The sequence below is a fragment of the Trachypithecus francoisi genome, unplaced genomic scaffold (genome assembly GCF_009764315.1).
Source record: "Trachypithecus francoisi isolate TF-2019V2 unplaced genomic scaffold, Tfra_2.0 Lachesis_group2, whole genome shotgun sequence".
Lineage (NCBI taxonomy): Eukaryota > Metazoa > Chordata > Mammalia > Primates > Cercopithecidae > Trachypithecus > Trachypithecus francoisi.
In genome coordinates this window covers 174,952,796-175,024,884 of record NW_022681465.1, presented here as the reverse complement: position 1 = coordinate 175,024,884, position 72,089 = coordinate 174,952,796, and the positions used below count along the sequence as shown (strand labels likewise).

General features: G+C 37.7%; 1 long non-coding RNA gene across 1 annotated transcript; it reads left to right on the top strand.

Annotated features, from left to right (window-relative positions):
- The first annotated feature begins 17,109 nt into the window (after positions 1–17,109).
- Positions 17,110–44,881, top strand: LOC117064629. Its single transcript, XR_004429566.1, has 3 exons — positions 17,110–17,319; positions 31,780–31,836; positions 42,982–44,881. It is a non-coding gene; the product is annotated as an uncharacterized LOC117064629 (long non-coding RNA).
- Positions 44,882–72,089: the final 27,208 nt, after the last annotated feature.

The following is a 72,089-nucleotide window of genomic DNA, read 5'->3' as shown; positions in this document are numbered from 1 at the left end:
GTCAATTTTGGCTTTTGTTGCCGTTGCTTTTGGTATTTTAGACATGAAGTCCCTGCCCATGCCTATGTCCTGAATGGTACTACCTAGGTTTTCTTTGAGGGTTTTTATGGTTTTACGTCTAACATTTAAGTCTCTAATCCATCTTGAATTGATTTTTGTAAAAGGGGTAAGGAAGGGTCCAGTTTCAGCTTTCTACATATGGCTAGCCAGTTTTCCAAGTGCCATTTATTAAATAGGGAATCTTTTCCCTATTTCCTGTTTTTGTCAGGTTTGTCAAAGATCAGATGGCTGTAGATGTGTGATATTATTTCCGAGGGCTCTATTCAGTTCCATTGGTCTATATCTCTGTTTTGGTACCAGTACCATGCTATTTTGGTTACTGTGGCCTTTTGTATAGTTTGAAGTCAGGTAGTGTGATGCCTCCAGCTTTGTTCTTTTGGCTTAGGATTGTCTTGGCAATGCGGGGTTGTTTTTGGTTCCATATGAACTTTAAAGTAGATTTTTCCAAATCTGTGAAGAAAGTCATTGGTAGATTGATGGGGATGGCATTGAATCTATAAATTACCTTGGGCAGTATGGCCATTTTCATGATATTGATTCTTCCTACCCATGAGCATAGTATGTTCTTCCATTTGTTTGTGTCCTCTTTTATTTCACTGAGCTGTGGTTTGTAGTTCTCCTAGAAGAGGTCCTTCACACCCTTTGTAAGTTGAATTCCTAGGTATTTTATTCTCTTTGAAGCTATTGTGAATGGGAGTTCACTCATGATTTGACTCTCTGTTTGTCTGTTATTGGTGTATAGGAACGTTTGTGATTTTTGCACATTGATTTTGTATACTGAGACTTTCCTGAAGTTGCTTATCAGCTTAAGGAGATTTTGGACTGAGATGATGGGGTTTTCTAAATATACAATCATATCATTTGCCATCAGGGACAATTTGACTTCCTCTTTTCCTAATTGAATACCCTTTGTTTCTTTCTCCTGCCTGATTGCCCTGGCCAGAACTTCCAACACTATGTTGAATAGGAGTGGTGAGAGAGGGCATCCCTGTCTTGTGCCAGTTTTCAAATGGAATGCTTCCAGTTTTTGACCATTCAGGATGATATTGGCTGTGGGTTTGTCATAAATAGCTCTCATTATTTTGAGATACGTTCCATCAATACCTAGTTTATTGAGAGTTTTTAGCATGAAGGGCTATTGAATTTTGTCAAAGGTCTTTTCTGCATCTATTGAGATAATCATGTGGCTTTTGTCTTTGGATCTGTTTATATGCTGGATTACATTTATTGATTTGCATATGTTGAACCAGCCTTACATCCCAGGGATGAAACCCACTTGATCATGGTGGATAAGCTCTTTGATGTGCTGCAGGATTCAGTTTGCCAGTATTTTATTGAGGATTTTTGCATCGATGTTCATCAGGGATATTGGTCTAAAATTCTCTTTTTTTGTTTTATCTCTGCCAGACTTTGGTATCAGGATGATGTTGGCCTCATAAAATGAATTAGGGAGGATTGCTTCTTTTTCTATTTTTTTTTTTTTTTTTTTGAGACGGAGTCTGGCTCTGCCGCCCAGGCTGGAGTGCAGTGGCCGGATCTCAGCTCACTGCAAGCTCCGCCTCCCGGGTTCACGCCATTCTCCTGCTCAGCCTCCCGAGTAGCTGGGACTACAGGCGCCCGCCACCTCGCCCGGCTAATTTTTTTGTATTTTTTAGTAGAGACGGGGTTTCACCGTGTTAGCCAGGATGGTCTCGATCTCCTGACCTCGTCATCCGCCCGTCGGCCTCCCAAAGTGCTGGGATTACAGGCTTGAGCCACCGCGCCCGGCCTTCTTTTTCTATTGACAGGAGTAATTTCAGAAGGAATGGAACCAGCTCCTCTTTGCACCTTTGGTGGAATTTGGCTGTGAATCCATCTGGTCCTGGACTTTTTTTGGTTGGTAGGCTATTAATTATTGGTTCAATTTCAAAGTCTGTTATTTGTTTATTCAGGGATTCAACTTCTTCCTGGTTTAGTCTTGGGAGGGTGTATGTGTCCAGGAATTTATCCATTACTTCCAGATTTTCTAGTTTATTTGCATAGAGGTGTTTATAGTATTCTCTGGTGGTAGTTTGTATTTCTGTGGGATCAGTGGTGACATCGCCTTCATCATTTTTTTTTATTGTGTCTATTTGATTCTTCTCTCTTTTCTTCTGTATTAGTCTTGCTAGGGGTTTATCAATTTTGTTGATCTTTTCAAAAAACCAGGTCTTGGATTCATTGATATTTTGAAGGTTTTTTTTGGTGTGTGTCTCTATCTCCTTCAGTTCTGCTCTGATCTTAGTTATTTCTTGCCTTCTGCTAGCTTTTGAGGGTGTTTGCTCTTGCTTCTCTAGTTCTTTTAATTGTGATGTTAGGGTGTCAATTTTAGATCTCTTGGGCTTTCTCTTGTGGGCATTTAGTGCTATAAATTTCCCTCTACACACTGCTTTAAATGTGTCCCAGAGATTCTGGTATGTTGTGTCTTTGTTCTCAATGGTTTCAAAGAACATCTTTATTTCTGCCTTCGTTTCATTATGTAGCCAGTTGTCATTCAGGAACAGGTTGTTCAGTTTCCATGTAGTTGTGTGGTTTTGAGTGAGTTTCTTAGTACTGAGCTCTAGTTTGGTTGCGCTGTGGTCTGAGAGACAGTTTGTTATAATTTCTGTTCTTGTACATTTGCTGAGGAGTGCTTTACTTCCAACTATGTGTTCAATTTTGGAATAAGTGTGATGTGGTGCTGAGAAGAATGTATACTCTGTTGCTTTGGAGTGGAGAGTTCTGTAGATGTCTGCTAGGTCTGCTTGGTGCAGAGTTGAGTTCAATTCCTGGATATCCTTGTTAACTTTCTGTCTCGTTGATCTGTCTAATGTTGACAGTGGGGTGTTAAAGTCTCCCATTATTATTGTGTGAGAGTATAAGGAGTCTAAATCTCTTTTTAGGTCTCTCAGGACTTGCTTTATGAATTTGGGTGCTCCTGTATTGGGTGCATATATATTTCGGAAAGTTAGCTCTTCTGGTTGAATTAATCCCTTTACCATTATGTAATGTCCTTCTTTGTCTCTTTGGAGCTTTGTTGGTTTAATGTCTGCTTTATCATATCACAGACTAGGATTGCAACCCCTGCGTTTTTTTTTTTTTTTTTTTTGCTTTCCATTTGCTTGGTAGATCCTCCTACATTCCTTTATTTTGATCCTATATGTGTCTCTGCACGTGAGATCATTCTGAATACAGTACAATGATGGGTCTTGACTCTTTATCCAATTTGCCAGTCTCTGTCTTTTAATTGGAGCCTTCAGACCATTTACATTTAAGGTTAATATTGTTATGTGTGAACTTGATCCTGTCATTATGATGTTAGCTGGTTATTTTGCTCATTAGTTGATGCAGTTTCTTCCTAGTATTGACGGTCTTTACAATTTGGCATGTTTTTGCAGTGGCTGGTACCTATTGTTCCTTTCCATGTTTAGTGCTTCCTTCAGGGTCTCTTGTAGAACAGGCCTGGTGGTGATAAAATCTCTCAGCGTTTGTTTTTCTGTAAAGTATTTTATTTCTCCATCACTTATGAAGCTTAGTTTTCCTGGATATGAAATTCTGGGTTGAAAATTCTTTTCTTTAAGAATGTTGAATATTGGCCCATACTCTCTTCTTGCTTGTAGAGTTTCTGCCGAGAGATCCACTGTTTGATGGGCTTCCCTTTGTGGGTAACCCGACCTTTCTCTCTGACTGCCCTTAAGATTTTTTCCTGCATTTCAACTTTGGTGAATCTGACAATTATGTGTCTTGGAGTTTCTCTTCTTGAGGAGTATCTTTGTGGTGTCGTCTATATTTCCGGAATTTGAATGTTGGCCTGCCTTGCTAGGTTGGGGAAGTTCTCCTGGATGATATCCTGAAGAGTGTTTTCCAACTTGATTCTATTCCCCTGTCACTTTCAGGTACACCAAATTGGACACAGATTTGGTCTTTTCACGTATTCCCATATTTCTCAGAGGCTTTGTTCATTTCTTTTTACTCTTTTTTCTCTAAACTTCTCTTCTCACTTCATTTCATTCATTTGATCTTCAATCACTGCTACCCTTTCTGCCATTTGATCAAATCAACTACTGAAGCTTGTGCATGTGTCACGTAGTTCTCAGGTGATGGTTTTCAGCTCCCTCAGGTCATTTAAGGACTTCTCTACACAGTTTATTCTAGTTGGCTTTTCATCTACTCTTTTTTCAAGGTTTTTAGCCTCTTTGTGATGGGTTCAGACATCCTCCTTTAGCTCGGAGAAGTTTGTTATTACCGATGGTCTGAAGCCTTGTCTCGACTCGTCCGTCAAAGTCATTCTCCGTTTAGCTTTGTTCCGTTGCTGGCGAGGAGCTCCATTCCTTTGGAGGAGAAGAGGTGCTCTGATTTTTAGAATTTTCAGCTTTTCTGCTCTGGTTTCTCCCCATCTTTGTGGTTTTATCTACATTTGGTCTTTGACGATGGTGACGTACAGATGCAGTTTTGGTATGGATGTCCTTTGTTTGCTAGTTTTCCTTCTAACAGTCAGGACCCTCAGCTGCAGGTCTGTTGGAGTTTGCTGGAGGTCCACTCCAGACTCTGTTTGCCTGGGTATCGCCAGCAGAGGCTGCAGAACAGCAAATGTTGCTGTCTAATCCTTCCTCTGGAAGTTTCGTCTCAGAGGGGCACCCGAACTTATGAGTTGTCAGTCGCCCCCGTACTAGGAGGTGCATCCCTGTTAGGCTACTCGGGGGTCAGGGACCCACTTGAGGATGCAGTCTGTTCTTTCTCGGATCTCAGACTCTGTGCTGGGAGAACCACTACTCTCTTCAAAGCTGTCAGATAGGGACGTTTAAGTGTGCAGAAGTTTCTGCTGCCTTTTGTTCAGCTATGCCCTGCTCCTGGAGGTATAGTCTATAGAGGCAGGCAGGCCTCCTTGAACTGCCATGGGCTCCACCCAATTTGAGCTTTCCAGCAGCCTTGTTTACCTACTCAAGCCTCAGCAATGGTGGACGCCCCTCCCCCAGCCTTGCTGCTGCCTTGCAGTTTGATCTCAGACTGCTCCATGGGCATGGGACCCTCCGAGCCAGGCACGGGATATAATCTCCTGGTATGCCCTTTGCGAAGGCCTTTGGAAAAACTCAGTAATAGTGTGTCCTGATTTTCCAGGTGCTGTCTGTCACAGCTTCCCTTGGTAGGAAAGGGTATTCCCTAACCCCCTGGGCTTCCCGGGTGACGTGATGCCCCGCCTTGCTTCTGTGGGCTGCACCCACTTGTCTGGCAAGTCCCAGTGAGATGAACCCGGTACCTCAGTTGGAAATGCAGAGCTCACCCACCTTCCGCGACACTCACGCTGGGAGCTGGAGACTGGAGCTGTTCCTATTTGGCCATCTTGGCACCACCCCCTAGTCTGTCTTGTTAAATGTTTCATGTCCACTTGAAACTAATGTCCATTCTGCTGTTAAGTTGGTTAAATATCAGTTAGTTGATTTTACTCCCTGGTAAAATGTCTTGTTTTGAATTACACTTTGTATCATATTTACATAGCCACTACAGTCTCCTTTTCATTTTTATTTTAATGGTGTATCTTTTCCCATCCTTCTGCTTTTTCTATATGTATCTTTACATATATATTTTGTAAACAGCATGCAATTCAGTATGGCTTTGTTATCCAAATTGATCATCTTTGTCTTTTATTAGAGTGTTTAAAACAATTACATTTAAAATAATCATTAATATGTTTGGGTTCAAATATTTCTTTTTACTTTTGTTTTCAATTTGTAATATCTGTTCTTCGTTCTAATTTTCCTCTTTCCATGCCTTCTTGGATTATTTTTATTATTTCATGTTATCTCCACTAATTGTTTATTAGTTACACTTATTTTTTCTTTTTTTTTCTTTCTTTTTTTTTTTTAGTGATTATTACAGGGTTTTATATACCTATGTCTCTCTCTCTGTCTCTCTCTCTGTATGTGTGTGTTTAGCTTATAATAGTCAAATAATATTATACTACGTTACAAGTAGTGTAAGAACATAGACTATACATTCGTTTTCTCCTCATCTTGCTTTGTGCTATTTATGTCATTCATTTTACTTTTACATATATTATAACCACCAAAATACACTGTTACTATTTTGGTTTACACATTTGAATTTTAAAGAGATTTAAAATAAGGAAAAATATAGTTTATACATTTTCTTATATTATTGCTATACCTCATTTTTTTGTGTATTTATAAATGTATCTGTTATATTATTTCTGCTTAAATAACTGCTTTTAACATTTATTTTAAACTTTTGGTTTGGCTGTTTTTGTTTGATATAATACTGTATATTACCTCCTTTTCTTTGGACTGCGTACTTTTAAATGATACATATGATGTAATTGTTACCTCTGTTCCCTCATATAAAGTGTTTTTCTAGCTTGTCCAACCTTCATTACTTTTTACTCATCTTTGGTTTTCAGCAGTTTGACTATGACATGCCTATGTATGTTATTCTTTATATGTATCCAGACTTGAGTTCTCTGAATTTATTAGAGCTGTGGTTTATTTAGTCTTTCATTAATTTTGTAAAGTTCTCCCCCATTATCTTTTCAAATGATTCTACAACCCTATTCTCTTTGTCTCTCTTGTCTAAGGCTGGGAATGCAAATACACGTATATTTGATCATTTATTAATGGTCTTGGATATTTTATTTTTTCACTATATTTCATTCTCTCTACACACACACACACACACACACACACACACACTCACACATACATATTATATTTTGGAAAACTTTAATCAAAATATATTATAATTCACTGCTAACTTTCTGTAATGCCTTTAGTCTGCAAATAAGCATGTGAAAAAAATTTCAACTTTGATATCATGTGTTCTTAATCTGTCGTTTCACTGTATTTCCTTTATAATTTCTATCTTGCTGCTAAAATTCTCCATCTGTTCCATACTGTTCTTATTTTCCATAGATTAATGAACATATTCATTATCATTATCTAAAAGTCCTAGTCAAATAGTTTCAAAATATGTTCATTTCTAGGTCTGGTTCTGTTGACTGCCTTCTCCCTTGATGATGAGTTCATTTTTTTATGCTTATTCATGTCTCTTGAAATATTTAAAATTAGATTTACATATTGTATGCAAAAGAACACTAGAGACTAAAGTAAACAGTGTTAACTCCTGGGAATTGGTATGCCTCTGCTTCTGTCAGGTTGTCTGGGGAACTGAGACTTCTATTAGTCTCTTCAACCCTGAGTCTCAGACAATGGGGAGAGAGCCCATTCTCAGGATTGTTGTCTTTTCCTTCACAGCAACAAAACTGCCTTTCATAGTTAAGAAGTCTTGTCCAGGTGGTCTTGAACATAAACAGTTCTTTTTACTTCTCCTCCAGTAGCAACAGTATAGTGCTTTGTATTTGCATAGGAGCCTTGAAACAACAGAGAATTTATCCTTTCTCCAGCAGTAGCCAGCCTTTGCTTGGGATAAAAAGAAGAAAGATTTTCTCTAAAAGACAGACAGATTTTCCCCTATTTTTTCTCCAGAGGCAGCTTACCTTTGTCTGGAATATAAGCTGAAAGATTTCTTGCCCCTTACCTAGAGGAAGATAGTTTTTGCTTTATATGAGAGAAGAGTTAATCATGGGTTTCACACCTGTTCTATAGTAGCAACTTACCTCAATGTTTCATCATTAAGGGAGACTTTCTCAGGTGTCCTTTTTTGATTCCACCCTATAGACACCTGGTGGAGGTTCATGAGAAAGATCTGGCAAGTGGGTGAAGACTACTTTGGTATTTAGAACTCTCAAGAATTTTAACCTGTCCCACTAGCCCACACCTTCTGTTTATGTGTTTGTTAACATTGAAGTTTTTTTTTTTTCTTACTCACTTTAAAGAGTGTCATCTCTGTTTGATTTTGTGCTTTGCCAGGGCAAAATACTTAGCATGGCCTGTCCTGTCTTTCCTTAGAGGAATTTGTTACCCTTTGAAAATCAAAGTACCTCATTGCCTTGGGATTTCAATTCATTGAAGAATTGAAAAGAAAGCAAACAAGCAAGCAAACAAACAAAACCCCAATAACTCTGGTTCCGAATATTTTCTTTGTTTTACTTATTGTTGGGTGGGATCTGTGTTCTCTTATGGCTTTCTATATTCTTAACAGAAGTAAAACTCTGATTGGTTTTTAAGAATAAAGCTTAGCGAAAGAAATAGGAACTATAATGACATATATAATACCATTTAAGAAAATTGAAGTATCTTCACATTATATAATTTGCATTTTCTAAAATAATTTCAAATAAAATTAAATACATTAAAGCAAAATACTATGAATATACATCATGGAGGAAATATTTTATTAATATCATGTCTACTTCTTTAATGGAAATAATTTTAGTTCTGTGTATCCATTTGAAATCAAGTCAATGGACAAAGTGATTTGTCTAGGCTATGAACGATTTGTGGTACCTTGGGTCAGCTATTATGCCAATTATGAGCCTCAGTGTTTTTCATCAGACTCATGAGGTAATTAGATTTTAATGTCACTTCCAAATCTTATAATAAAGAATAGCCTACAGTAGATAGCTGGTCTTGAAAATGTTTGGATAAGATACTGGAGAGTGCAACCCTTTAAGGCAGGACACCTTGATAAGGGAAAATGAGAGAGACCTTTGTAGGTTGAAGATTTATCAAGGTAGTTAAAAAAAAAAAGAAAACTATTAGAATAGTAAAAGTAGGAGAAACTTTCACTGATTGTAAGTAGCATCATGTAGTAAGCTTTGGGTAATACTGAAAAAAATCTTAATTCAATTCCACTCTATTGTGCCTACACATACATCTCTGGATGAGTCTTGTTAGCTGTGCAGGTTTAGAAAATTGATAGTTCTACCTCAAAACCACTAAGAGTATTCTAAATAAGATTTAGATTCATCTCGAATTTAGCTTGGTTTTTCACCAAAAACAGAGACTGTAAAGGATTTGTACATAGGTGGTTTATTTAGAAAGCGATGGAAGCTCAATTTAGAGAGCTAAATGAGTTTCCAGCAAGAGTGGGCAGCAAAGGAAAAAGAGTACACCCGAACATACATTATCGGATTGCTCAGTGGATGCATCAGTTGGAGATAGATCTCTTGAAGTCCTTCTGAGGAGTAAATAAAATGTTTCTCAAATTTTCCACAAAAGATATCTAAGCAAAAAGCACCTGACACGCTTATCTTGAAATGCAAGTAATATCTTATACTCTTGAACTGTGTGTGTATGCATGACATACAGTCTCTCAACACTGCTCCATATCAAGACTTAGAAAAGCCCAGGAAGAAAGAAAAATTCGTGCAAAAAATGTTTGAACCAAGGCACTGTCAATATAACTAAGTCCAATCTTATCAGAAACTATTTACAGAACCAGGTGAGTCTGAGAGGATGATGTGGGATGGTGTGCAAAAGGGTCTGATATAACTGAAGCTTTGGCATGCCAAGTAAGTGATTAAATTCCCTCCATCTGGGATTTGTAAGACAGTCCTTCAGTGTGATTCATAGAAGAATTTGCTTCTTATCTTCTCCTGGCTAAACTTAAGACTGAGCTTAAATCTCAGACCACTGGCAGAGTATCTGCCTAATCTTTCAGTATACTCAAGGATTGGCATGGGGATGTTGGGATGGAACATTTTTTCTATGTACATTTAAGTTTCATGGAAAAAAGCTAGTATATACTTTATGTGTGATGCTTACATAGGGCAACGATGATTCTGAGTTAAGTACTTTTAGAAATAAGAAACAATATTTTTATTAATTTACACTTAAGAAATAATTTCTCCCGCTGTTTCCTGTGCTTTCTTCACTCTACTGGCAGGGTTTTTTTGTGCCTTTGAAAAGCTTTCCAAGTGCTAGAGTTGCTTTATTCAAAGTTTGCTTTCTCAAAGTTCCAATAAACCTAAAGCCATATTATCCTCATAGTAGAAAACTCAATGTGCTACTTTTCAACTAATCAGAATACATATTTTTAAATTTCTGGCTGCTTTGTTTTCACCTTACTTAGCTTCACAACATAAAAATAAAGAATTAGAAGTGTTTATTTTCTCTGCAATAAAGATATATCTTGAACAATAGTATTAGTTATCAAAAGTGACTTTCACCTCTAGATGAAAGAGACATTGCTTAAAGAAAGGAAAAGTGTGGAAATTTCCACAGAACTACTTTTTTAAATTACTGTTTTATTCATTTTGATATATTTAGAAAAATGGGAAAAGAAGTCCTTTTGAAGTGGTAATAAGACGTAATCTTTAACAAAAGAGAGTTTAGAGACATATTACTAAGAAAAAAATAATAGCTTTGTCATCAATAAGGGAGATGTCATTGGGTGACTATGAGAAGATTGGAGGTAAAGTGATAATGCAAAAAGGTGACAGAAGCCAGCTGAGAGGTTAGATTTAGATCATAAAATTCTGAGAAAAATAGATGAAGCTTGGTGAAATCTCAAATACATTTTTAGAAGTAAAACAATTGCAATCCCACCTTCTTACCAAGTATCAAAGGTACTTGAAACTTCTAATTCAAAAGATCAAAGAGAGTGGATGCAATGCATTCATATTGTTCTTTTAGTATAGTTTTATGCTTCTCATGGACAAACATTTTTACTTTCTTTCATAATTATTTATGCTACACAGTTTCCTGTCAGTGTGAAATCAAATACCATTTCATTACTTTTTGGTAGACCTTTATAAAAAGATTACGCGATAACCCAATCAACAAAAGATGACATTTAAAATAGCCATCTACCTTTTGGCATTGTCTACTGTAAAATTAAAAAAAATAAATAAAAGATTGAAGCACTGTTTGCCTCCCAACTGTCCTTGCCCAGTCCCACAGGACATGAAAAATCCAAATCAGAGGGCTAACACTGCTACTGTGGAATTCCATGTCCTTTAACTTCGTACACAAGTAAGTGCTTAACATATCAATGACTTTTCTAACCCAAACTACTGTCAAATTGCTGTTCCATTAATCTGGAATGCATTTTCTTATGGAAACAATATCATAAACTAAATGGAGTCCCAGATATACCTGTTAAAGCAGTTTTAGTATTCATTTAACAACTGGAATATTAATTGGGACAGTGCTGTTGTTGAGTCTTAAATTGGCTTTGGAGAAAGGATGACGAGAAATATACAGTCAAGCAGAAAAAAGAAGAAAAGATAGTCTCCTTATTATGGATTCAGGCTAAATCATGGGAAGATGTTAAAATAAGGCATTTGAAATAAAGAGGAACATTCTCTCTTGGGTTTTCAGTTCAGAACTCATGCTCTAAGTCTCCCTTAGTTGGCATCTCAGATAGGTGTAAAGAGGGAAGGCATCTGATTCAGTTTAATTGGTTATGACTGATGCATCACCTTTTTAATTCTGTCAAAAGGTTAAAAAGGAATATTAATAAAAAAACTGTAACTACCATGCATGGCAGGCCATATCAGCCTTTGTCCCAAATCCTTTTTACTTCTTATCTGGGCTTTTTTTCTTTTTTTCTTTCTTATCCGGACAACAAGGAGTGATGAACTCCTCCTTCTTGAAGGCAAAGTTCACATCACTTCACTTAGCAAAACATCTCCATATTCTGAGCTCCCAAATCATTTGTCTGTTATTTGATGAAGCCAAGGTTCTTTATATTTAATAAAGAAGGAGTAGAAGGAAGACAGGTAAGGAGAGAAGGGAAAGAAGGAGAAAGACAATAAAGGGAGAGAAGGAGAGGAGAAGAAAAAGAAGAGCAAAAATGTTTTATGCTTTCTTTCTTTCTCTTTTTAACTCACAAGGTATGACCCATATCCAATAATATTTGGTGTTTTCAAATCTTATTTAGAATATTTGATACTTCCTTGTAATAAATTTTATTCTTTTAAAAACTAATAGGATTTAATATTTAAGGGTTAATTTTTGAAATTTAATATTAAACTAATGCATATTTTGATTAAATAAAATAAAGAAATTATTCCCTACAAGAAAGTCCCTTTGGGGAGTTTATTGTCTTTATATTTTGCATTCTATTTACATGCTTTCTCACAGAGTACCTGTGGTGTGATTTTTACTTTATAGAAGGAGTGGCTAAGAAATGGTCTGAACACAGGTCAGTTCAGAAATCCCACTACTCCATTTATCCAAACAGCAAATTCATAACAAGTGCTATGAATTAGAGTTACATTTAGTGATACAGAAACACACTTCCAATTATAAAAGTCCTTCCTTCCTTCCTTCCTTCTTTCCTTCTCTCTTTCTTCTTTCTTTCTCTTTCTTTCCTTCTTTCTTTCTTTCTTTCTTTTTCTTTCTTTCTTTCTTTCTTTCTTTCTTTCTCTTTCTTTCTTTCTTTTCTTTCTTCTTTCTTTCTTTCTTTCTTTCTTTCTCTCTCTCTCTCTTTCTTTTTCTTTCTTTCTTTCTCTTCTTTCTTTCTTCCTTCCTTCCTTCCTTCCTTCCTTCCTTCCTCCTTCCTTCCTTCTTCCTTCCTTCCTTCTTTCCTTACCACATTTTCACAGTAATGTCAGCCCTATGTCAAACATGAGACAGGCTGGCCCAAGGTCAGGTTCAGGAAAAGTAGACAGAGTACACTATGAATTATCTGTGTTTATTGAAGTTGTGTGTATGTGAAATGCATTAAAGTAAATATATGCTATTATTTGATTTAAATATTAAATTTACCATGTACATTATAGGGTTTACTTTTCCAGAAATTAAATTCTGGCTTACGTACTTCGGAAACAGCATTTCTTCAAGGAATTCCATCACACTTGTCCCAAATTCAAAAAAATTTCCTTTTCACAGATGTTTGCAATTTTTTACCCATTATCTCTTATAGTAGTATATGATTTTCTAGAGGACAAACGTATTTTTTTTATCGTCTTTGCACTTTGCTGTCGTTAGCAAAGACCTTAGTGTAAGACAGGTGTTCAATAAATATTGAATGACTGAGTGGAAATTGTCCAAATGTTCTGCTTTCTGTACAATCTTTTCATCCTTTACTTTTTACATCACAGATCCTCTAATAGTTTCTATTATTAAATTATTAACTCAATTAAACATTAGCTCCCTTGGGGCCACAGGAAGGGCTTCTCCTCTATAACTACAAGGTCAGCAAGAGCAATCGCTTGTAAATTAGCTGTAATGGGATGTGATTGCTGATGTTTCTCTGTACTTATAAACCTCATTTCTTATTTTGCAGGCATGTTCCTAATGGATAATATGTTGTGATTTGGGTGATTTTGTGATTTTCACACCTATAGTAATTGTTTTGAGGGAACTAAAAAAAAATCTCATAACAGATAATCTTTACAAAAAGCAAATAATCATGTCTCTATCTATAGTTAACTTTTTACAATATATCTGTATGTTTGGATCCTACATTTTATACCAAGTATTCATAACTCTAGATATACTTATTGCTCAATTAACACCTTCATCAAATATTTTTCTGCTTTCAAAAGTCTAAATTACAGATACACAATAGTTATTACATGGAGCTTAGTAAACTGAAAGTAAACTTCTTAAAATAATTTTTAGGTTTACCTTATTCCTATCTTCTCATAAAATATATCACTCTGTCTAGATGAATGGGAAAAATGGATAACCACAGAAAAGAAGTTTTTGGTTGAGGATTCCAGCGATAAGAATATTAGTCTTCCAGCTTCTGTTGAACCCTCTGGGCTGACAAAAGCCACTCTTTCCCCTCGCCAGACATGACCAACCTCATCCCAGCAATCTTTACAAAAGCCCCATTTGAGGAACATAGCTCAGAAGATAGCATCTTTTCTCCTCAAGATGCTCCCCAACCATTTTTACTGTCTCTAGATGGATAAGCAGAGTTCACTTTCAGTTTAAGCCATTCAGAAAAGTGTAGTCTGTGGTCTGGAGGAAATAGATCATACCCTGAAGAAATTTTAGGAGTACACTAATATACACTAGCCGACCTAGACCTGGGGGAATATGTGTGGAAGGAGTACTGGACTGCAGACTTATGCAGGATTTATCAAAGTGTAGTCTGGGGTCAGTGGCATTGCATCACCTACAAACTTGCTAAAAATGCATTTTTTTTGGCCCATCTCAGACCTACTGAATCAAAAAAACTCTGGGGATGGCACCCAGCAATGTGTGTTGTAACAAGTCCCCCAGGTGCTTCTGATGCCTGCAACAATCGGAAAACCACTTATCGTATGCATCACTTTACATCATTTGTAGCTTCATTATGCTTTCTTCCAGCCACTACTGTGGTCATCTGCTCTGCATGGGCTCCAACAAATGCAGCCTAAGAGTACCATGCCTCATGCATGTGCCCTGAACCTCTTGCCTCCTGCCCTAAGGCTATCCTTAGATGCCAAAGGCACAAAATGCTATGGGATTTAGTTTACTACCATACATATGCAATCTGGAAGGATAAAAATTTTCCAGTATCCCTAGAGACAATCTTTGACACATGAGAGACACGGGAAAACCTTTTTTTTTTTTTTTTTTTTTTTTTTAATCACTTTTTCCCTCTGGATGGAGTGTTTTGCCTTCTTAGAGAATGCTTCTTTGAGATCAAGCAATCGCCACTAATTCAATAGCACATTTTTGTAGTATACTCTACTTTTAAAATACTGTTTCTCTCCCTTTGTCTCTCAGGTCAGCTCTCTGGGATTACATTTCCTAAAACAGTAGTAGCACATAAGCCTTTGCCTCAAGCTCCAATTTCTGGGGAAACCAGGCTAAGTCAAAAGATGCCCAGTATGTGAGATTCATTGCAGTATCATTGTGGCAGTTCTGATGTGTACTTTCTACATAGAAAATAATTTGCAAAATTCGTATTTTTATAAAATGTTATAATAAAAATTTGTTACATTTAATATGTTAAATGATAAAGCAAATGCCTGAGAGCAAACTAAGAAATTTAATATATGCATTAATTTTCTAATCATTATTTTTAGGCAATTCTACTGGCTACTCAATGAGATTTCATTGTATCATTTATTTATTTATTTAATTTTTATAGATTTTAGGGGCATACATGCATTTTTGTTACACGGATATATTGAGAGCAGTGAAGTCTGAGTTTAGTGTAACCATCACCCAAATAATGTACATTGTACCCATTAGGTATTTTCTCATCCCTTACCCCTCTCTCGCTGTCCCACCTTTTGTAGTTTCCAAAGTCTATTATTCCACTCTGTATATCCATATGTACACATTGTTTAGCTCTTATTTATAAGGGAGAACATGTGGTATTTAACTTTTTGTTTCTAAGTTATTTCACTTAAGATAATGGGCTTCAGCCACCCATGTTGCAACAAAGGATATAATTTCATTATTTTGTATGGCTGAATAGTATTCTATGGTATGTATATACCACAGTTTTTCTGTCCAATAATCTGTCGATGGACATTTAAGTCATTTCACATCTTTGCTAATGTGGACAGTGCTCTGAAAAACATAGAAGTGCAGGTATCGGCCGGGCGCGGTGGCTCAAGCCTGTAATCCCAGCACTTTGGGAGGCCGAGTCGGGTGGATCACGAGGTCAGGAGATCGAGACCATCCTGGCTAACACGGTGAAACCCCGTCTCTACTAAAAAATACAAAAAACTAGCCGGGCGAGGTGGGGGCGCCTGTAGTCCCAGCTGCTCGGGAGGCTGAGGCAGGAGAATGGCGTGAACCCGGGAGGCGGAGCTTGCAGTGAGCCGAGATCCGGCCACAGCACTCCAGCCTGGGCGACAGAGCGAGACTCCGTCTCAAAAAAAAAAAAAAAAAAGAAGTGCAGGTATCTTTTTGATATATTAAGCTCTTTTCCTTTGGGCAGATATCCAATAGTGGGATTGTTGGATTGAAGGATAGTTCAAATTTTACTTATTTGGGAAGTGTCTACACTGTTTTTCGTAGAGGTTGTAATAATTTACATTCATACCAACATTGTGTAAGCATTCTCTTTTCTCTGTATCCTCTCCAACATCTGCTACTTTTTGACTTTTTTAGTAAAAGCCATTTTGATTAGTGTGAGATGGTATTTCAGTGTGATTTTAATTTGCATTTCTCTGATGGTTAGTGATGTTGAGCATTTTTTCATATGTCTGTTGGATGCTTGTATGTCTTCTTTTGGAAAGTGTCTGTTAATTTCCTTTACTCACTTCTTAATGGAGTTTTTTGTTTGTTTGTTGAAGTTACTCATACATTTCTGATATTAGCCTTTTGTGGGATGCATAGTTTGCAAATATTTTCTCCCATTCTGTAGGTTGTCTGTTTACAATGTTGAGTATTTATTTTGCTGTGCAGACGCTTTTTAGTTCAATTAAGTCCCATTTGCCTATTCTTGTTTTTGTTGCATTTGCTTTTGATGTCTTAGTCATAAATTACTTGTCCAGGCCAATGTCCAGAAGAGTTTTTCTTGGGTTTTCTTCTAGAATTTTTATAGATTGAGGTCTTACATTTAAGTCCTGATATGGCTTGGCTGTGTCTCCACCCATATCTCATCTTGAATTGTAGATCCCATAATTCCCACGTGTCATGGGAGGAACCCAGTAGGAGGTAACTGAATCATGCAGGCAGGTCTTTTCCTTGGTGTGGTGATTTTCTCAAATGGTGGTTGTAGTAGTGATATACTGGGCATGTGAGTAAATGTTCAGTCTCCTATAGAGACACAGAGGTGGAAGCCTCAAGAAGCTTATCTCATTTCCATGCCCTGTGCTCTGGTGTCCGATTTTGTATTGGGTTATGCAGTTCAACCGCCCAGCCAGTAGGTGGCACTAGTAAGAACCGGCTATGGCGGAAACAGGTAAGTAGAGGCTTAATCTTTATTATCTAGGAGGAGCTCTCTGTTGTCTCAAGCGATGGAGTGGTCAGTGGAATGTCCGGTGCCATGAATTACCGCTCAGCCCTGGAGCAGGGGTCAAAGCTGGGCGGAGCTGGACAGCCAGTCGGACCCTCAGGTACTCCAGAGACAAGCAAAAGCACCAGTGCTGAAGAGGGTAGCAGGGAACACTGGTGAAATGTGCCGAGGTCTCTCCAGAGGTGGCAGGGGTTTGTGCCAGCCTGTCATCCTGGACAGGCAGGAAGGTCATCCATTTCCCTATCATGCTCCTGTAACGGGTCTCATGCGTCTCAGTGCAAACAGACACTGCCGTCTATCTTCAAGCTGCAATGAAGCTGAGAGCCACAGAAAACACCTGTACCATGGTTTCAGGGAGGCGCCTCTTCCCTCCGCACAAAACCGACAGCTCTGCTGCTCATCTCTTCTCCACTGCCAGGACGCTGCCACTCAGTGTGGAGACAGGAAGGGGGATTCTGCCTGTGGTGCAAGGAAGGTCGGGCTCGGCAGGTAGGCACACCACCAATGTCAGTGTAGCCGCGAATAGTCCTGGACTGGCTGTCCACAAGCTTCCACGGCTTTGTCCGCAGCAGCGAGCAGTCGGAAAGGAGAAGTCCTCCTCTCTACTACTGTGCCTGAGCACCGGGACTGCCTGACCCCTGGGGCTAAAAACCACGTCCGCCCAGAGCACTGAGCATGGTGCCCGTTTCTCTGCTGGAAAGGGTGCTGTCACCCTCAGTCCCCAAGCAGGAAACTCTTGGGCACAGGAGAGCATACGCTCTGGCTTCCTTTGTCCCAAGAGGCACTGCCTAAGGGCACTGCACTCTCCCTTCCCCTAGGAGCAACATACCCTGAGGGTCAGACCCCTGGGAATTCTGCAGCTACCTTGGGTACATCTGGCCCCATGTGTGGCTGCTGCAATCTGAGCAGGTGCTAGGGAATGTCTGCGGGGGATCTGGTGATGTGGAGACACGAAGGCTGAGATTACCTGGGTAGGACAGAGGACCACAATGATGCACACTCGGTATGGCGCATACCACAGCAGCTCAGGTCTGGGGAGAGGGTAAGCAAACTTATACAAGCTGGTAGCCTGGTGCAATGCCCTCAGTAAATTAATAAATCACCACCCACACCGGCCCTTGGGCTAGGGCGAGCAAAGGAGCTCTCCTACAGTTCGGAAACCCAGTCTGCCACAACTGTGAGTGGAACCCAAAACACCGCACCTACCTTTTCCACCAGACTCCAAGTTTCTTGGGATTCAATCTGCCACACTCTTGCTTCCTTCTTTTTTCTGTGCTGTAGCTTCTTTCTGTGAGTTCTCCAATAGGTTCTGGCACTCTCTCCTTAATCTTCTTTCTTTCTTTTTTTTTTTTTTGAGACAGAGTCTCGCTCTGTCACCCAGGCTGGAGTGCAGTGGCCGGATCTCAGCTCACTGCAAGCTCCACCTCCCAGGTTTACGCCATTCTCCTGCCTCAGCCTCCCGAGTAGCTGGGACTACAGGTGCCCGCCACCTCGCCCGGCTAATTTTTTTGTATTTTTTTAGTAGAGATGGGGTTTCACCATGTTAGCCGGGATGGTCTCGATCTCCTGACCTTGTGATCCGCCCGTCTCGGCCTCCCAAAGTGCTGGGATTACAGGCTTGAGCCACCGCGCCCGGCCTTTAATCTTCTATTCAACTTACGATTATTCACCTGTAACTTTGGTTCTTTCTGAGGAGAATTGTCATCTGACATCTCAACTCAGCCATCCTGAAAAAGCAGAATTTTGATAAAACTAATAACACTGTTTTCTCCATTTACTCTGCATCTCAAGAGAATGAAGCAGAGTTATGACTTTTTTCAACAGAATCATAAACTTCCGTACACCATTGAGGAATAAGGAGCATATTCTTTCAGCATAAGATTTACCTTTCTTTAGTGGCCTGATTTTGATGCTGCTTTTTTGGATTAAAAAAAATCATTCACTTTGCAAATGGGATAATGAAAAGTATACGCCCTAATTTCTTTTTGGGATTCAGTGGATCTTAAGAGAAATCAAGTTTCAATGTGATCGATGTCCCAGAAGACAGAGGTGCACTGACAGAGACATGCTGATGCTCTTGGTGATTCATCTGTAAGATGGGAATGGTCATTTATTCCTCTCTAGTCTGCAAAGTCCTTCCTTAAGTGCCCAACTTACTCTTAGGCATGCATCCCCAGCCTAGGAGAAACAGACTTCTGAGACAAGGCTATCTTTTGTTTTGTAATTTAGGGGATGTTTTGAAAAAGCCGCTGAAGTGAAATATTCCCTTAACCTGCTCACAACATTGTCTTACATTTTTCATTAAAATCATTTTCTTCAACATAAGTTTTGGTTTCCAGGAGGCTAGTGTTAAAGTTTTAAGTGACTTTCTTTGAATGTCCAAAAAGCCTTTAAGTGGAAAAACAGATATTTTAGTTCTTTCTGTTGAAACCACCAACCAAACACTATTCAGATCAATGCATCTTCTCTAAGGATTCTATATTTAGCCCATTATTATGCATTGGGGCATGCATTAAATTCTTTTTCTTCCATTTTTAGACTCTTCATATTTTAGGATTCTGGACTGAAATCCAAATCTATCTTCTTTTCATACATCCACATGCTTTTGTTATAAACACGTCCCTGTTGTCAGTTTCAGCTCCACTCTACAGCTTATCTCTGGCTGACCCTCTCCATCTCTGACTTACTGGATCCTCATGAGATCTCCACATCTTGATTTCTGAATAAGGCCTATCCCAAAAGATCCATCAGTAGTTATGTCATTGCTAACTCACAGCCACATCCCTAAAGTTCATGCAAACAAAATAAGCAATTGGATAAAATTATACTGGGGGATGGAGTAGAAAGCAAGTCCATTGGGATTTTACATTTTAGAAATGTGAAAGTAAAAAAAAGAGAAAAAGTTGTCAATTGATCATAAGAATGGGACAGACTAAACAACACAAATGTCATTTATTTAATCTTCTTTGATAATAATCCATTTATGTTATACACATTTTCATGAGTTTTGTTATTTGACTTTTAATGACAATTTTTAGTAGTTTTAAAATATTCATCTAGCCTAAATAGATTATGTTTGATTTGATCACTTCTATATTTGTGGTTGTATTGATTTTCTTCAATTCTTTAAAGATAACATTTATTGCAATAAAAATCTAGTTCTGCATATAAGTAGTCCTCTTCTGTGGAATTATGGCTTTAGGATATATATTCCCAAAGGTGGAATTACTCAAATTGGATACACATTTTATCTTTTACTCTATATTGTTTATTATAAAGCAAACAGCAGTGTTTAACTGTTAGTTTCACCACAATCTCACGAAATTTGAGTGTTTTTATTTAAGCAATAGTTTTATCCATAGAAGAAGAATACAGTGTGTTCTGAAAAAAAAAATTATCTTTTATTTCTTCAATAATGGACAGAATGCACATTTTCCATGTTTTTATAATCTTTGCTTATATAAACTGTTCATATCCTTTACCTTATTTAATATGAAAAGTAAGACTCCAAAAATACTACGATAATCACAATATAAACACTTTGGAAATCATGTCTGATGCAAATGTGTTCCTAACATTATTTTTATCTTAGGCACGTTCGTTTGTATGGAATTTTTATTATTTTGTATATGTTCATGTTATCCTATCAATAATTTCTTTGTATTTTTTAATCTCTGCTCTTCCTCACTTCTAGAGATTGGCATTTCCATGGATGAGTTCTGTATTTATCATCTCTTCTATATCTGTTGTCATTTGTAGGTGATTTCACTTGTATCTCACCCCTTTGGCTTTAAGTATCATTTATATGCAGATGATTTTTATATTTTTACGCCCAGACTGTACTTCTCCCCTGAGTTTCACACACATGTTCAACCATTTACTCTTCGTCTCTACTTATACATTTATCTCAAACTTAAGATGTCTAAAGTAGAATTTTCGATTCTATTCTCTAAACCTGTTTCTCCCCACTCTATCTCATCTTAGAAAACAGATCTATACCTATTTTTGTAAGTCAAAATCTAGCATTGGTTTGATTCCATTCTTTCCCTCAACTTCACCTCTAATCATCAATAAAGATTTTCATATTACTTCCATTTTTCCCCAACTCCATACTAGCTGAAACACCATTATTGTCTGCCTAGGATACCAAAAGAATGACAATCTGGTCACCCTGCTTCAACTCTTGCCCCCTAAAATATGCAGCCAGATGCAGAGTCAACCCTTTTACTTCCATAGATCAAATCACATGATCCTTCTGTGTAAAACTTTCCAATGTCTTCTCACCCCATGTAGAATGCAATGTAAATCTCTTGCCCTGGTCATCCAAGGCCCAGATAGCTACACATAATGAAGCTGCACTTACCTCTCAATTCATGCCATTCTAGTTCTTCTTCATTTCTCTGTACTCACAGGGCACTTTTTTTCTGTCCATAAAGCATGAAAAATTTGTTCTTACCCCAAGCCTTTACTCTTGCTGGACTCTGCATAAAATGCTTGTCTTTTTGATATGTGTACGACTGCCTCCTTTTTGTCACTCAAATCATAGTTCAAATATCACCTCTGTCAATTTTAATTTTGAAAGAGACTTTATCAGACCACTCAGCAAAAAAAGTAAAAGCTCCCAAGTCATTATCTATATAGTATCACCCTATTTTGTTTTAGTAATAACACTTAACTGTTTTTCTGTTTTTTTTTTAATCTTTAACTTGTCAGTTTTTTATTTTCTATTTCATGGAAATAATAGAAGCTCCAGAATCATCATCTTGCATCTCCAGCATCTTAAATCATGGAAGTAATTCAATCAACATTTATTTGATGAATTAATGAGTGAGGTTTTTTTCCCCCACTGCTATAAATCTGATAGTGTTATTTTGGGATGAATTTGGACACTGGTAAACTTTATTTTTATTTGCTTGTTTTTCTCCACAATTTCTTTCTTAATTAAATTTTAATTTTTTGAATCAGAAATTTATTTGCACAGCTCAAAAAATTGAAGCTATAAAAAGCAGTATATTCATATCTTTCTCCCCTCCCTCTTTCTTGTCTCTTTAGTTTCATCACTCAAGCAGGGGAACAACTGTTTTTAGCTTCTTATAGCACTTCCAAAGTTTGTCTATATAAAAATGACAAAAATAAATATTTTTATTTTCTACCTTCTTTTTAAGCACTGCGGTTTCATAATATAAAAGCTGTATTGACTTAGATTTTTTCTTTCATCAGTCATACATCCTGGATATCTTAGGAGAATCCTCATTATTTCTATAGGTATATCATATTTTCATTGAGTAGATATATTATAATTAACATAGCCAATTATTGTCCCCATCAATGCATACATGATTATTCCATTATTTTACATTTAATAATAATGCTACTATGAATAACCTTGTACATACTTCATTATGCGCATACATACGTCTCTAGGATACTACCCAAACTGGAATTTCTGTGCCAAGAGGTATGTGCCTTTGTACCTTTCATAGATATAGCCAACTTGCTTTTCATAAATCTTGTACAAATTACATGCCCATCAGCAATATATGATAATAACTGTTTCCTCAGAACTTTGCCAATAGGAAGTTTTAGCACTTGAGTTTTTGCCAATCTAATAGATAAAAATGTTATAATTTATCTTATGACTGATGAGAGAACATCTTTAAATATGTGTAAAAGCCATTTTTACTTTATTTTTTACAAACTATGTTCTTTGCCAAATTTTTCAATTGGATTTTTGTATTCATTCAATAAATATTTATTATGTGGCAGGTAGTGTTCCACATACTGGAGATACAGCAAGTATGTAGATGAGTTATATATTACAAATATTTTTAAGTTTATATGTTTGACTTTGCTTATGTTTTCTTACCTTTTGGCCATGCAATGGTTTGTTAGGTAATTGAATTTCTACTTTCTTTCTAAACCTTGTCTAGGAATCTTCTGCTGCCACTCTGATACAAGTCATAATTTTTGCACTACTGAATGAATGACTCCTCATCTTTAGGAAGTATATTTTTCTGGTGCCTTTGAAGTGCTGCCACTGCTGGGTCTTGCTTCACTCTCCTTCTTCTTCTTCTTCTTCTTCCTCCTCCTCCTCCTCCTCCTCCTCCTCCTCCTCCTCTTCTTCTTCTCCTCCTCCTCCTCCTCCTCCTCCTCCTCCTCCTCCTCCTCCTCCTCCTCCTCCTTCTTCTTCTTCCTCCTCCTCCTCCTCCTCCTCCTCCTCCTCCTCCTTCTTGTTTCTTCTTCTTCTTCTTGTTTCTTCTTCTTCTTCTTCTTCTGCAGCTTCTATAATTTTTCCTAGTTTCATTTTAAGTGGGGTATGTGGAAAATATCTTTACTGCTTTTATATAATTTCCAGCAAGAACAGGTTGGCAGAAGTCGATACAGACAACCATGTTCATACCAGAAGTCTCTACTTACATTTATTTTTATGAGACATAGGTAGTTATAACCCTATAATAGCCATTCTCACAAAGAGTAGCCAAAAAAGTTTTAGCGGTTTCTACAGTGGCCAGTTGGGAGAAGTGATGTAGGAAAAATTTATTATTCAAAGGTCATTGATATTGGAAGTGAATTATCCAATCAGAATACTATTAAGAAGGTAAGAGACACAAAATTGAAAAGTTCAAAATGGTGGAGAAACTCGGACTTCCAAGACAATGTAATTCTATATTAAATCTCTCTCTAATATCTTCACCAACAAGTGTAAAGATGTTCATATGCTGAAAATATTATATTCCCAATAAAACGAGAATCCCATGCAACCTACACCATGGATGCTAAATCATTACATGTAATATTTACCTATTTCTTGGGAAAATGTAAGTCAGGTTTCTGTTTCTCAATTGATATCTTTCCACGAAAACTATTAGGGTTGTGCTCAGTCTTGACACTGCCTATTTTGCATCGCATATATTCCTGTGCATATTGAGAAGATTAGTGATACAAATGAAGGGGAAACTTTTAGATCACAATTTGCCCAGTGAATTGAAGACTACATCTGACTAACTTTCCATTGCAATGAAATGAACGTAGAGGCCACTTTTGATTTTTCAAGTGCACACTAACCAATTTAAAAATAGCTGTGATTCAAGCATAAAAAGGAACTGGGCTGCTCTGTGGTCAGGTAGGAGCCTTGTAGCACAAGTTGTCTCTCCCTCTGACTGGAAGCTTGATGGTGTTCAGCAGGATAAAGGGGACAATAAGGGAACTGAGCAGGGACATGTAACATGGTCAACATATTGAGAACTTTCATTATAGCCAACTAAAATTTATATTGCTCTATTTTTGATAACTTTTGTTTTATAATCCATTTACTCCAACAAAAAGCAAAGCCAATTCATTTGTTTTCTGCTTTTATAAAATAAGAACCTCATGGAGTTAGTTGTGAAACAAGATTCCACTTAAGGAAATATCCTCAGTAATAGGAATAGTAGAAAACACCGTCTTTATTTCAGACTAGAAAAGAAAAGCTTCTAGTATAAGGAAATCCTGTTATTATTTGCCAATAATTAGATTGTAGATTTGCACTTTGAGGTGATGGACACAGAAATAGATTATGGGAATGAACTGCACCAGATATGAGTAATGTAGAATTTTGTTCAGAATAATTCAATTGTATCAAATAACATTCTTAGGGAACTATGTCTGCCCTGCTATTTAGAGTCTATATAGACCTGAATGCCAAGGGATCCTTCCCGTCACAAGTCCAGAAATGCTAAATTCAGTAAATTCAAGCCAGCTGTTTCTTGATGATTCGTTGGAAAACACTTAGTAGAAAATAAGCAAAGGTGAATGCTACAGGACATAGTCTTTAAGGAGTTTATTTGTCTGGAAATCACTTTCATCCCATAATTCTAACAATGAGTAATATATTTCAAATTACATATTCTTTAAAAAATATTATTGATATTTTACAAAGGTAAATACCCTGTGCTCTTCACTATAATAATAACAATTTACTAATGGCTCAAACTATATAAAAAGCAGTTAATGTTTTTGGAAATAAATAAATTTAGGTCAAAGGAGTGCTGAAGCCCAGATAAAGAAATGAAGGATCATTATATTCATATAGGCAAAATTTGATTTTCTGCTGTGCCTTGTTTCTCTAAAATTTGGGCATTAACTTTTTTTTTTTTTTTATTATACTTTAAGTTCTAGGGTACATGTGCATGACGTTTATATCATGTATAACTCCCCAATGCAATCCCTCCCTCCTCCCCCCTCCCCATGATAGGCCCCAGTGTGTGATGTTCCCCTTCCCGAGTCCAAGTGATCTCATTGTTCAGTTCCCACCTATGAGTGAGAACATGCGGTGTTTGGTTTCTCTTCTTGTGATAGTTTGCTAAGAATGATGGTTTCCAGCTGCATCCATGTCCCTACAAAGGATGCAAACTCATCCTTTTTTATGGCTGCATAGTATTCCATGGTGTATATGTGCCACATTTTCTTAATCCAGTCTGTCACAGATGGACATTTGGGTTGATTCCAAGTCTTTGCTATTGTGAATAGTGCTGCAATAAACATACGTGTGCATGTGTCTTTGTAGTAGAGTAATTTATAATCCTTTGGGTATATACCCAGTAGTGGGATGGCTGGGTCATATGGTACATTTAGTTCTAGATCCTTGAGGAATCTCCATACTGTTTTCATAATGGTTGAACTAGTTTACAATCCCACCAACAGTGTAAAAGTGTTCCTATTTCTCCACATCCTCTCCAACACCTGTTGTTTCCTGACTTCTTAATGATTGCCATTCTAACTGGTGTGAGATGGTATCTCATTGTAGTTTTGATTTGCATTTCTCTGATGGCGAGTGATGATGAGCATTTTTTCATGTGTCTGTTGGCTGTATGGATGTCTTCTTTTGAGAAATGTCTGTTCATATCCTTTCCCCACTTTTTGATGGGGTTGTTTGTTTTTTTCTTGTATATTTGTTTGAGTTCTTTGTAGATCCTGGATATTAGCCCTTTGTCAGATGAGTAGGTTGCAAAAATTTTTTCCCATTCTGTAGGTTGCCTGTTCACTCTGATGGTAGTTTCTTTAGCTGTGCAAAAGCTCTTTAGTTTAATTAGATCCCATGTGTCAATTTTTGCTTTTGCTGCCGTTGCTTTTGGTGTTTTAGACATGAAGTCCTTGCCCATGCCTATGTCCTGAATGGTACTACCTAGATTTTCTTCTAGGGTTTTTATGGTATTAGGTCTAACATTTAAGTCTCTAATCCATCTTGAATTAATTTTCGTATAAGGGGTAAGGAAAGGATCCAGTTTCAGCTTTCTACTTATGGCTAGCCAATTTTCCCAGCACCATTTATTAAATAGGGAATCCTTTCCCCATTTCTTGTTTCTCTCAGGTTTGTCGAAGATCAGATGGCTGTAGATGTGTGGTATTATTTCTGAGGACTCTGTTCTGTTCCATTGGTCTATATCTCTGTTGTGGTACCAGTACCATGCTGTTTTGGTTACTGTAGCCTTGTAGTATAGTTTGAAGTCAGGTAGCGTGACGCCTCCAGCTTTGTCCTTTTGACTTAGGATTGTCTTGGCAATGCGGGCTCTTTTTTGGTTCCATATGAACTTTAAAGCGGTTTTTTCCAATTCTGTGAAGAAACTCATTGGTAGCTTGATGGGGATGGCATTGAATCTATAAATCACCTTGGGCAGTATGGCCATTTTCACGATATTGATTCTTCCTATCCATGAGCATGGTATGTTCTTCCATTTGTTTGTGTCCTCTTTGATTTCACTGAGCAGTGGTTTGTAGTTCTCCTTGAAGAGGTCCTTTACATCCCTTGTAAGCTGGATTCCTAGGTATTTTATTCTCTTTGAAGCAATTGTGAATGGAAGTTCATTCCTGATTTGGCTCTCTGCTTGTCTGTTACTGGTGTATAAGAATGCTTGTGATTTTTGCACATTAATTTTGTATCCTGAGACTTTGCTGAAGTTGCTTATCAGCTTAAGGAGATTTTGGGCTGAGACGATGGGGTTTTCTAAATATACAATCATGTCATCTGCAAACAGGGACAATTTGACTTCTTCTTTTCCTAACTGGATACCCTTGATTTCTTTCTCTTGCCTGATTGCCCTAGCCAGAACTTCCAACACTATGTTGAATAGGAGTGGTGAGAGAGGCATCCCTGTCTTGTGCCAGTTTTCAAAGGGAATTTTTCCAGTTTTTGCCCATTCAGTATGATATTAGCTGTGGGTTTGTCATAAATAGCTCTTATTATTTTGAGGTACGTTCCATCAATACCAAATTTATTGAGCGTTTTTAGCATAAAGGGCTGTTGAATTTTGTCAAAAGCCTTTTCTGCATCTATTGAGATAATTATGTGGTTCTTGTCTTTGGTTCTGTTTATATGCTGGATTACGTTTATTGATTTGCGAATGTTGAACCAGCCTTGCATCCCAGGGATGAAGCCCACTTGATCATGGTGGATAAGCTTTTTGATGTGCTGCTGAATCCGGTTTGCCAGTATTTTATTGAGGATTTTTGCATCGATGTTCATCAGGGATATTGGTCTAAAATTCTCTTTTTTTGTTGTGTCTCTGCCAGGCTTTGGTATCAGGATGATGTTGGCCTCATAAAAAGAGTTAGGGAGGATTCCCTCTTTTTCTATTGATTGAAATAGTTTCAGAAGGAATGGTACCAGCTCCTCCTTGTACCTCTGGTAGAATTCAGCTGTGAATCCATCTGGTCCTGGACTTTTTTTGGTGGGTAGGCTATTAATTGTTGCCTCAATTTCAGAGCCTGCTATTGGTCTATTCAGGGATTCAACTTCTTCCTGGTTTAGTCTTGGGAGAGTGTAAGTGTCCAGGAAATTATCCATTTCTTCTAGATTTTCTAGTTGATTTGCGTAGAGGCATTATAGTATTCTCTGATGGTTGTTTGTATTTCTGTGGGGTCGGTGGTGATATCCCCTTTATCATTTTTTATTGCGTCTATTTGATTCTTCTCTCTTTTCTTCTTTATTAGTCTAGCTAGCGGTCTGTCAATTTTGTTGATCTTTTCAAAAAACCAACTCCTGGATTCATTGATTTTTTGGAGGGTTTTTTGTGTCTCTATCTCCTTCAGTTCTGCTCTGATCTTAGTTATTTCTTGCCTTCTGCTAGCTTTTGAATGTGTTTGCTCTTGCCTCTCTAGTTCTTTTAATTGTGATGTTAGAGTGTCAATTTTAGATCTCTCCTGCTTTCTCTTGTGGGCATTTAGTGCTATAAATTTCCCTCTACACACTGCTTTAAATGTGTCCCAGAGATTCTGGTATGTTGTATCTTTGTTCTCATTGGTTTCAAAGAACATCTTTATTTCTGCTTTCATTTCGTTATGTACCCAGTAGTCATTCAGGAGCAGGTTGTTCAGTTTCCATGTAGTTGAGCGGTTTTGATTGAGTTTCTTAGTCCTGAGTTCTAGTTTGATTGCACTGTGGTCTGAGAGACAGTTTGTTATAATTTCTGTTCTTGTACATTTGCTGAGGAGTGCTTTACTTCCAATTATGTGGTCAATTTTGGAATAAGTGCGATGTGGTGCTGAGAAGAATGTATATTCTGTTGATTTGGGGTGGAGAGTTCTATAGATGTCTATTAGGTCCGCTTGGTGCAGAGATGAGTTCAATTCCTGGATATCCTTGTTAACTTTCTGTCTCGTTGATCTGTCTAATGTTGACAGTGGAGTGTTGAAGTCTCCCATTATTATTGTATGGGAGTCTAAGTCTCTTTGTAGGTCTCTAAGGACTTGCTTTATGAATCTGGGTGCTCCTGTATTGGGTGCATATATATTTAGGAGAGTTAGCTCTTCCTGTTGAATTGATCCCTTTACCATTATGTAATGGCCTTCTTTGTCTCTTTTGATCTTTGATGGTTTAAAGTCTGTTTTATCAGAGACTAGGATTGCAACCCCTGCTTTTTTTTGTTCTCCATTTGCTTGGTAGATCTTCCTCCATCCCTTTATTTTGAGCCTATGTATGTCTCTGCATGTGAGATGGGTCTCCTGAATACAGCAGACTGATGGGTCTTGACTCTTGATCCAGTTTGCCAGTCTGTGTCTTTTAATTGGAGCATTTAGTCCATTGACATTTAAGGTTAATATTGTTATGTGTGAACTTGATCCTGTCATTATGATATTAACTGGTTATTTTGCTCGTTAGTTGATGCAGTTTCTTCCTAGCCTCGATGGTCTTTACATTTTGGCATGTTTTTGCAATGGCTGGTACCGGTTGTTCCTTTCCATGTTTAGGGCTTCCTTCAGGGTCTCTTGTAAGGCAGGCCTGGTGGTGACAAAATCTCTAAGCATTTGCTTATCTGTAAAGGATTTTATTTCTCCTTCACTGATGAAGCTTAGTTTGGCTGGATATGAAATTCTGGGTTGAAAATTCTTTTCTTTAAGAACGTTGAATATTGGCCCCCACTCTTTTCTGGCTTGTAGAGTTTCTGCCGAGAGGTCTGCTGTTATTCTGATGGGCTTCCCTTTGTGGGTAACCCGACCTTTCTCTCTGGCTGCCCTTAAGATTTTTTCCTTCATTTCAACTTTGGTGAATCTGGCAATTATGTGTCTTGGAGTTGCTCTTCTGGAGGAGTATCTTTGTGGCGTTCTCTGTATTCCTGAATTTGAATGTTGGCCTGCCCTACTAGGTTGGGGAAGTTCTCCTGGATGATATCCTGAAGAGTGTTTTCCAACTTGGTTCCATTTTCCCCCTCACTTTCAGGCACCCCAATCAGACGTAGATTTGGTCTTTTTACATAATCCCATACTTCTTGCAGGCTTTGTTCATTTCTTTTTCTTCTTTTTTCTTTTGGTTTCTCTTCTCGCTTCATTTCATTCATTTGATCCTCAATCGCTGATACTCTTTCTTCCAGTTGATCGAGTCGGTTACCGAAGCTTGTGCATTTGTCACGTATTTCTCGTGTCATGGTTTTCATCTCTGTCATTTCGTTTATGATCTTCTCTGCATTAATTAGTCTAGCTGTCAATTCTTCCACTTTTTTTCAAGATTTTTAGTTTCTTTGCGCTGGGTACGTAATTCCTCTTTAGCTCTGAGAGGTTTGATGGACTGAAGCCTTCTTCTCTCATCTCGTCAAAGTCATTCTCTGACCAGCTTTGATCCGTTGCTGGCGATGGGCTGCGCTCCTTTGCAGGGGGAGATGCGCTCTTATTTTTTGAATTTCCAGCTTTTCTGCCCTGCTTCTTCCCCATCTTTGTGGTTTTATCTGTCTCTGGACTTTGATGATGGTGACGTACTGATGGGGTTTTGGTATAGGTGTCCTTCCTGTTTGATAGTTTTCCGTCTGACAGTCAGAAGGACTGTCTGTTGGTCTGTTGGAGATTGCTTGAGGTCCACTCCAGACCCTGTTTGCCTGGGTATCAGCAGCAGGGTTTTGCCGAAGATAGAATATTGCTGAACAGCGAGTGTACCTGTCTGATTCTTTCTTTGGAAGTTTCCTCTCAGGGGTGACGCCACCCTGTGAGGTGTGGGGTATCAGACTGCCCCTAGTGGGGGATGTCTCCCAGCTAGGCTACTCAGGGGTCAGGGACCCACCTGAGCAGGCAGTCTGTCCGTTCTCAGATCTCAACCTCCGCGTTAGGAGATCCACGGCTCTCCCCAAAGCTGTCAGACAGAGTCGTTCGGGTCTGCAGCGGCCCCGCTCTTTCCCCTAATGGACTGCAGCTGTGCGCTGTCCGCAGCGGTAGAGTCTACAGAGACAGGCAGGCTTCCTTGAGCTGCTGTGAGCTCCACCCAGTTCGAGCTTCCCAGCGGCTTTGTTTACCTACTTAAGCCTCAGCAATGGCGGGCGCCCCTCCCCCAGCCTCGCTGCTGCCTTGCGGATAGATCGCCGCAGACGGCTGTGTTAGCAGTGAGGGAGGCTCCGTGGGCGTGGGACCCTCCCGGCCAGGTGTGGGATATATTCTCCTGGTGTGCCTGTTTCCTTAAAGCGCAGTATTGGGGTGGGAGTTACCCGATTTTCCAGGTGTTGTGTGTCTCAGTTCCCCTGGCTAGGAAAAGGGATTTCCTTCCCCCTTGCGCTTCCAGGTGAGGCGATGCCTCGCCCTGCTTCAGCTCACGCTGGTCAGGCTGCAGCAGCTGACCCGCACCGATTGTCCGGCACTCCCTAGAGAGATGACCCCAGTACCTCAGTTGAAAATGCAGAAATCACCAGTCTTCTGTGTCGCTCGCGCTGGGAGTTGGAGACTGGAGCTGTTCCTATTCGGCCATCTTGCTCCGCCCCAACCGGGCATTAACATTTTAAATGGTATTGTGCTCACAAGAAGTAGGTTGTGTTCAATGATCAAATCATCAAAAATGATCAATGATCAAATAATGATCCAAAAAAGAAAGAAGTTTCATTTTATATGATACTATTGAAAGTAAACTGGTCTCTTCTCTCTCACAGATGAAGGAATATGTACTACACCTACACTTATTTTACACATAATCTAGAAAATCAATGAATTAAGATAATTACTTAGAAAATTCAGAACAACAAATACCTTTATTGAGTCAAAATGATAATTTGAAGAAAGTACACTTTGCAGCTAGAACAATAGGTGATGAGTATCCTATGCTTTGAAATCAGAAGAGAGTTAGAAAATGAGTGTATATATGTGTATATATGTGCATGCATTTTATGTGAATGTCTGGATTTATTGTGCCAATACTCACACAAAATAAAATGTGTTTTTATATGTTTATATGTAAAAATATTATCATTACAATCATATATTTTCTCTTCTATAATACCTGAGAATTTTCCCTTTTCTATTGTTTTCATATTTTTCTCGAAATAAATGCTAAAATACTAGATTATATTTTAGTACATAATACTTAAAGTAGATAATTGATGACTTTTTATTTACACGTACATATGAACCCAAGATACTCTAGGAATTTATAATTCTTTGAAAAATAAATGAAACTGCAATAAAAAGGTAAAAATGCTGAAAGTACTTTATTCTTCAATTCAGTTCAGGAATCCTGACCTTTGGATACAAAGGACATGCCTGAAATAGTCTGCTTCCTCTGTAAGTTTGCTGATTTGTAAGAGTTTTGCTTTTTATTCCTCCATACTAGCAGAAGGTTCAAAAATATTTTTACTTTTGTGATACTATTTATATCAATTAGGTATGGCTCCGAAAAGAATCATCACATTTACTTCATAAGGCAGATAACTGAAAGTTTATCCTAGAGGCAAAATACTTTTTTTATTTCTACCCTCAAGCATATCCCTATAATTACCTATTCCTAGTGTTTTATTAGTACATGTTCTCCACACAAATAAAGCAGGTTAGTGATCTCTACTCCTGAAGGTCATTGTTTCCTAAATCCATAAAATTGAATGTACTCCTAAAATTTGCAGTCTTTATTTTATCACATTAGCAATAGAAGATCATTCACATAATCTCTAACAGTTTTCCACATTACTTTTTAAAAGTTAAAGAAAAATAGTGATTATTTGGAAAGTAAGGTCTTAAATATCTTTGATGTGTTGAAAGCCTGGTATCACGTATTTCTTCTGAAGCGTTTTGTCATTCAAAGCTAGCTGTAGGCTTAGGGATATTTATCCAGTGGCAACATGACTATAAACATGTCTCACTGCCCTCCTCGCCAACTCCCTATCCCTTTTATTGGTAAGACTCACGGTTTTGTTATGAAATAGTCATATTTGGAATTTCAGGCTGCTCCATTCTGTCAAGTGGATGACAGTCGCCTGGAAGGCAGCTGTGCATGTAAATTAATCAACCTTACTTATCTGCCCAAATACATCTTCTGTTTCTTAGGGATTGAAAAAAATATCTAGCCATTTCCAAAGCACTGTGCAATGAATGTAGACTTGGAAGATTTTTGTAGATTTGACTGTTTTCTTCTCCAATATAGCTGGATAGTTGCCATTATTATCTTCTTGAACACTTTGCAAAGCCATTTATGAATAAACAGAAGTGCTGCAACTGGCCTTTCTCACAACCTTTCTGTGGGTTCATTCAGTTGCTCAGGACACAAAGACACACAGTGTACTTCACTGGTGTCCTTGCCTTGTACTCTGATTCTTAAACTGATCCTTAGAAAGGTTGTGGCAAAATAATCTTATAAATCAGAACTCTTGGACTGAGGCCAAAGACATTATTTTGCACATGCATTTTCACTGAACAGCTTGGAGTCCAGATACCTTAACTAACATCTTTACAATCTGGCTCTAATAGATATTCTACTGCTCCTGTTTGATCACTTTAGGTACACTGAACTGTTCATGTATTTTGGCATGCATACTCTCCAGTTCCTCCATGCCTTTGTGGTTTTCTCTGCCTAGTCTACCATTGCCCTTTTATGTTTAAAAAACTCTTGATCATTATTTTTTTCATAAGAAGCATGCTTAGATATACCTTTTATTTACATATGTATATTAAATTTTTAGGTATATATAACAATTGCACATTTTTATGGAATACATGTGATATTTTGATAATCATATAATACATGATGATCAAATCAAGGTAATTGGGATATTCATCACCTCAAACATTTATCTTTTTTCTGGTGTTGGTAACCCTTCCAAATACACTGTAGTTATTTTGAAATATACAATGCACTATTGCTAACTATAGTTGTCCTCATCTGCTATAGAATACTAGTTCATATTCCTTCTAATTGTGCATACGCATTAGCCAACTTCTGTTTATCCCCTTCTCCCCCGGTACCCTTCCCACCCTCTGATAACCATCATTCTACTCTCTACCTTCATGAGATCAATATTTTGAGCTCCCGTGTATGAGCAATAATATGCAATATTTGTCTTAATGTGCCTGACTTATTTCACTTAACATAATGTCCTCTAATTCCATCCATATTGCTGTAGAAGACAGAGTTCTATTATTTTTATGTGGCTGAATAACGTCCCATTGTGTATATGTGCCACAATTTATTTATCTATTCATCTGGGTTCATGGAAGTTTGGTTGATTCCATATCTTAGCTATTGTGAATAGTGCAGCAGTAAATACTCAGCAATGAGATTGCTTGATTGAACAGTGGTTCTATTTTTAGTTTTTTGAGAAATCTCCATACTGTTTTCCATAGTACCTACACCAATTTACAATATCACCAACAGTGTCCAAATGTTCCCCTTTCTCCACTTTCTCATCAGCATTCATTATTGTCTTTTTGGTAGAAGCCATTTTAATGGGTGGTATGATATCGATATCTCACTTTGGTTTGTATTTGCATTTCTGTAATGATTAGTGATGTTGAGCATTTTTCATATAACTATTGGCCATTTGTATATCTTCTTTTAAGAAATATCTGTTCAGATTTTGGCCCATTTTAAAATCAGATTTTTATTATTATTGTTTTGCTATTAAGTTATTTGGGTTATTTATTTGTTCTGATTAACCTTTTGTCAGTTCAATTGTTTGAAAATATTTTCTCCCATTCTGTAGTTAGTCTCTTCCCTTTGTTGATTGTTTCCTTTGCTGTGCAGAAGCTTTTAAACTTGATGTGACCCCATTTGCCCATTTTTCCTTCAGTCGTCTGTGCTTTTCAGTTCTTACTCAAGAACTTTTCTCCCAAAGCAATGTCTTAAAGTATTTTCTCAATGTTGTATTCCAGTGGTTTCATAGATTCAGGTCTTTTTTTTTTTTTTTTTTTTTTTTTTTTAGACGTGTTTAACATGTCTGTGCACTCTCTTTTTTTTTTTTTTGCTTTAACTTTTTTTTTTTCTTTTTATTTTTTATTATACTTAAGTTCTAGGGTACATGTGCATAACGTTTATATCATGTATAACTCCCCAATGCAATCCCTCCCTCCTCCCCCTCCCATGATAGGCCCCAGTGTGTGATGTTCCCCTTCCCGAGTCCAAGTGATCTCATTGTTCAGTTCCCACCTATGAGTGAGAACATGCGGTGTTGGGTTTCTCTTCTTGTGATAGTTTGCTAAGAATGATGGTTTCCAGCTGCATCCATGTCCCTACAAAGGACGCAAACTCATCCTTTTTGATGGCTGCATAGTATTCCATGGTGTATATGTGCCACATTTTCTTAATCCAGTCTGTCACAGATGGACATTTGGGTTGATTCCAAGTCTTTGCTATTGTGAATAGTGCTGCAATAAACATACGTGTGCATGTGTCTTTGTAGTAGAGTAATTATAATCCTTTGGGTATATACCCAGTAGTGGGATGGCTGGGTCATATGGTACATCTAGTTCTAGATCCTTGAGGAATCGCCATACTGTTTTCCATAATGGTTGAACTAGTTTACAATCCCACCAACAGTGTAAAAGTGTTCCTATTTCTCCACATCCTCTCCAACATCTATTGTTCCTGACTTCTTAATGATTGCCATTCTAACTGGTGTGAGATGGTATCTCATTGTGGTTTTGATTTGCATTTCTCTGATGGCGAGTGATGACGAGCATTTTTTCATGTGTCTGTTGGCTGTATGGATGTCTTCTTTTGAGAAATGTCTGTTCATATCCTTTCCCCACTTTTTGATGGGTTGTTGTTTTTTCTTGTATATTTGTTTGAGTTCTTTGTAGATTCTGGATATTAGCCCTTTGTCAGATGAGTAGGTTGCAAAAATTTTCTCCCATTCTGTAGGTTGCCTGTTCACTCTGATGGTAGTTTCTTTTGCTGTGCAAAAGCTCTTTAGTTTAAGAGATCCATTTGTCAATTTTGGCTTTTGCTGCCGTTGCTTTTGGTGTTTTAGACATGAAGTCCTTGCCCATGCCTATGTCCTGAATGGTACTACCTAGATTTTCTTCTAGGGTTTTTATGGTGTTAGGTCTAACATTAAGTCTCTAATCCATCTTGAATTCATTTGTATAAGGGGTAAGGAAAGGATCCAGTTTCAGCTTTCTACTTGTGGCTAGCCAATTTTCCCAGCACCATTATTAAATAGGGAATCCTTTTCCCATTTTTGTTTTGTCAGGTTTGTCAAAGATCAGATGGCTGTAGATGTGTGGTATTATTTCTGAGGACTCTGTTCTGTTCCACTGGTCTATTTCTCTGTTGTGGTACCAGTACCATGCTGTTTTGGTTACTGTAGCCTTGTAGTATAGTTTGAAGTCAGGTAGCGTGACGCCTCCAGCTTTGTCCTTTTGACTAGGATTGTCTTGGCAATGCGGGCTCTTTTTTGGTTCCATATGAACTTTAAAGCAGTTTTTTCCAATTCTGTGAAGAAACTCATTGGTAGCTTGATGGGGATGGCATTGAATCTAAAATAACCTTGGGCAGTATGGCCATTTTCACGATATTGATTCTTCCTATCCATGAGCATGGTATGTTCTTCCATTTGTTTGTGTCCTCTTTGATTTCACTGAGCAGTGGTTTGTAGTTCTCCTTGAAGAGGTCCTTTACATCCCTTGTAAGCTGGATTCCTAGGTATTTTATTCTCTTTGAAGCAATTGTGAATGGAAGTTCATTCCTGACTTGGCTCTCTGCTTGTCTGTTACTGGTGTATAAGAATGCTTGTGATTTTTGCACATTAATTTTGTATCCTGAGACTTTCCCAAAGTTGCTTATCAGCTTAAGGAGATTTTGGGCTGAGACAATGGGGTTTTCTAAATATACAATCATGTCGTCTGCAAACAGGGACAATTTGACTTCTTCTTTTCCTAACTGGATACCCTTGATTTCTTTCTCTTGCCTGATTGCCCTAGCCAGAACTTCCAACACTATGTTGAATAGGAGTGGTGAGAGAGGGCATCCCTGTCTTGTGCCAGTTTTCAAAGGGAATTTTTCCAGTTTTTGCCCATTCAGTATGATATTAGCTGTGGGTTTGTCGTAAATAGCTCTTATTATTTTGAGGTACGTTCCATCAATACCGAATTTATTGAGCGTTTTTAGCATAAAGGGCTGTTGAATTTTGTCAAAAGCCTTTTCTGCATCTATTGAGATAATCATGTGGTTCTTGTCTTTGGTTCTGTTTATATGCTGGATTACGTTTATTGATTTGCGAATGTTGAACCAGCCTTGCATCCCAGGGATGAAGCCCACTTGATCATGGTGGATAAGCTTTTTGATGTGCTGCTGAATCCGGTTTGCCAGTATTTTATTGAGGATTTTTGCATCGATGTTCATCAGGGATATTGGTCTAAAATTCTCTTTTTTGTTGTGTCTCTGCCAGGCTTGGTATCAGGATGATGTTGGCCTCATAAAATGAGTTAGGGAGGATTCCCTCTTTTTCTATTGATTGGAATAGTTTCAGAAGGAATGGTACCAGCTCCTCCTGTACCTCTGGTAGAATTCAGCTGTGAATCCATCTGGTCCTGGACTTTTTGGTGCTAGGCTATTAAATATTGCCTCAATTTCAGAGCCTGCTATTGGTCTATTCCGGGGTTCAACTTCTTCCTGCTTTAGTCTTGGAAGAGTGTAAGTGTCCAGGAAATTATCCATTTCTTCTAGATTTTCTAGTCGATTTGCGTAGAGGCATTTATAGTATTCTCTGATGGTTGTTTGTATTTCTGTGGGGTCGGTGGTGATATCCCCTTTATCATTTTTATTGCGTCTATTTGATTCCTCTCTCTTTCTTCTTTATTAGTCTTGCTAGCGGTCTGTCAATTTGTTGATCTTTTCAAAAAACCAACTCCTGGATTCATTGATTTTTTGGAGGGTTTTTTGTGACTCTATCTCCTTCAGTTCTGCTCTGATCTTAGTTATTTCTTGCCTTCTGCTAGCTTTTGAATGTGTTTGCTCTTGCCTCTCTAGTTCTTTTAATTGTGATGTTAAAGTGTCAATTTTAGATCTTTCCTGCTTTCTCTTGTGGGCATTTAGTGCTATAAATTTCCCTCTACACACTGCTTTAAATGTGTCCCAGAGATTCTGGTATGTTGTATCTTTGTTCTCATTGGTTTCAAAGAACATCTTTATTTCTGCTTTCATTTCGTTATGTACCCAGTAGTCATTCACGAGCAGGTTATTCAGTTTCCATGTAGTTGAGTGGTTTGATTGAGTTCTTAGTCCTGAGTTCTAGTTTGATTGCACTGTGGTCTGAGAGACAGTTTGTTATAATTTCTGTTCTTGTACATTTGCTGAGGAGTGCTTTACTTCCAATTATGTGGTCATTTTGGAATAAGTGCGATGTGGTGCTGAGAAGAATGTATATTCTGTGATTTGGGGTGGAGAGTTCTATAGATGTCTATTAGGTCCGCTTGGTGCAGAGATGAGTTCAATTCCTGGATATCCTTGTTAACTTTCTGTCTCGTTGATCTGTCTAATGTTGACAGTGGAGTGTTGAAATCTCCCATTATTATTGTATGGGAGTCTAAGTCTCTTTGTAGGTCTCTAAGGACTTGCTTTATGAATCTGGGTGCTCCTGTATTGGGTGCATATATATTTAGGAGAGTTAGCTCTTCCTGTTGAATTGATCCCTTTACCATTATGTAATGGCCTTCTTTGTCTCTTTTGATCTTTGATGGTTTAAAGTCTGTTTTATCAGAGACTAGGATTGCAACCCCTGCTTTTTTTTGTTCTCCATTTGCTTGGTAGATCTTTCTCCATCCCTTATTTTGAGCCTATGTATGTCTCTGCATGTGAGATGGGTCTCCTGAATACAGCAGACTGATGGGTCTTGACTCTTGATCCAGTTTGCCAGTCTGTGTCTTTTAATTGGAGCATTTAGTCCATGACATTTAAGGTTAATATTGTTATGTGTGAACTTGATCCTGTCATTATGATATTAACTGGTTATTTTGCTCATTAGTTGATGCAGTTCTTCCTAGCCTCGATGGTCTTTACATTTTGGCATGTTTTTGCAATGGCTGGTACCGGTTGTTCCTTTCCATGTTTAGGGCTTCCTTCAGGGTCTCTTGTAAGGCAGGCCTGGTGGTGACAAAATCTCTAAGCATTTGCTTATCTGTAAAGGATTTTATTTCTCCTTCACTGATGAAACTTAGTTTGGCTGGATATGAAATTCTGGGTTGAAAATTCTTTTCTTTAAGAACGTTGAATATTGGCCCCACTCTCTTCTGGCTTGTAGAGCTTCTGCCGAGAGATCTGCTGTTAGTCTGATGGGCTTCCCTTTGTGGGTAACCGACCTTTCTCTCTGGCTGCCCTTAAGATTTTTTCCTTCATTCAACTTTGGTGAATCTGGCAATTATGTGTCTTGGAGTTGCTCTTCTGGAGGAGTATCTTTGTGGCGTTCTCTGTATTTCTGAATTTGAATGTTGGCCTGCCCTACTAGGTTGGGGAAGTTCTCCTGGATGATATCCTGAAGAGTGTTTTCCAACTTGGTTCCATTTCCCCCTCACTTTCAGGCACCCCAAACAGACGTAGATTTGGTCTTTTACATAATCCCATACTTCTTGCAGGCTTGTTCATTCTTTTCTTCTTTTTTCTTTTGGTTTCTCTTCTCGCTTCATTTCATTCATTTGATCCTCAATCGCTGATACTCTTTCTTCCAGTTGATCGAGTCGGTTACTGAAGCTTGTGCATTTGTCACGTATTTCTCGTGTCATGGTTTTCATCTCTGTCATTTCGTTTGTGATCTTCTCTGCATTAATTAGTCTAGCTGTCAATTCTTCCACTTTTTTTCAAATTTTTAGTTTCTTGCGCTGGGTACGTAATTCCTCCTTTAGCTCTGAGAAGTTTGATGGACTGAAGCCTTTCTCTCATCTCGTCAAAGTCATTCTCTGACCAGCTTTGATCCGTTGCTGGCGATGGGCTGCGCTCCTTTGCAGGGGGAGATGCGCTCTTATTTTTTGAATTTCCAGCTTTTCTGCCCTGCTTTTTCCCCATCTTTGTGGTTTTATCTGTCTCTGGTCTTTGATGATGGTGACGTACTGATGGGGTTTTGGTATAGGTGTCCTTCCTGTTTGATAGTTTCCGTCTGACAGTCAGAAGGACTGTCTGTGGTCTGTTGGAGATTGCTTGAGGTCCACTCCAGACCCTGTTTGCCTGGGTATCAGCAGCAGAGGTTGCCAAAGATAGAATATTGCTGAGCAGCGAGTTGTACCTGTCTGATTCTTCCTTTGGAAGTTCCTCTCAGGGATGACTCCACCTGTGAGGTGTGGGGGTGTCAGACTGCCCCTAGTGGGGGATGTCTCCCAGCTAGGCTACTCAGGGGTCAGGGACCCACCTGAGCAGGCAGTCTGTCCGTTCTCGGATCTCAACCTCCGCGTTGGGAGATCCACGGCTCTCCCCAAAGCTGTCAGACAGAGTCGTTCGCCTCTGCACCGCCCCGCTGCTTCCCTATTGGACCTCAGCTGTGGGCTGTCCCCAGAGGTGGAGTCTACAGAGACAGGCAGGTTTCCTGAGCTGTTGTGAGCTCCACCCAGTTCGAGCTTCCCAGCGGCTTTGTTTACCTACTTAAGCCTCAGCAATGGCGGGCGCCCCTCCCCCAGCCTCGCTGCTGCCTTGCGGATAGATCGCCACAGACGGCTGTGTTAGCAGTGAGGGAGGCTCCGTGGGCGTGGGACCCTCCCGGCCAGGTGTGGGATATATTCTCCTGGTGTGCCTGTTTCCTTAAAGCGCAGTATTGGGGTGGGAGTTACGCGATTTTCCAGGTGTTATGTGTCTCAGTTCCCTGGCTAGGAAAACGGATTTCCTTCCCCCTTGCGCTTCCAGGTGAGGCGATGCCTCGCCCTGCTTCAGCTCACGCTGGTCAGGCTGCAGCAGCTGACCAGCACCGATTGTCGGCACTCCCTAGAGAGATGACCCCAGTACCTCAGTTGAAAATGCAGAAATCACCAGTCTTCTGTGTTACTCGCGCTGGGAGTTGGAGACTGGAGCTGTTCCTATTCGGCCATCTTGCTCCGCCCCGTTTCGATTCAGGTCTTAAATGTATGTATTTAATCTATTTTGACTTAGTTTTTCTATATAGTGAGAGATAGAGCTCTAATTTCATTCTTTGGCATATGGATAACCAGTTTTCCCAGCACCATTTGTTGAAGAGACTATCTTTTCCCCAGTGTATGTTATTGGCACCTTTGTGAGATATCAGTTGACTGTAATGTGTGAATTCATTTCTAGGTTCTCTCTCTCTCTCTCTCTCTGTGTGTGTGTGTGTGTATTTTACTGCTATTAACATGTTGCTTTGGTTAGTATAGCTTTGTAGTATAATTTGAAGTCAGGTAATGTGATACTTCCAGCTTTAGGTTTTTTTTGCTCAGGATTTATTTGACTCTTCTGGATCTTTTATGGTTTTACATAAATTTTAGTATTGCTTTTTCTATTTCTGTGAAGAATGTCATTGATATTTTGACAGAGATTGCATTGAATCTGTAGATAACATTGAGTAGTATGAACATTTTAACAATAATGACTCTTTCAATCCATGAACATGCGATACAGATATCTTTCCGATTTTGTGTTCCCTCTAATATATTTCATCAATGTTTAATCTTTCACTTTATTGGTGGTTGAATTCTAGGTATTTTATTTTATTTTATTTTAGCCACTGTGAATGGGATTCCTTTCTTGGTTTATTTTTCAGATTGTTTGCTGTTGACACAGAAATGCTACTGATTTTTGCATGTTGATTTTTTTTTTTTTTAAGACTGACTAAATTTATTTTATTTTATTTTATTTATTTATTTATTTAATTTTATTTATTTTTTTTTATTTTTTTTTATTTTTTATTATACTTTAAGTTCTAGGGTACATGTGCATAACGTTTATATCATGTATAACTCCCACAGCAATCCCTCCCTCCCCCCCCCCCCATGATAGGCCCCAGTGTGTGATGTTCCCCTTCCCGAGTCCAAGTGATCTCATTGTTCAGTTCCACCTATGAGTGAGAACATGCGGTGTTTGGTTTTCTCTTCTTGTGATAGTTTGCTAAGAATGATGGTTTCCAGCTGCATCCATGTCCCTACAAAGGATGCAAACTCATCCTTTTTGATGGCTGCATAGTATTCCATGGTGTATATGTGCCACATGTTGATTTTTTAACCTACAACTTTACTAAATTGATTTATCATTTCTAAATTTTTTGTGTGGAGTCTTTAGGTGTTTCTCAATAAAAAAGTATATAATATGCAAATAAAGATAGCCTGACTTCTTCCTTTCCAATTTGGATTTCTTTTCTTTCTTTCTCTTATCTAATTGCTCTAGCTAAGACTTCCAGTGTTACATTGAATAATAATGGTGAAAGGGGCATCCTTCTCATGTTTCAGATTATAGAGAAAAAGATTTCAGTTTCTCCCCCATTCAGTATGATACTAGCTGTGGATCTGTCATATATGGCCTTTATCATGTTGAAATATGTTCCTTCTGTACCCAATTTGTTGAGAGTTTTATCATGAAGGGATGTCGAATTGTACCCAGTTCAAATACTGTTTTTTCAAGCAGAGTCTATAACTCTATCTTCTATGCACCTACAACTAGTTGTATCCTTCTGGCATTAATTGTTTTTTTTTTTTTTGCTTCAGGATACAATTAAGTATTTGCTAATCTAAGGTGCTCTTGGATTTTGAATTTTGAAGTAGAAGAATTATATCTTTCTTTTAAACCTTGCTATTACTGGATTGATTTTCTAATGGTATTTATTCTATTTGCAACAATCTGACAAGTTCAAATTTTGAAAATGATTTTTAAAATATAGAAATTGTGAATGCTTTCCATAATGTAAGTGTCCAGTGTTCTTACATTGATACTTACAGTGTAAGGTTACATTAGACACTTAGTTTTTCATACATGTATACACAAATATATATACACACATATGTACATATATACATACATATACGTATGTTTTATGTGTATTGTGTGTATATAATATATATGTATGTATATAATATACACCTTTTAATTTGGAGTACTTTTAAAGAGCTTCCCAAAACTTTATCTATAGCAAATCATGAGTTCATAAATTTGAGCTTCGTTCATTAAATGAGTTGAACAAAAAATATACCTTCGAAGACTTGAAATACTTGTCAGTCAATTGTTGTCATGAGGTTCAGTTTACAAAAGTTATTTTGAAGAAATATATAGAAATCTTCAATATGTGTTTAAGTTGTTGTTTTCTATTAATGAACCTTAATAGGAGTCATAAGAGATCATCTTTCATTACCTTGTCTCTAGTTTGACCCAAACCATTTATTTTTTATGAGTCTGTATAGAAGAAGAGCCTATAGCCTGAATCATTTCAGTGATTAACAATGTTCACTACCAAGACAGTTTTATTTGTTATTAATCTAAGTTACTAAATGTAAGTCTATTTCCTTTTGTCTTGTCTTCAGAAAAGATGGAAAACAGCAGGTTGCCATCCTTTGCAGAGAAACCACTCATATATTTGAAGACCATCAACAAGCCATCCTCCTCCAGGCTAAACAATCTCTGTCCTTTTAGCCTCTAAAATTGCTCTTATAGCCCAACATGTTAATAGTCTTTGTAGCTCTTCTCTGAACACTATCCTACTCCTATAAGTTGTGGATTGCATAATGCTTTTCTAGGTGAAGATTCAGTACATTTTGTTTTGATTGATTACAAAAAAGAACATTTTTCCCATAGGCAATTTAGTAGACCTTTAGAGTCACATATTTTTCAGAACATTCTCTACTGAAAACTCTTCTGTGCTCCAAATATGGTTAATATAATGAATTAAATGTGCAAGAGAGAATATCCGATGGCTACTTTTATTACAATTTAAGTATGTAAATTTAGCCACTTAATAATACATCAGAGTACTTTAAATTGATCACTATGACTTAACTCCAGCAACTCAAAATAGAGCCTGGCTCCACTGAGTTTAACTGCTATAATCAACTTGAATTTAGAAATCCGTAGACATTTGGTATAATACATACAATGGAGAAAGATTATAAACTGACCCTGAATGGGTCATTATTTTAGAAATGATGTTGCACTATTGTGGTTCTAAACATATCAATCTCATTTTCTTTTTCGTTGCCCCTGGTGACCAGGCATCTCTATGCCCTTGGTGACCAGTGCATTACTATGGCTCCCAGGTAGTCTATGGCCAAGAAAACATAGTAACTATACACATGGAAGCTAATAGGGCTCCCATTTAGTACAGAGATTGTAACTATTAGAAATTCTCCTTTAGATAAGACGTGTAACCCTTTTGGTTTTAACATTTTCCCTTTACACTATTTATCCGTACAAGTAGTAGACTAGAAAACTTAAATGCAAATAAATGCTGAAGAGAAGTTGAAATAATATTGATATTTTTAGAAATTTTAGTCATTCCAAGGAGATGCTACTTGTATTATTTCTAGTCCTTCTGTATTCCTGATACAACATGTGTATTCTAAGCAGTAGATCCTTCTTTAGTGTTAATAGCATACTCCAAATTATATGGAAAATATAAGGCCTCATCTTTCCACTGCCCACACTTGCCCCCAAGCACAGTGATATTATGAGTAAAGGCCAAGGATATGTATCTAAGTGTGAAAATTTAGGTTAATAAGGAAACTTGGATTTGTGTCTGTTGGATTGTGTGTGTTAGTGTGTGTTCTTTTAGTAGGCCATCTTTTTGTACTTATTTTCTCCATTAGAATTGTATTAGCTGGGCTGCTACAACAAGCTAAGCCTGGGTATTTGTACTGCTGGGAAGAATATGCATGCCATCAGCAGTTTAATTAGGCAACTGGATGGAAAAGAGGAAAATAATCATTTTCCAGACCTCCTAGAAATGTTTTGTTGAGGGAAAAAAGCAGTCAATATACATATATTGATATACTAATAAAGATACAAATATACTTATCAATCAATCCATCAATCTATCTATTTATCTTTCTATTATCTGAGCTATCAGAAGGAATTGGTTTACATGATTGTGGGGAAGTAATTTGAATCCACAGAGCATGAAGTCAGGAAGTGAAGATCACAATCAGACTGAAACTCTGAAGCTTCACGATGAAGCTATTGTCACAGGTAATGAGGAAGAGAAGGTTCCATGAAGGAAAAACAAACTGTAGACCAAAAAATATCAGAGCATGGCTAAGCGCAATGCCTAAGTCTTTCTAAAAAGGCTTACACTGATTAAGTCAGGCTCATGAGGATAGGCCCTGTACTTTATTTGATTACCATTTTAATTACATCAACAAAATACCTTCACAGCCAGCACCTAAGTTAGCATTTGATTGAAATCCTGGAAGAAGATGTATGTATGCTACAAAATGGCTGCTGTACTTCCTTCTGCCCTCATATTTTATGTTGCCAATTTGACACATTAAAAAAGTCATCATAAACAGGTCTGGATGTTTTTCCTAGACATTTTTCTCAGTAGATGTCTATCAGGGATTCCTCTGATCATTGCAGTTGTGAGAGCAGAATTCAGAGGTCTGAATCGTGATCTTTTGCAGACAAGTCTATAGATCAAACTATTATACCTAGACGCTAAATTAAAAACAAAACAAAAAACAAGCAAAAAATCCCTCAAAAATTGATGATGGCATCAAATTTCAGAACTAGAAGAAATCGTAAACATTACTGTGCTTATTTTCTCATTGTTATAGTGCTAGTTAGTAACAGAGTCACGTCGAATGGCCTAATCATATCATCCTTAATAACACTTAAAGACACTACTCCATGATAGCTACCTGTGGAAACCAAGGAAAAGGGAGGCTAAATAACCGCCCCCCAAGTTACTGTTAGTAAGGGAGGTAGGATTCAACATAGATAGCCTAATTTCCGAGGCTGTTTTTAACCTGCATGCTCTACTACATATCGCAGACTATAATACACATATCACAACTGCTGGTCACATAGTGTCTTTTTTTCCTAGTAGTTTCTCATTTAGTATGGAAAAATCATCTCAAATTACTTTTATCATTTGGCAGGTAGGAAAATCCATCATCTACTGGCTTTTTTCTTTAGTTCTAATTCTTCCCCCCCTCTTTTTTTTTTTGAGGCGGAGTCTCGCTCTGTCGCCCAGGCTGGAGTGCAGTGGCCGGATCTCAGCTCACTGCAAGCTCCGCCTCCCGGGTTCCCGCCATTCTCCTGCCTCAGCCTCCCGAGTAGCTGGGACTACAGGCGCCCGCCACGTCGCCCGGCTAGTTTTTTTGTATATTTTAGTAGAGACGGGGTTTCACCGTGTTAGCCAGGATGGTCTCGATCTCCTGACCTCGTGATCCGCCCGTCTCGGCCTCCCAAAGTGCTGGGATTACAGGCTTGAGCCACCGCGCCCGGCCATTCTTTCCTATTTTAACTCCATTCTTTCTCTCCTAAGAAAAATACCTAAAATATATTTCTGTGTTTTGACTTGTACCTATTTATTAATTTCCATTAATTTTCTCTTTCTGTGACTTCAGTAGATGAATTTTATCAAAAGATTGTTCAGATATTCAAGGGTCCCCTTGTTATTTTCACTAGCTTTTTAAGCCATAAGCTTAGCAAGATTTCAAGCTTATAATAGCTATTCTTTCTGAATATTTGAAGTCTAGAATTTTAGTTTAATATTTATTTTTCCTAAATCACACACATTTAAAGATTTTTAGATGTGGCATATACAAACGATTGATCACAAGTCTAACATGAATCTGGAAAACTGTTATTTCATAGGGCAATATAGAATTACAAACCTGTTATTCCTTATAGTTTTTTTTTTTTTTTTTTCTGTAGATATGATTCTGGTGGGTTTTACTAACTGCAAATGACTTTCATCCAATAGCAGATTTGGAATGACTTGTTTTCATACAAAAATGAAACCATATTAAAAAATCAAAAACACTAAACAACAACAAAAAAGAATAATCAAAGAATCTAAAGTAAAGATCATACACATGCCAAAAGAAAATAACACACTTTTGATAGCTATATTGGGGCATAATTTATATACCACAAAACTCCCCTGTTTAAAGTATAAAATTTATTGTTTTCTTAGAATATTTAGAGAGTAAACAATAAAACTTTCTTTGGAGAAATTGCTATTCAATCCTTTTCCATTTTTAAATTGTGTAATGTGCCTTTTTGTAATTTCATTGTAAGCATTCTTTATGGTATTCTAGATACAAATCCCTTACCAAATATATGATTTATGAATGTCTTCTCCCATTGTGTGGGTGCTCTTTTTACTTAATGATATTCTTCAAAGTACAAGGGATATATGTCATATTTTAAAAATCACCAATTTCTTCAAATAGTTGCATGAATCTAAACAATTAACTGGTTAATTGGAGGAAGAAGTATTCTGCTTCCACTTCTAATATCATATAACATAAATTAGAGACAAGTAGATAACATGGTATTTAATGGCTGGACCTTGGTCAAGGATCATTGAAATGACGGTCTTAGTATTCTAAAATATTTGGAATAAGTGTTTATATCTGCTTTTGTGCACTCTTTTTTTATTTTCAGTTAAAACTCTCGGATAATGTATTTAAGGATGCTTAAGGTAAGCCATTTGAATATTATCTGAGTCTTAGTTTATAGATGCAATAAGATTCTACCTACTGAATTTTCTCCTTTTCTAATGAGATTTGGTTAGCCCATTTTCTAGCAAACTAGGACAAATTTCTGTAATTAGTATTATACATGTTTATAAAAAACTACAGTAGACACAATTTAGCTTTTTGAATTTTGCATAAATGCTACCTTATTCACTATGTTGAGTATTTCCCTTACAAATTAATTTTTATACTAGTGCATTCAAAAACAATGTCTTGAGAGATTTCCCACACCTATTGAACTAGAGATGACACACTGCTATTGAAATAAAATACAAGCATTTTCCAAATGTCAACATTTGTTTACATTTTACATAGGTTTCTAGAAAGAGTCTTATCACAAACTATTATAAATACAGGTGGGTGCAATCCAGTACATTGTTTTTTCCTGCTCTAGTTGACTTACTCAGTCAGTTATCTAGAACCACCCATAACTTTAAATCTATATATCACAAGTTAATCATCTGGATATATAATTACTTTTATGGTTAGTTTATGATTTTATTTGAGCCCTTTGTGTGAGAATAGTGAAAACTTTATATCTTACACTAATTTTATACCATCTTCAGCTTTATAAGAAATCTTTTAATAAGAAAGGCTAAGAAGTTAGTCAACGGCATTTATGTGAGAATGTAGTTTTTTTTTTATTATTATACTTTAAGTTCTAGGGCACATGTGCATAACGTGCAGATTTGTTACATATGTATACTTGTGCCATGTTGGTGTGCTGCACCCATCAACTCGTCAGCACCCATCAATTCATCATTTATATCATGTATAACACCCAATGCAATCCCTCTCCCCTCCCCCCTCCCTATGATAGGCCCCAGTGTGTGATGTTCCCCTTCCTGAGTCCAAGTGATCTCATTGTTCAGTTACCACCTATGAGTGAGAACATGCGGTGTTTGGTTTTCTGTTCTTGTGATAGTTTGCTAAGAATGATGGTTTCCAGCTGCATCCATGTCCCTACAAAGGACTCAAACTCATCCTTTTTTATGGCTGCATAGTATTCCATGGTGTATATGTGCCACATTTTCTTAATCCAGTCTGTCACAGATGGACATTTGGGTTGATTCCAAGTCTTTGCTATTGTGAATAGTGCCGCAATAAACATACGTGTGCATGTGTCTTTATAGCAGCATGATTTATAATCCTTTGGGTATATACCCAGTAGTGGGATGGCTGGGTCATATGGTACATCTAGTTCTAGATCCTTGAGGAATCGCCATACTGTTTTCCATAATGGTTGAACTAGTTTACAATCCCACCAACAGTGTAAAAGTGTTCCTATTTCTCCACATCCTCTCCAGCACCTGTTGTTTCCTGACTTTTTAATGATTGCCATTCTAACTGGTGTGAGATGGTATCTCATTGTGGTTTTGATTTGCATTTCTCTGATGGCGAGTGATAATGAGCATTTTTTCATGTGTCTGTTGGCTGTATGAATGTCTTCTTTTGAGAATGTCTGTTCATATTCTTTGCCCACTTTTTGATGGGGTTGTTTGTTTTTTTCTTGTATATTTGTTTGAGTTCTTTGTAGATTCTGGATATTAGCCCTTTGTCAGATGAGTAGATTGCAAAAATTTTCTCCCATTCTGTAGGCTGCCTCTTCACTCTGATGGTAGTTTCTTTTGCTGTGCAGAAGCTCTTTAGTTTAATTAGATCCCATTTGTCAATTTTGGCTTTTGCTGCCATTGCTTTTGGTGTTTTAGACATGAAGTCCTTGCCCATGCCTATGTCGTGAATGGTATTACCTAGGTTTTCTTCTAGGGTTTTTATGGTATTAGGTCTAACATTTAAGTCTCTAATCCATCTTGAATTAATCTTCGTATAAGGAGTAAGGAAAGGATCCAGTTTCAGCTTCCTACTTATGGCTAGCCAGTTTTCCCAGCACCATTTATTAAATAGGGAATCCTTTCCCCATTTCTTGTTTCTCTCAGGTTTGTCAAAGATGAGATGGCTGTAGATGTGTGGTATTATTTCTGAGGACTCTGTTCTGTCCATTGGTCTATATCTCTGTTTTGGTACCAGTACCATGCTGTTTTGCTTACTGTAGCCTTGGAGTATAGTGAGAAGTCAGTCAGGTAACATGACACCTCCAGCTTTGTCCTTTTGACTTAGGATTGTCTTGGCAATGCGGGCTCTTTATTGGTTCCATATGAACTTTAAAGCCGTTTTTTCCAGTTCTGTGAAGAAAGTCATTGGTAGCTTGATGGGGATGGCATTGAATCTATAAATTACCTTGGGCAGTATGGCCATTTTCACCATATTGATTCTTCCTATCCATGAGCATGGTATGTTCTTCCATTTGTTTGTGTCCTCTTTGATTTCACTGAGCAGTGGTTTGTAGTTCTCCTTGAAGAGGTCCTTGACATCCCTTGTAAGTTGGATTCCTAGGTATTTTATTCTCTTTGAAGCAATTGTGAATGGAAGTTCATTCATGATTTGGCTCTCTGCTTGTCTGTTACTGGTGTATAAGAATGCTTGTGATTTTTGCACATTAATTTTTATCCTGAGACTTTCCAAGTTGCTTATCAGCTTAAGGAGATTTTGGGCTAAGACAATGGGGTTTTCTAAATATACAATCATGTCGTCTGCAAACAGGGACAATTTGACTTCTTCTTTTCCTAACTGGATACCCTTGATTTCTTTCTCTTGCCTGATTGCCCTAGCCAGAACTTCCAACACTATGTTGAATAGGAGTGGTGAGAGAGGGCATCCCTGTCTTCTGCCAGTTTTCAAAGGGAATTTTTCCAGTTTTTGCCCATTCAGTATGATATTAGCTGTGGGTTTGTCATAAATAGCTCTTATTATTTTGAGGTACGTTCCATCAATACCGAATTTATTGAGCGTTTTTAGCATGAAGGGCTGTTGAATTTTGTCAAAAGCCTTTTCTGCATCTATTGAGATAATCATGTGTTTCTTGTCTTTGGTTCTGTTTATATGCTGGATTACGTTTATTGATTTGCGAATGTTGAACCAGCCTTGCATCCCAGGGATGAAGCCCACTTGATCATGGTGGATAAGCTTTTTGATGTGCTCCTGAATCCGTTTGCCAGTATTTTATTGAGGATTTTTGCATCGATGTTCATCAGGGATATTGGTCTAAAATTCTCTTTTTGTTGTGTCTCTGCCAGGCTTTGGTATCAGGATGATGTTGGCCTCATAAAATGAGTTAGGGAGGATTCCCTCTTTTTCTATTGATTGGAATAGTTTCAGAAGGAATGGTACCAGCTCCTCCTTGTACCTCTGGTAGAATTCAGCTGTGAATCCATCTGGTCCTGGACTTTTTTTGGTTGATAGGCTATTAAATATTGCCTCAATTTCAGAGCCTGCTATTGGTCTATTCCGGGGTTCAACTTCTTCCTGCTTTAGTCTTGGAAGAGTGTAAGTGTCCAGGAAATTATCCATTTCTTCTAGATTTTCTAGTTTATTTCCGTAGAGGTGTTTATAGTATTCTCTGATTGTAGTTTGTATTTCTGTGGGGTCGGTGGTGATATCCCCTTTATCATTTTTTATTGCATCTATTTGATTCCTCTCTCTTTTCTTCATTAGTCTTGCTAGCGGTCTGTCAATTTTGTTGATCTTTTCAAAAAACCACTCCTGGATTCATTGATTTTTTGGAGGGTTTTTTGTGTCTCTATCTCCTTCAGTTCTGCTCTGATCTTAGTTATTTCTTGTCTTCTGCTAGCTTTTGAATGTGTTTGCTCTTCCCTCTCCAGTTCCTTTAATTGTGATATTAGAATGTCAATTTTAGATCTTTCCTGCTTTCTGTTGTGGGAATTTAGTGCTATAAATTTCCCTCTACACACTGCTTTAAATGTATCCCAGAGATTCTGGTATGTTGTATCTTTGTTCTCATTGGTTTGAAAGAACATCTTTATTTCTGCCTTCATTTTATTATGTACCCAGTAGTCATTCAGGAGCAGGTTGTTCAGTTTCCATGTAGGTGAGCGGTTTTGATTGAGTTTCTTAGTCCTGAGTTCTAGTTTGATTGCACTGTGGTCTGAGAGTCAGTTTGTTATAATTTCTATTCTTTTTCATTTGCTGAGGAGTGCTTTACTTCCAATTATGTGGTCAATTTTGGAATAAGTGTGATGTGGTGCTGAGAAGAATGTATATTCTGTTGATTTGGGGTGAAGAGTTCTACAGATGTCTATTAGGTCCGCTCGGTGCAGAGATGAGTTCAATTCCTGGATATCCTTGTTAACTTTCTGTCTCGTTGATCTGTCTAATGTTGACAGTGGAATGTTGAAGTCTCCCATTATTATTGTATGGGAGTCTAAGTCTCTTTGTAAGTCTCTAAGGACTTGCTTTATGAATCTGGGTGTTCCTGTATGGGTGCATATATATTTAGGATAGTTAGCTCTTCCTGTTGAATTGATCCCTTTACCATTATGTAATGGCCTTCTTTGTCTCTTTTGATCTTTGATGGCTTAAAGTGTTTTATTAGAGACTAGTATTGCAACCCCTGCTTTTTTTTTTGTTCCCCATTTGCTTGGTAGATCTTCCTCCATCCCTTTATTTTGAGCCTATGTATGTCTCTGCATGTGAGATGGGTCTCCTGAATACAGCAGACTGATGGGTCTTGACTCTTTATCCAGTTTGCCAGTCTGTGTCTTTTAATTGGAGCATTTAGTCCATTTACATTTAAGGTTAATATTGTTATGTGTGAACTTGATCCTGCCATTATGATATTAACTGGTTATTTTGCTCGTTAGTTGATGCATATTCTTCCTAGCCTCGATGGTCTTTACATTTTGGCATGTTTTTGCAATGGCTGGAACCGGTTGTTCCTTTCCATGTTTAGGGCTTCCTTCAGGGTCTCTTGTAAGGCAGGCCTGGTGGTGACAAAATCTCTAAGCATTTGCTTATCTGTAAAGGATTTTATTTCTCCTTCACTCATGAAACTTAGTTTGGCTGGGTATGAAATTCTGGGTTGAAAATTCTTTTCTTTAAGAATGTTGAATATTGGCCCCCACTCTCTTCTGACTTGTAGAGTTTCTGCCGAGAGATCTGCTGTTAGTCTGATGGGCTTCCCTTTGTGGGTAACCCGACCTTTCTCTCTGGCTCCCTTAAGATTTTGTCCTTCATTTCAACTTTGGTGAATCTGGCAATTCTGTGTCTTGGAGTTGCTCTTCTGGAGGAGTATCTTTGTGGCGTTCTCTGTATTTCCTGAATTTGAATGTTGGCCTGCCCTCCTAGGTTGGGGAAGTTCTCCTGGATGATATCCTGAAGAGTGTTTTCCAACTTGGTTCCATTTTCCCCTTCACTTTCAGGCATCCCAATCAGACGTAGATTTGGTCTTTTTACATAATCCCATACTTCTTGCAGGCTTTGTTCATTTCTTTTTCTTCTTTTTTCTTTTGGTTTCTCTTCTCACTTCATTTCATTCATTTGATCCTCAATCGCTGATACTCTTTCTTCCAGTTGATCGAGTCGGTTACTGAAGCTTGTGCATTTGTGACATATTTCTCGTGTCATGGTTTTCATCTCTGTCATTTCGTTTATGACCTTCTCTGCATTAATTAGTCTAGCTGTCAATTCTTCCACTCTTCTTTCAAGATTTTTAGTTTCTTTGCCCTGGGTACGTAATTCCTCCTTTAGCTCTGAGAAGGTTGATGGACTGAAGCCTTCTTCTCTCATCTCGTCAAAGTCATTCTCTGACCAGCTTTGATCCGTTGCTGGCGATGGGCTGCGCTCCTTTGCAGGGGGAGATGCGCTCTTATTTTTTGAATTTCCAGCTTTTCTGCCCTGCTTTTTCCCCATCTTTTTGGTTTTATCTGTCTCTGGTCTTTAATGATGGTGACGTACTGATGGGATTTTGGTATAGGTGTCCTTCCTGTTTGATAGTTTTCCTTCTAACACTCAGGACCCTCAGCTGTAGGTCTGTTGGAGATTGCTTGAGGTCCACTCCAGACCCTGTTTGCCTGGGTATCAGCAGCAGAGGTTGCAGAAGATAGAATATTGCTGAACAGCGAGTGTACCTGTCTGATTCTTCCTTTGGAAGCTTCCTCTCAGGGGTGTACTCCACCCTGTGAGGTGTGGGGTGTCAGACTGCCCCTAGTGGGGGATGTCTCCCAGTTAGGCTACTCAGGGGTCAGGGACCCACTTGAACAGGCAGTCTGTCCGTTCTCAGATCTCAACCTCCGTGTTGGGAGATCCACTGCTTGCTTCAAAGCTGTCAGACAGAGTCGTTTGCATCTGCAGAGGTTCTGCTGCTTTTTTGTTGTTGTTGTTTAGCTGTGCCCTGTCCCCAGAGGTGGAGTCTACAGAGACCGGCATGTTTCCTTGAGCTACTGTGAGCTCCACCCAGTTCGATCTTCCCAGGGCTTTGTTTACCTACTTAAGCCTCAGCAATGGCGGGCGCCCCTCCCCCAGCCTCGCTGCTGCCTTGTGGTTAGATCGCAGACTGCTGTGTTAGCAATGACAGAGGCTCCGTGGGTGTGGGACCCTCCCGGCCAGATGTGGGATATATTCTCCTGGTGTGCCTGTTTGCTTAAAGTGCAATATTGGGGTGGGAGTTACCCGATTTTCCAGGTGTTGTGTGTCTCAGTTCCCCTGGCTAGGAAAAGTGATTCCCTTCCCCCTTGCGCTTCCCAGGTGAGGCGATGCCTCGCCCTGCTTCAGCTCTTGCTGGTTGGGCTGCAGTAGCTGACGAGCACCAATTGTCCGGCACTCCCCAGTGAGATGACTCCAGTACCTCAGTTGAAAATGCAGAAATTACCGGTATTCTGTGTCGCTCGCGCTGGGAGTTGGAGACTGGTGCTGTTCCTATTCGGCCATCTTACTCCGCCCCGAGAACATAGTTTTAAAAAGGTACAAATATTATAGTTTTGCCATTCTTTTCCAGGTTATAAAAATTATGTATTAGTTTTCATAATGTTAACAGTGGAGGTAATAGGAATTAATATCAATTGGGCAATTTTCTACTTGGAGGAAACCAAGGCAACATAAATAATCATTAAGTGATTTAGTTATGTAAAATTACTTATTGGTCTTTTGAATGACTCTATTCTTGTTCATTTAACTAGGTCGTATCACACATAATCATTCATTGTATAATAAATTATAAATTGTGCTTCTAAAAATATTGCAATATTCTCATCATGATTTGTTATTTTTCTAGCAACAATGTTAAAGTGATTGATGCATTCTAAAGAACTGCAAAAGAGAAACAAAACAAAATAAAAAAGTTTGAAAGTGTAAGTTTTTATAAGTTCATAGCAGACACACCATAGATGAAGTTAGGGATATTAACAAAATTCTTTGTAACAAGCAAGAGTGCTGAAGAAATAAATAGGTTGCAGCTTCACATAAAGCTCTTCTCCTTCTCAAGAGAAAACTGCTTTTTTACATGAAGTCTCTAATATAATGTGATTTGAATCCTTGTCCATAAAGTACGTTGTGCTTTTCTTTTTATTGTCGTGGTCCCAGCCCCTGCTGGGACAAGTCTGCTGTGAGAAATTGAAATTCTCTCTTTCACTTCAGCTGCAGTTGCCAAGACTCTGCCTCCCAGGCCTGTGTTCACCCAAAACAATGATTACCTTGGACACTTGCTAAATCATGGAAACCTCATTTGCACCTAAATACAGTCTATGTACATGAATAATAATTGCTCATCTTTCGGGTGAAATTACGTAAACATATAGAGAAGCTACATACTTGGACATATTTATGGCAGCTTGGCTAAGAGTTTTCAAAAATCATTACATCAGGCTAATTAATCTTTTGAATTTTGCACAAGGAGATCTGTTCACATTAACCAATGCCAACCTTTCTTTCTCCCCATCTCCTGCTATTCCACATCTCAAACCAAATTGCCTTGCCCGACCAATTTCATTGAACATAGCCTTAATAGACAACATTTACTGAGCATTTGACATGCATGAGACTCTAACCTAAGGGCTTTATATGAGCAAAATATATTTTGTAAAATATTGGAGAGATAGTCATGGCACAATAATTTGAAACAGCATGAATTTTGTATTCAGATATACCCGAATTCAATTCTTGGCTATGTCTCATGCTAACTTGGGCTTAAACTTTCTGTTTCAGTTCCTGCATCTTGGAAGTAAGGAAGGTAAATTATAACTTGGAAATGTTTTGAGAGACTTCCCCCTGGACATGGAGCCATTTGCTTGAGCAATCAACATAAAAACCCAGGACTCAAGTCCATATTCTTATCAGTATGTTTTAATGTCACCATTAACTTTTGGTAGCTCTTCCACTTTTAACAAGGGTGTTGAGACCCTTTGAGGTATTGAAAAATATTGCTCTATTTATGGCTTATCAGAGACAGGAAAATATGATCTTATTTTATGTTTCTGAACAATTTAAATTCATACCATACATTTTAGGTTTTGAAAACTATCCTACAGTATTTCCCACAGCTCATCCACTCCTGTCTTTCCAATTACTTTTCTTAACCCAGCTCTGGGAAATAATTCTGTACAGTGTGCAGGGTTGTACATGGGTGGCTGGGCAGGGAGTCATGGCATTTGTATGAGGAAGGAGTCACAGAACTGAATACAAGTAGTGGGTTTGAAAAAATAAAAAAACTTGATTCCATTTTCCAACTTCTGATTTCATCACATGTGTTCTGTGACTATGAAAGTGGTGTGTTTCTCAGTATCGATGACTGTCACTCATAAACTGGAAACTTTTGGCTCTAATTGTTTCTTTTAACACCAGTATAGAATATGGTAAGGAAATATTAAGGAAAGAAGTGAAGGAGAAAAGATAAAATATTTTTGATATTATTAAAATCTAAGTAATAACCATAAAGGGTTATATAAATGAACATAAGTCTATAGGCCTTTATCGTGAATTTGCAGTTTGTTTTATTTTATGAAGAAGTTGGGGTGAACCCTTGAGCTCTTGTCATTATGTGTATTTCTTTCCAAACTATCCTATGGGCTGGATTAGAGGAAACACAAGAAGATTTATAAAATGTTATTTTAACTCTCTTTATTGGCACTTTGTGCATGCACACACAAATGTAACTTTACAGCTCCCCTGCATTGTCCATGATAACCTGAAGATGCTGAAGAAACAGAAACTCAGATTTCATTGGATTAACACTTATTTTTACCCAGTGGAGTGCAAGTCAAAGGCACTCCATAAACTGAATTTGTAACTCTAAGAAGCAATGTTCTGAGCCAGAAAGCAGGAAAGAGTATTAATCAAAAGTGAAAAGGTTCTGCTGAAAGCAGAACAGTCTTGGAAAATGATTTTAAAGATCACTTGCCATGCACACAATTATTTTGTAGTTGCAGTTCATGCCAAGATTTTAAAGAAAACTGATGGGAAATTTCATTATTCAAGTATGCACTGTATATACAATGTAATCCCAGTCACTCACTGAGGCAAGGCAAAAGTGACATTAAGACACAATATTTTAAAAATCTAATTGTTCCATACTATACAAAGTGAGCTTTCATTGCAAATATTTATTTCTATTATGAGGTCTACAGAGGCATAATATTGTTAAAATGAGAATAGTTTCTGAACCATGTAGACTTTTATGGATATTTTAAAAATACATCTCTAAAGTGTTGAATAACTGGCACTGTTATTCCCTATTTTCATTTTTCAATGTATTTTACCAGTTCAGGAAGGATGTAATTCAATAAAAATTCCCATTACAATCTGAAACTTCCTCTCCATTTTCATAGTAGTAACTGGGGACACTGCTTCAACATAGTTAAGCCTGTTAAAGGTGTTGAAGAGACAGCTTTTGTCATCTTTATTTCTTAAAGAAGGGATAAGGTTGATAGACTCAATATGATAAGAGATTCTGTCTTACGGAAAAATAAAATCAACTCAAAGAGATGTTTTTTTCTCTTTCCCTTACGTGCCAAAGTAGTGGACTATTTTCTTGCCCCAGGGTTTTCTATATAAGCTCAAGAACATACATCCCATAATATCTGTTAAATGAAAGGAATGATTAACCTTTTATTAAAATGATAATAATAGAATTAAGTGAAACCATTTACTATATTGAAGGGATTAATGTTTTGTTGAAATAACGGGTTAAACTGAAATATTTTGTCCATTGTCTCACTTTTATTCTAATTCCAGTCATAGATTTACTTGTTTATCTGACAAAAGATAGTGCTACTGTGAAGAATTATGAAATAAGTATAAATCTTCATAGTGTAGGTAAAATACACTTTCAAAAAATAATCCCGTGGAGGAAAGAGGCAGAATCTTTTGAGACTCAACACCAGTTCCAGTCTTTGACCTTTGAACTTTGCCTGTTCCACTTTCATGGGAATAACTCTGTATGATTCCAAAGCTCATTCTCTGAGGTGGAAGTTATAATGACAGTTCTGCAAAGCTTTTATTTTTTCCTCACCCAGATTACCATTCCTTCTTAGGAGTTTAAGCAAACTATACAGTAAATACAAGATACCATGTAATAAAGTTAGTGCATGCCTTCAATGAGTTTTACCTAAGTTGCATCACTTTTTTCATGGCTACCTTATCTTCATTTCTCTGGGTAATATATAGAAAATAACTTTACATTAATGCACAGACCATTAACATATATTAAAATCTCAATGAAATTAGTGCCATTTTATCCTTTTTTCCTGAGCTATTTAATTGGTTGTTACTTCTGTTTCCTACAATGTATTTGTTTTAATATGCTTTTTAATTCAATCATCAAATATTTATTAACTGCCAACTATAACTATGGCAATATATTTTGTTCAACAAATGCTTCTTGAATGCCTAGTGTGTGAAAGGAATTATACTGTAAAATTCAGGTATAAAAACATATGCTTTTGATGATCTTATCCTCCAAATGCTTATAAAGAGCTAATAAGCCAAATGCTATTCAAAATTAAAAGTCATTGTGTAATTTTAAGACCTTCATTACCGTCACTAAGGAAATATTATGAGACAAACTCCAGTAGCTCATTTTGTGCACATTACTCATTTTGATAACTAAACTGATAGCACTTAGAATATAGTTATGTTATACCTTGCTTTAAGTTGGATAAGTTAAAGTATTTTTTTCTAATGCAATTGTACCTGATTTTGTGAAATATTTTAATTCCTAATGGCATTACAGTCATATCTCACTTCATTGTGCTTCAGTTTATTGTACCTTGCAGATTCTCTGTTTTTACAAATTGAAGGTTTGTAGCCATCTTGTATCCAGCGTGTCTGTTGGTGCCATTTTCCAACAGCATGTGCCCTTTTTTATCTCTGCATCACATGTGTTAATTATTGCAATAGGTGAAACATTATTATTATTATATCTGTTCCAGTGATCTGTAATCCATGATCTTCTATGTTACTGTTGTAATTGCTTCTGTATGCCATAAACTGCATCCACGTAAGATCGCAAACTTAATCAATACATGTTTTGTGTGTTCTGACTGTTCCACCGACTTGCTGTTTTCCCATCTTGCCCCTTCTCCTGGAAGGAGAGGCTCTGTACTTCCTGAAACATAGCAATATTGAAATTGGGCCAATTAATAACACTACAACAACCTCTAAGTCTTCCACTGAAAGAAAGAATTGCACATCTTTAATTTTAATCAAAAGCTAGAAATGATTAAGCTTAGCGGGGAAGTCATGTTGAAAGTCAGGACAGGCTGAAAGCTGGGCTTCTTGTGCCATTTAGCCAAGTTGTGATGCAAAGGAAAAATTTGTGAAGTAAGTTAAAAGTGCTACTCTAGTGAAAACATTAATCAAGAATGCAAAACAGCCTTACTGCTGACATGGGACAAAATTTGAGTAGTCTGAATAGAAGATCAAACCAGTCACAAAATGTCTTCAAGCCAAAGCCTAATCCAGAGCAAGATCCTAATTCTCTTGAATTCTATGAAGGCTGAGAGAGGTGATGAAGCTGCAGAAGAAAAGTCTGAAGCTAGCACAGGTTGGTTCATGAGGGTTAAGAAAAGAAGCCATCTCCATAACATAAAAGTGCAAAGTGAAGCAACAGCTGCTGATACAGTGGCTACAAGTTATCCAGAAGATCTAGCTAAGATAATTGATGAAAGTGGCTACACTAAAAAACAGATTTTCAATGTAGATGAAACATTCTTCTATTGGAAGAAGATGCCATCTAGGACTTTGATAGTGATAGAGGAGAAGTGAATGCCTGGCTTCAAAGCTTTAAAGGACAGACTGACTCTCTTGTTAGGAACAAATGCAGCTAGTGACTTTAAGTTGAAGCCAATGGTCATTTACCATTCTGACAGTGTTAGGACTGCTAAGAATTAGGCTAAATCTACTCTGCCTGTGTTCTGTAAGTGGAACAACAAAGCCTGAATCACACTATATTTGTTTACAGCGTGGTTTACTGAAATATTTTAAGCCCACTGTTGAGACCTACTACTCAGGAAAAGAAATATTTCTTTTAAAATATTACTGCCCATTGACAATGCACATGCTCACCCAAGAAGACTGATGGAGATGTACAAGGTAGTTAATGTTACTTTCATGCCTGCTAAGACAGCTTCCGTTCTGCAGCCCTTGGGTCAAGGAATAAATTTCACTTTCAAGTCTTATTATTTAAGAAATATATTTTGTAAGGCTATAGCTGATGGATCTAGGCAAAGTAAATTAAAAACCTTCTCAAAAGGATTCACTCTTCACGATACCACTAAGAACATTCATGATTCATGAGAGGCCAAAATATCAACACAAATAGGAATTTGGAAGCAGTAGATTCGAAGCCTCATAGATACATTTGTTGAATTCAAGACATCAGTGGAAGTAACTGCATATGGTGGAAATAGTGAGACAGCTATAATTATAAGTAGAGTCTAAAGAAGAGACTGAATAGCTGCAATCTTATGGTAAAACTTGAATGGATGAGGAGTTGCTTCTTGAGTTGGAATACACTCAGTGGATATGTTGTGAACATTGTTGGAATAAAGACAAAGGACTTAAAATATTATGCAAACTTAGTTGATAAAGCTTTGGCAGTTTGATAAGAGTGATTCCAATTTTGAAAAACGAAATTCTGTGGGTAAAATGGCATAAACCAGTATTACAACTTACAGAAAAATATTTTGTGAAAGGAAAAGTCAATTGATACAGCAGACGTCATTATTGTCTTGTTTTCAGAAATTGCAACAGCCAGTTCAACCTTCAGCAACCACCAAACGGTAGTCATCAACATAGAGACAAGACTGTACACCAGCAAAAAGATCCCAACTCAATGAAGGCTCAAATGATTTTAGCATTTTTTTAGCAATAAAACATTTTTAAATTAAACTATATACATTGTTGCTTTAGACAATGTTTTTGCACATTCAGAATACAGTAAAGTGTAAACATAACTTTTATATACTCTGGGGAAACCAGAAAATTTGTGTGACTTTATTGCAATATTTGTTTTATTGTGCTGATCTGGAACTAAATATATCTGAGATATGCTTGTACTGATAATTATTTTAACACCAAGATATTTAAAAATTCATTAAATAAATTTTTATTTAAATAGACCTCTAGCATAAATTTATTGGTAACTAAAGGCTTATTTAACAAAAGGAAATACTAAATTATTAAGGTTTTGCATGACTTTAAAAATTTCTATATTGAATTACAAATACTATGGAATTATAGCCTTTTTTTGTTTTTTAAATCAAAGATTTAGTTAAATTTTTCTCAAATGCATCTTCAGGGTTGAAGTCTGCTTATCATTAACATTTGATATCAGAAGCACGAATTCTTTGTTGTAGCCTTATTTTATCAAAAGCTCATCAACTATATCTGCATGAGTCTCTCAGAAAGCTGCAAAAGTAATTAAAGGTCAAAATGGAGGCTACAGCTACATACAGTATCCCTGTGCCAACTCATGAGAGCTGAGAATTATGACATGAACAGTTCTGGGTGAAAAGCTTACTAGGAATAGAATGTAATATGTTTTAATTTAAAAACAATGTACTATAATTAAAACTAAAATCATAAAATCATTAGAATAGACCATAGGGATAAATTTTAATGACCTAGGCAACAAAATAAAAAGTAAAAAAAAAAAAAAATGGCTTCACAAATATTAAAAACTTCAGTGCATCAAAGGACATTATCAAAAATTGAAAGGCTCTCTGGAAGAATGGGAGAAGATATTTGCAAATCATATGTTTGATGGGGGAACAGGATCCATAATATATAAAGATTTCCTACAACTCAGCAACAAAAAGACAAACAACCCAATTAAAAAGTTGGTAGAGGACTTGAATAGATATTTCTCTAGAAAAGATATACAAATAGCCAACAAGCACATGAAAGCATACTCAAAATCATTAATCATAAGATCAAAACCATAATGAAATACCAGTTCAAAGCTATTAATATAGTAATAATAATAATAATAATAGGGTGGGCACGGTGGCCCACATCTGTAATCCCATCACTTTGGGAGGCTGAGACAGGTGGATCACCTGAGGTCAGGAGTTCCAGACCAGCCTGACCAACATGGTGAAACCTTGTCTCTACTAAAAATACAAATATTAGCTGGGCGTGGTGGTGGACACCTGTAATCCCAGCTGCTCAGGAGACTGAGGCAGGAGAGTTGCTTGAACCCAGGAGGTGGAGGTTGGAGTGAGCCGAGATCACACCACTGCATTCCAGCCTGGGCAATACAGTGAGACTCCTTCTCAAAACAAAACAAAAGAATAATAAGAATACTAATAATCAGAAAAATAACAAATATTGATGAGGATATGGAGAAATGGCTGATAGGAAGGCAAAATGGCACAGCCACTGGGACAAACAGTATGAGTTCTTCAAAAAGCTTGTTATGGACTTGATGCGTTCACCCGCATCCACTGCCAAGTTCACACTCACTGTGATGGTATTTGGAGGTAGGGCCTTTGAGAGGTCATTAGGCTGGGAGGTTAAAGCCCTCATTAATGGGATTAGTGCCTTATCAAAGAGACCCCGGGGGAAGTCCCTTACCATGTGAGGACGCAGTGCAAAGACAGCTATCTACAAATCAGGAAGTGGTGCCTCACCAGGTACCTAATCTACCAGAGCCTTGATCTTGGACTTCACAGACTCTAGAACTGTAAGAAATAAATGTTTGTTTTTTAGGTCATCCAGTTTATGGTATTTTTATTATAGTAGTGAGAACTAAAACAAAACTAAACAGAATTACCATGTGACGTAGCAATACCACTACTAGGTATAATGCCCACTGTAATTGAAAACAGGGACTCAAACAGATACTTTTATACTAATGTTTATTGTAGAATTATTCACAATAGTCAAAAGGTAAAAATAGCCCAGTGTCTATCAACAGATTAATGCATAAACAAAATGTAGTGTGTATCCACACAATGAAATATTTTTCAACTATTAAAAGGATTGAAGTTCTGATACATGCTACAATATAGATGGATCTTGAAATCATTATATTAAGTGGAATAAGCTGGGCACAATAGGACAATATTGTGTGATTGCACTTAAATGAAATATCTAGAGTAGGTACATCTAAAGACAGAAAGTAAGTTAGAGGTTACCAGGGTTAGGGAGGAGGTGGGGAACAAGGAATAATTTCTTAATAACCATTAACAGTTTCTGTTACAGGTGATGAAAACATTTTGGAAATAGATAGTGGTGATGGTTGAATAACACTGTGAATGTAATACCACCAAATTGTATGCTTAAAATTTTTTAAGTGGCATTTTACAATATATATAACCACAATAAAATATATTTTTAAAAGTTTTATAGTTAGTTCATTTTAACTTGCTCTGTATATCTTTCTTTATATAAAAAACTTTATATCTACTTGATTAAATATAATTCTATAAGAAAATTGAAGAATATATTATTTATATTTTCCAAGCACTACTAAACATGTCAAGAAATTTTATTTAGTGCTACACGTTTCCAAGCACTGATTTAAGAACTTTAACATTCTTAACTATTTCCTACTCATAAGAACCCTATGAAAGAGGAATTATTATTACTTTAGCCATTTTACAGATGAGGAAACTGAGAGGTAGAGGGTTAAGTAACGTGTTCCAGGTGCAGTAAGCAGCAGGTGGTCAAGCTGAGCAGCAATTCCAGTCTGTTTCCAGAGTTTCTGCTCCTAACCAGTAAGTTTGACCATTTTGACATTTTATATTTAAATTACTTGAAATTTAATGATCACACTGAAGCCAGGGAATGCCCATGTACAAGTGGAAGAATTCTTTCAATTCCTTCAAGAAAAGTTTATTATGCTGTCTACAAATTCCCCCTGGAACTGATTTAATTGTTGGTACTACTAGTTATTTTAAACTTGACAAGTGGTTATCAGTATTTGCATTCAAACTATACATGTCATGTCTCGTTTTCAATCTGCCACTTGAAAACTGCTCTTTAGTCAGTTCAGTTCTCAGAGTTGTGATGCCAAAAAGTCAGTTAAAACATGGAATGTATTAGGGAAAGAGCTTTTTCCCCTCCTTTAAGAACCCTCTGTCACAGCAGTCTGTTATCTCTACAGTGACAGGCGAATGGATGAAATTTGTTGGAAATGAGATCCACACTGTATCTCATTCATCTCTGCGTCCCCAGCACAAGACACAGTGCTTAGCATGCAGTAAGGGCTAAAAAATGTTTGTTACATGAGTGAAGAAAGGAATGGCACAAATACTGCTGAGTACTTTTCTAAAGACCTTCTAAGGTGTCCAAATTAATGGTGTAACATCACAGGAAGGCAAAGAACTGAATCCTCCTGCTCTTTACATGTGTGCCTGTGTCATGACTGGGTGTGAATTCTACCACACTTCTGCAGTGTTCATGACACCGTGATTGTACTCTATGTTGTTTTATCTTTGGAGTTTATGCATTTGAATTTGAATGTGTTGATAATCCAAAATACATAGTTGGATGTGAAAAGGAATGGGAGGAAGGATCAATTCTTTCTGGCCAAAATGGAGACAGTGCTCTTTTTCTTTTTTTTGGTACTATTTCTTGAATGTGCCTAAGCAGAGCTAGCACTCTTCCTAGGGGTAGGGGAATGAGACACCTAGACTGCAGGGTTCAGACACTCACTCTGAGGCTTGTGCAAAGACTGAGTTAGCACAGACATGGACCTGAAAGTAGAGGTTTCCTAATGTTTGCACCCTAGGCACCTTTTTTCCCCTGAGCCTACAATATAAAAGTGCAGCACTGGAGCCAATAATGAATGAGTCTAGGGCACACTGTAAATGGAAGTGAAAAGCTGATGTGGAGACGGAAAGAGAGTATGACAGTTTTGAAAGGCAGAGGCTTGCAGGTGCATGTCTTCCTTCCGTGTGTTGTCACAGACCCTACTATGCACTGGTGCAAGCAGGCTTCTCAATAAATTTAACTGGTTGGTTAGCAGCTTGTTTGTCTGTGTGTTTAGGTATCCCACAGTTGTAGTACAGGAAAGATCTTTGCTACCGAGGCAGAGAAGTTGAGGGAGACAATGAAATCTGGAGGGGACTAATTCATATTGTCTATGAAGGAGGCCTGAGATATGAAGACGGAGAGTCCCATGGTGGCTGGTCTAAACTTTCATCTTTGAGTAACTATGGACTATCTTACTGTGGGAATTCCAGGTTTGTTCTATGGAAGGAAGAACTTTCATTATTGTTAAATATTTTTAAATAATTGTAAATAAATGTAAATCATTAGACATTGTTTATAAGTCATTGCAAAATAATTTTAGTTTATTTATAGATAGAGCTATAATGACTAACATATATTCATACTTGGTGACTGCCAGTGAAGTAAATAATGTCTATTTCATCCAGATACCTTTGGGTTCCTTTGTATTCTTATGGTGTAACCACCCACTCTCAACCATTCTATCTCCCCAGTTCATTATACTGTCTGTATGCTTTGGTTTCCAGCAGCTAGCCCCTGCCTCTCTCTGCAGAGGGCCGACCATGGATGCTGTGTTTTGCCATGGCTTCCCATGCAGACAGCTCAGAGGACCTGAGAGTCCCTGCTTCTTCCCATCTCAAAGTCAGATGCCATTTCTTTAACATGCATTATATGGCCGTCATGACCTGCTTCCTGCCTGTCCTGTGAAAAACCCTGCATCACTCTCCCCCATAATCCTTTCATTCCAGAATGCTCTCTCATAGCTCCTTTGTTTCTTCTGCTATAGATAGTCTTTCTCTTCTTTTACACCTCAGTCAGTCAACTCTCACTGGTCCTTATGATCTCAGCTGAAAATTAATTTTCTTCTTCATCCCCTAAATTGGGGTTAGGAGTACATCTGATGCAATCCCAGAATGCTTTGTACTTCTATGACAAGCTTATATATTTACTAATGTACTATTTGTACATGTTTAATTTATTTTCCTACCAAGTAGCCTGTGAACTTTGGAGACCAGGGATAGACGTTTTGGCTTCACTGTAGTAACCTGAGGGTGGACAAGTGCCTGGCATATACAAAACACATAATACATATGTATTCACTAGATGAGTAATTAGATGAATTGATTTGATTAATATATGGCTTATCAATATAAATCACTTGCCATTGTGTCTTATTTTCTTGACTCACATGCATATTTGCCAGATTCTACACAGTAACCTCATATATGTTATTATGAGGGATATTAATATGTATATGTATGCTGCCTTCTCTAAAAAAGTTCAAAACCACTTTAAGAATCAACAGTTAAATACATTTAAAAACTAAATATTTAAAGATCACTTTCTATTGATTTTCTAAGGAGTTAGGTGTCAACATGTAACCACAAATTCATGTTTATTCACAGAAAGTATTTTCTAACTTGGGGCAATCCCTGGCCACAAATGTACAATGTTTTCTCCTGCCCTCTCTCCCAGCTTAAGTGTATTCATTTAGATATTTAAAAATCAGAGTTGGCCTGTAATCTCAGCACTTTGGGAGGCCGAGGTGGGTGGATCACCTGAGGTCAGGAGTTTGAGACCAGCCTGACCAACATGGAGAAACCACGTCTCTATTAGAAATACAAAAAATTAGCCAGGCATGGTGGCACATGCCTGTAATCCCAGCTACTTAGGAGGCTGAAGCAGGAGAATCGCTTGAACCCTGGAGGTGGAGATTGCGGTGAGCCGAGATGGCGCCACTGCACTCTAGTCTGGGCAATAAGAGCAAAACTCCGTCTTAAAAAAAAAAAAAAGTTAGAGTTGGTTGGGATCTGCTGCCATAAATATTCAGTATTATGTGAACATAAAATGTACTTCAGAAAAATTGGAGAGGACTTTTAAATATTTTCCTAAAGCAAAATTTGCAAAATGGTAGAACCTTAGGAGGAATCTCTTTTGAAAGCAGAGCCCAAGGAAGGATTTTTTGTTTGTTTTTTTGTTTTTTTTTTTTCCGATTTCTTTACAGCAGTGGAGAGCTCAGGAAAATTAAATCAGAAGGGAGAGAAAGCCGATATAAGGATGTGCTCTCAGCCTTTGTCCACCACTGTGGTTGTTTGTACATGATCCATGTATGTGAGCTTTGAGATCATTCCACCAATGACACAAAAAGGAGAGTGATTATTGACTAGCTTAGGTACCGCAATGGCCGATGTGTGCTCCACTTGCATTTCCAACTACACAGACTCTGACACAGGCTGACTGCTTAAGTGTAGCTTGCTGAGGGTTCAGAAAAGCCCTGGATGAAAAAGTGAAATCTACTCAGTGCTGCTGAACAAAAGTACATCAGGTTCCCCTCAGAGGAGTTGATTTCCTCAGCAGCGTCCAGAATATTGTTGGGTGTAGATGATGTAAGTTGAAAAGCAAGAGCTATCCAATACACTTAGCCGGGTGGTGGGGGAATGAACACCTCTGGCAGATGTATTTTGTTTGGTTGTTGCATGATTTTTTTTTTCAGTTAATCGCCAATATTTAAAAATCAGAATTCATATAACCTGAACGTTGTGCTTCACTTCCAAAAATGAGATTAATCTCTTATAGATGTGTTTTCTTTAACCATCATGAAATCCAATTGTTTGGCCAATTCATTTTTAATCTCTAAAATTAAGGTGATGTCACATAGCTACCTGGATTATAGATCATTGTAAAACTCAAATTCCTGGGCTCTAGTGATCCTTCCACCTCAGCCTCCCAAGTAGCTGATTTGCTTCACTTCCTAAAATGAATCTTCTAGCTGGGATGGATTCACATTACCTCAAGGCTGGAAGGAAGTTACATGTGTGGTGTTCATGCCCTTTTAGATGGGGACATATTCAACGGTCTGCCATTCACTCATGTTGCTCCCTCTTTCTATTTGCATACTTGTCTGTCCGCTGCAGATATTTGCACATGAGACTACAATTCTAAAGACCAGGACCCCTTCCCAAGGTAGATGGTTAATGTGTTTGCGCAGCTGGAAACATCATTTGCCCATCTCTATTCTGCTGTGTGCCCTGAGCAGCTGATTTGCACAGATGGCATCTCTTGGGCTCCTTTTCCACTGTGGCTTCAGGTTGTTCTCACCAATGGGAGCCATTGGCAAGAAATCAGAGGGCAGGAGGAAAAACAAGTTGGGGATATTTTCTCCACTCTCTCCCAGTTTCAGCATCACAGCTATGAAAGTGGCTGCATCCCTCTGTAATAACAGCTCCCCTGAGCTATTACTGGTCTCTAGCAGCTTAATATTCTCCCCTTTCCCTTTTAGGCTGTTACTAAACTTTGGATAACTCCACAGTATTCTTTGGGTTTTCAGAAACCTGATCTCACTACTCTATGCTGTCCCTTCATTAAAATAACTTCAGCTAATTCACCTGATCGAGATTCTGTTTATTGGCAGGGTCCTGACTAATATGAATAATAATAGAGCCACCCTTCTCTCAGCAGTCATTTGTCAAACCCTCTTTTCACTTTAGGGAAACAAATCATTCTATTCTGAGCTGCTTTTATCTTCACTGCTAATCATGATCCAGTCCTGTTTTCCCACTTAGCTGACCATGTGCACTACTGAGGCCTAATCTGCTGCCTTGCTTTGGTTTACACTGTCTGCTTCAACCTGACAGCAGATTGATTGACTACTGGGCCAAGAGACTCCTTGCTGGGCTCTCAGGTTACCCACTGTACTTGCCAAGGCTTCAAGTGACCATAATGAGTTTCCCATGCACCAGCTGTAGCCCAACCTGTCTTGCTTGCAATAAGCAAGGGCAGTCAAGTCTCTTATCTTTCTTCCCTCCTCCAGATCAGTGTTTGTGACTTTAGATTATTTACTTTCTTAATAACAATCTGTATAAAAAAGCCTGTGGAGACCAACTTTTGATCCTGGTATGGCAAGACAAAGATTCCTCCAAAAGAGAAGGCACTAAGAGGCTTTACGAAAGTTGTGACTCTAACCTTTGCACAGCTTGAAATGATGAGTAAGCTTTGGATCACTCCTTGGTTCATCTTGCAAAATACCGAAATGTCTAACTCTCCAGGCATGTGCAGACTCCTGACGATCTTCTCAGCCTCCACTGTAGCTCTAAGCAAGTTCTAAGCAAGCTCTATCAGCACACTTTCAGATTCAATATTTCAACAGCTGTCCGAGCTCCTGCTCTTACCACTGCATCAAAATACTAGAATGAGACAGACTTGGGTTTGAACACCTATTTTGCCAATATGAACAAGTTACTTAACTTCTCTCAATGTATCTTTTTATCTTTAAAACTGGGAGAATAATTCCATTCAGGAAGATGGAAATAGATAAGTTATGTTAATTTCTATCCCAGTGTCTATTATATAATAAACATTTAACAAATGTTAGTTTCCGTCATGAAATGAAGTCCGAATAATTCATCCCTATTATCAAATGCCTGCAAAGCATTAGCCAACTTTGTTGAGTTCTCAATCACAGCATAGAATCATGTGGTTAAGAGTATAATCTGTGGGCCGGGAGTGGTGGCTCACGCCTGTAATCCCAGCACTTTGGGAGGCCAACGTTAGTGGATCACAAGGTCAGGAGATCGAGACAATCCTGGCTAACACAGTGAAACCCCATCTCTACTAAAAGTACAAAAAAAAAAAAAATTAGCCGAGTTTGGTGGTGGGTAACTGTAGTCCCAGCTACTCGGGAGGCTGAGGCAGGAGAATGGTGTGAACCTGGGAGGCAGAGCTTGCAGTGAGCCGAGATCGCGGTACTGCACTCCAGCCTGGGCAACAGAGCGAGACTCCATCTCAAAAAAAAAAAAAAAAAAAAAAGAGTATAATCTGTAAAATCAGAAAAGTCTGGGCTGAACTCTGGCTATATACCTTCCCAACTGTATGATGCTATAAAAGTCATCTAATCTTTCTGCATCTGAATGTATTAATTCTGGATTTCTATTGCCTGGATTCATATTCTAGCTTTATCCCCTTATTACCCATGCAAACTTAGACAATGTACTTTACTTCTCTGTGCTTCTGCTTCCTCATCTGAATTTAGATTTTGACTGGAGATCATCTACCTTACTGGGTCATTGAGATAATTAAATGACTTAACTCTTATCAAGTGCTTAAAACAATGTCTGTTCAACATAAGTTAACAAATACTCATTTCTTTATATGTAAGACTGGTATGATATTTACTCACAAAATTATTGTGAACATTAAATGAAATAATAAATTGTGCAGAACCAGATGAAAGTGCCAACATCTGGCCATATGGCATTTTCTTAAGTAACACAATAAGCTGTTAACATAATGGCTGACACATATTTAGTGCTCAATAAATGTTACCTGTCACCATTTTAATATCATGTTAAGGTAAAAATTCACAACTCGCACTGACGTCTCTGTATGTAATTGATATCATTAACACCCTATACTCTCTCCTCAATAAGCCACCCTAATGCAGCCCAGCCTCAGATCTTGCTTTTGTAGGCTGAGAATATTGGGTCTATTTGGTCTAATCTTCTGTAGACAGAAGAGATATGAGCTTTCTTTCACTCCCAATACATGTTTTGAATCCAAGTTCCAACTCTAAAAAGAGTATCCTTTAATAGAGCTTTACAGGGGACCTGGCCAACTTGTTGTCTAAAAGACATAGTGTTGTTCTTCTCCACCCCTCAAGGCTCTGTGAGGCTGTGTGTACTGGCAATTTGTGTCCAGAAATTCCTTCTGGTTTGGGCCACTTCCAGATTGTGGCAAGCTATAATTCCATGAGTAACTTCAAAGTTGCAGTTTAAAAACCTCTTCCATCTACTGTCCCTAGTTGGCTCCTGAACAGTCATCCCCTTGAAGTGATGGTTATGTCAATAAAGAAATTATGACTTTTGGTGTGGAGCAAGAGAGCAGCTGGCAAAAACTCTCCTTTCTCTTTCATTGAGCTCAGCTAACCATGTGCCACTTCCATCTAACATCAGAGAATAGGATAGCACACCCTCCAGAAAACAAGGCAGGCTTGCCTTTGCGAGCACCAAGGAGAGAAAGGTGGTGGGAGGGCAAAAGGGTGCTTGGGCAAGAAGCTCCTCTTGTAATAATAATCCATGAGAAAATGACCAAGAAATGTACTAAAGGGCTTCTGCTTAGACATTTTGTTCAAAGTATTTATATAGATCCACACAAATGGATAAGTTTATAGAACCACTACACTGAAGAAAGCCCTCTATTCAGGCCTCTCTCCCCACTTCTAAACAGGACTGAAAACATCTCTGCAGAGGATTTTTTCAAAACTCATTTGAGCAAAAGTGGCTAGATGAGGTAATGACCAGTTAGGTAAAATGTGCTGGGAGAGAACAAGGGAAAATCCTTGCTATAAAAATATTTTTATTAAATAATTGGAAAAAAGGAATGAAACACCTGCAGTTTATAAATCAAAGTTATGATATGGTATAGAATATTTGCTAATAAATTCTTATAGGCACAACCCTAAAAGTGAAGCCTTTTACAAGTTTTTGCTATGCTGCAATATCTTTTTATATTAGTTTATTTCATCCTATGACTTTTATTTCAAACTTTAAGTTAATAGATTATTAAATTGTACTTTGAAGCTCATTTCAAACTCATACTAGTGATAAAAATGCACAGCAGAGCAAATTACTGAAGAATAAATGGCAGCAATGAATTAACAGTTGGGGCATTAGAATAATCTTTGGACAGCTTTTATTCCACTTTTTGTTCATGCTCAGTTTTATGTTGATGCTTTGGGGTGATGAAAGCAATAGTTTGTTAATGGTAAAGTGGTTGTAGCAAGTATCTTTTCATTTTCAGACACTATATTGTGTATACTTTCAATTGTCAAATATTCGTTAGCATCAGCATTTTTTTTCCAGACCTTCTTTCCTCTTTTGAAAAGAAACAACAGTAACACAAAAACAGCATAATAATCCCTTCCTAATACCCCATTTACTTTTGACATATAAAAGAAAAATTTTGTTTTTAAAGACAGATGGTACATCACTTGCTCTATATTATAAAATTCTTCCTGGACACATATTGCCATGGACTCAAGTATCAAATATTCCAGCCACCATTTACTTCCCAAGTATTTCATGCTGATTAATTCTTACACCTTAAATGCAGGACATTAAAATGTAGAAATGAGTTCATTAAAAATGTATTGTAGGTACATATCTGAAAGAGTGTTGCAGAACCAAAACAATACCAATGTCTAAGGTTTCTAAATTTGTATTGAATTGCCTTTAGTGTCTTGGCATATGCTTTTGAATATCCTTAATGATTCTAGCTCTTTGTCCTCTGATGGTAGATTTAATGCTTCCAATTGTCCAAAGGGCTCTGGGAGCCAAGTTCAGTGCAAAAGGAGTATGAACTGGCTTTATTAGAAATAATTGCACTTATAAAATATTAAGTCCACTTTTTCATTGTTAGTAAATTAACGAGTCATTTATTTGTAAACAACTCAGTGTAGTGCTACTATTTTAAGTTAAAAGAAAATTTTTACAGAGGTATTTGTAAAGTTTAGCATGTAAATCAGACTTGGTGAAAAGGGCAAATTTAAGATCAGTGGAATAAATGCTTCTAATATGCTGGATAGCCAGCAGGATTATAATTTTCTGTAAAAATCCTATTCTAGAGCAAATGTTTAT